We start from the raw sequence: 60,138 nt of genomic DNA, 5'->3' as shown, positions 1-60,138 counted from the left end.
TTTTTTTTTTTTTTTTTTTAAGACAGTGTCTCTGTTGCCCAGGCCGGAGTGCAGTGGGACGATCTCAGCTCACTGCAACCTCTGCCTCCCGGTTCAAATGACTTTCTTGCCTCAGCCTCTCAAGTAGCTGGGTTTACAGGCTCACACCATGGTGTCCTGCTAAGTTTTGTATTTTTAGTAGAGACGGGGTTTCACCATGTTGGCCAGGCTGGTCTCGAACTCCTGACCTCAGGTGATCCACCTGCTTTGGCCTCCCAAATTGCTGGGATTAAGGGTGTGAGCCACCACAGCCGGTGAGTTTTCGAGTCTTTATCCATCATTGGACACAATAAACATCCAGACACACAGATGTTCCGCAACATGTCTATGAGTTTAGAGACTGGATGTTTCTTTTTCCAGTGATCCTGGTTCTTGACCTTCTCATTTAAGGTTTTGTCATCTCCTGGAAGCAGACACAAGGTCTCCTTAAGCCCTGTCAGTGTAGAGGGAGGGTCTTTAAAAAGCACCAAGTTTACATTGTGAGTATTTCAAGATGCATCCACATTTCTCTGTCTCTTCCAGGCCAGTTCTTGGAGATACTAGGAAGCCAAGAGTTTCCTCCAAGAATGGAGATTCCTTGGAAGTGAGGTTCACCTTGAGTCAAGAAAGACGAATCACACGTGGTCAAAGGCCATTGCCCAGGGTCTCAAGAGTAGCCAGAAAGAAGAGCTGGGGCCGACGGGTTTGTGGGGGTCCTCTCTCCCACCTGAAAAGCTACCGCTGCCTGCTGACCCTCTCAAGAGGAGACCTCTCTGGGCTCCAGCACCTAAAACAGATAAACCTGGGAGGATGCTTCTCTCCTCTGTGTCACACGTGTACTGGAGAAAACCTGTGTATCTAAATGACCAAAGAAAACTGTGAGAAAAAGTGCAAAATCTGTGCCAGGCCATTCAGTGTCTGGCTGGGGCTCTGTGTGCACATGCATTCCAAGAAGACTGGAGAGTGCCAAGCCTGTGGGAAATGTCCCTCAGACCTGCCTCTGCCTGGAGTATGACTGCCCATCCAGGTTCATGATGCAGAACTGTCTTTAAAAGGTGACTGCGGATATAGAGAGAGGGATTTCTAACCCTGATAGAACACGACCAGCTGTTGCACTGAGGAAAGCTGCATCCACCCATGACATGCTGCTCAAACTGGCCCGGAACACACTCTACTACCTAAGGAATAAGCCCCACATTTTCTCTTTGTGGGTGAAAGGAGAGGGTGAGAGAGGAGAGGAGTGTCCACACAGACATGAGAAGCCTGCAGATCCAGATGACCCCTTGCTGATCAGAATATGAAAGATTGATTTGTGAAAACAATGACCCTGTAGCAGATAAGCTTCGAGAGCAGGCTTCAACCACACGTCATATGGACCCACTGGCGGGGAAGTCTGCCCCCACTCTATGTTGATGGTCTGGGGGTTACCATTACTGAGACAGATTTAAGAAATAATCTACCTGTTGGTGAGATCCGGATGGTCACTGTTGTGCAGAGACAACAGTGTGCTCTCATCAGCTTTCCACAGGGCAGGCTGTGGAAATGGCCACTGAGAAGTCCTTTTGTAAATTCATTGTCCATGACTGCAAACTTACTATCAAATGTAAGAAGATTCCAAGCTCTCAAAGAAAAGGAAAAAGAGAAGGATGGAACCGCAGACTCTGGGATCCTGCCAGAGCCTATTTCAGTGCTGCCAGGAGCTCCTCCTCCCCCTGCAGCTCTGGTCCCCACCTTGGAGCCTCCTTCCAAGGAGTGAGATTACCTTTCTGACTTTTTCTGGCCACAGACAACTTTTCTGACTTTTTCTATCCTTGGCACCTGCTGAGGAGAGGAGACCCACGGACCTGGGCTCCTGGACCCATTCTTGCCCTGCTTCTTGATCGTGCGACTTGAAGGCATTATTGTGTGGTGGAAGCGGGGCCCCAGGACCATCTGATCGATGGTCTCTGGCCTCTGCCCCACTGATGGTCAGATGGTGGCCACTCAGAGTGTGAGAGCCCAGCCATCACTGCTTCCTTGAGTTGAAGAGGTTGGAGGCTGGTCCACCTGCTCCTATCCCACCCTCGGCGATGTGGATGGTTGCTTTTTGAGCCTGGTAACGTCACTGCCTTGGCCCTCCCAGGCATTCCCTGCCTTGGCTGGGGGGGCTGCGTACCCACACACTACTTTAAGGGGCTTGCCCTTCCTTGGGCCAAATTCTAATTTTGGCCAGTGCCCCAGGAAGCTCAGTCCCCTGTTTTGTTATCTTGGCTATTTCTGGGGGACCTATGGTTCTCCTGGGTCCCTTTTCTCCCAGGGCTTGGGCTGGGCTGGGCACCTGTAGGTCTGGGATATTTGCCCTGTGAGGGAGGCTCTGTCACACAAGTGGGCAGGCATGGGGACATGCGATAGGCGCTGGCTGGCTAGGGCTCTGCAGATGCCACAATCCTTCTGCCCTCCAGCAGCCTCTGAGTCCAGCTTCCCCATTGACACTGATTTCACCCAGCTGAGGAGCTGTCTGGGGTTGTCTGGGTGCTGTCTTGGCTCCTTTAAGGCTGTGCTGCTCAGTGGCCCCTGAGAAAGGTCAGGTCCAGGTGCCACAATGCAAGGGGAGTGTCTGTGGCCCTACCACTGGGGTTTTGGTGGGCTGGGCAAGGCCTGGTTGTGGGGGCCCTGATGGGGTTCAGGGCCAGGGCCTGTCCTATGGTCCTGGGGGTGTCCAGGGAAGATGAAAGAACAAGGGTTTGACATGCCTGCTCAAAGCTGCACTGTGGACACCATGAGCCCTGGATGTCCAGGTCCATGGGGAGTTTGGGAGAGAATTTCAACACAGAACTCACCAAAAATCCCATGGTCTATCCTGAGATAGGAACAGACTTGCCACATCTTGAGCCGCTACGCCACCAGAGAGTGACCTGCTGTCCTGGGCTCTATGGAATTCTCATGCTGCTGGGTCTTGGCCTCGGTCAGCTTCTGGGCTTCTGGAGCTGGGCTGGCAGACCAGGGAGGGCAAACCCCTCCCCCTTGGGAAGGGTCTCCATGCTGAGGGACGCCCGCAGAGGTCAGGGTGTCAGAGACACTCGCTTCAGGACCAGGGCCTTCCTAGGGATCTTTATATGTTTATCTGAATGGAAAGCAAACTTGGTCCACTTCTCCCCCAAGCCCATCTGACCCTTGTACAGTTTGGGTTTTTGGAGTCTTGGGGTCTCTGGTAACCCACCTGGTCTGACACTGAGGAAACACCTGCAGAATGCTGATCCCACAGTGAGGGGTGTGTGCTGCCTGGGGTATGGGTGCTTGTGAGTGAGGGTACAAGGGTGTGTTCCAGCTGGGGTATGGGCACTCGTTGAGTGAGGGTCCCTGCTGATTTCACAGTGAGCGGGTGTATGCTGCCTGGGGTATGGGAACTCGTGAGTGGGGACCCCTGTTGCTCTCTGGCCCTGTTGGTGCTCGCAGCTATGGGTGTGGGCTGGCACAGATGGGACCGAACCCTCCAGGGCCCTCCAGGGTTCTTCTACAGCAGAAGGGGAAGGGTGTGGTGGGGGCTTGGAGGGGTCTTGCCCTCATCCCCTGCCCTGTTACTGAGGTGAGTCCAATGCCTGCCCTGGGGCCCAGCTGGCCTGTTTTTAGAAAACTCTTAGAGAAGGAAGAGGAGGAGGAGAAGGAAGGCCTGGGGAGCAGGGATGGAGCACTCCCCACTATTTATTGTCTTAGATGGTGACTCAGGAGGGGACCTGGTGCTGGAGACCACCTGCAGGGCAGGTCACAGTGCATCCTTCTGAGCTCAGCCATGGAGGCCCTCAAGTGCCTGAGAACCACATCATCATCCAGAGCCCAGGTCTGGGACAGTGTGTCTTGGGAGAGCTCCCACAGAACAAACAGGGAGAGCTTCAGGAGAGGGTCTAGGTTTGGGACTGGGCGTCAGGCCAGGAGGGATCTCCTGGGAGGGGTCTGTGCCTTCACCCTGTTTCTGCCCTGGGCACCTCGCACTGGGCAGTGCTGGGTCATTTCTGGACATCCCTGGGGTCCAGTTCTGCACAGGAGGCAATGGATACAGGAAGGTCCAGGCAGGGAAGTGTCTGACACACTCCTGCCTTTTATCTGAGTTGTGTCAGGGGTGGGTTCAGTTTCCAGGAGGATTCATGGTTTCCTCTCCAACCCACCAGAGTTGAATTGGTTTGGCCCTCCCTCAGGGCTAAAGCAGAGGGTCCTGTGGGCAGTGTGGGCACTGCCCTTGGGCCAGGTTTGATGTGCTTGTGTGCTCCCCCAGGACCCTAGGGCACATGGGGACAGGGTTCTGTGCACTTTCAATGCCACATATGCCCTGGCTGTGAGCATGTGCTTGCCCTGCAGAAGGCAGATATACTAGAGCCTCAGGATGAGCTTCTGATGAGCTTGAAGTAGGAATTTATGAGGACAGCAGGCATGGGAGGACCTGGTCCTTCAAGGTGGAAGGCTGGTGGCCTGAGCAGGGCCTACTAAGTCCTCAGTCTGTGGTGCTGGGGGCCCCCTATGCATGGGATGAGACCTCCCACAGGAGGCTGGATCAGATAAGGTCTTGCAGCTTCTTATAGGGGTGGCCTCATCTCCATCAAATGTGGTCCCTGAAAGTGGGGGCTCCCCAAGTACTCTCCCAAGATGAGTCTTGGCCCAGTCTGCCCAGGATGCTGGCCCTGAGTCCCAGCCCCAGTCATGTGATGCCCCCTCTCAGGCAGGACATGGACACTGTGTACCCTGCAGGGACCTGCCTCTGCCTCCTGCACAGAGGAAGGGAGCTGGGTCCTTCTGGAGGAGCCAGACCCCTCAACTGGGGAAGCCAGGCCCTGTAGGGCAGCAGGGTCCCTGGCCTGGGGTCTCCTGTGCACACTGATCCCATCAATCAAGCACTGTAGGAACCATTTTAAGGTGGCAATCTGGGTACACAACATTTGCTTGTCTGCACAGAAGGAGCAGAGGTGTTCAGAGCCCCCTGGACTGCCCCGAAAACCTCACTATTCCAGGCCCCTCTGCAGATCCTTCCCAAGGCCAGAACTCCAGGCAGTAGGCTGGGCTGTCACCCTCTTCTCTGATGCCCTACCCCTGTCCTGAGACCTCCCCTTGCCCCTCAGATGCCCCATCCCTCTGGATTACCCACCTGCCCTGGGACCCTCCATGCCCCACACGCCTTACTTGATGCTGCAGCACTCTATGAATGTGATGTGGCTTGTGAAGGTGTGGCTTACATCTAGGTCATTCTGGTGCACATTCACTGAGGACATCTTGGCCTGCTTCATTTTCTATAGAGCAGGGCCAGGCCTCAGAACAGACACAAGACTCACTGTCAAAACTGCTGTCATGAAGTAGTGGTTCTGGAAGGAAAGGAGGCTTTTTCTGCAGAAACTTCTCATTTCCAAAGTCAGGCAAAGTCAGCAGCGCGCAGCTCACCTGTGTTGCCCACACCACTGTCTGCCCAGGATATGTGACTGACCCCTTCCGCCCCCTTGGGGTTGACTTTCCCTCCATCTGGGTAACTGGGCTTCTGACATGGTCTGGCATATGCATCCTGCTCTGGCTGGGACTGGAAGGACCAGAGCTGGTGTTTCCCTGGGTTCTTGGCCTTCGCCTTCTTGACATTCAGTAGGGGTGACCATCCTGGGCCCCAGACCTCTGTGAGGATTCCTTTGTAGACCCAATGAGACATCTGTGGACAGAAGAATGCTCTGGTGAGACAGTCCTCAGGGTGACCCCAAGGGGGATCTGAACCTAAGGATTCTGGAAGTTTCCAGCCTTTGTCTCCATGGTTCCTTAGGAGAGGTTCAGTCTGCCTAGGACTGGGCCTCCCTTCCCATGAATAAAGAGTGAGCAAGAGCTCAGGTTGTGAACTCTGATCTGGATTTATTCCTTCCTTTGGGGTGACCAGAAGGTGTTCCTGTTTCTGGCTTAGAAGTGACCCAGGCCCTGGCATCAGATTCCTCCCAGCAAGGTGATCCTTGCAGGGATGGGCAGGTGGGCTGGGACCAGGCCTGTTGTCCTTTTGGTGAGGAAAGTGTACCCTTCTCTGAGAGGCAGGCAGCACCAGGCAGCAACAATGGGCACTTGTCCTAAACCCTGAAGAGCAGTCATGGGGGACATTCACCGCTGTGCCTTCTTACTGTTCCTAGATTTATTCCAGTTAAGCATTCATAGCCATTTATCTGTGTGTCTGATGCCCTGATGTTTTTGCTGTAGATAAGAAGTGATGGAGTGAGCTGAGCTGCCAGGCTTCCTGGAGTGATTCTTGGATGCTGGGTCTTGTGCTTAGGGGCCCCAATGTGACTTAACTGGAAGAAGCTAGAATAGGACAGAACCCAGCCCCTGATGAGTGGGCACTGGTGGCCCGGCCTCATGACCACAGGACACACTCTTCCCAGGGCACAGACACCCTGAGCTTTGGTTAGGTCTTGGCCTCCAGGTAGGGCCTGGTGGTCAGCAGGCAGTAACTCCTGAGACACTACTGTGATTCTCGGTGGTGGCTGTGGTAAAACACCTGCAGGGCTGGAGTTTAGTGTGAGATTCATCAGGAACTGTGGCCTCTCCCAGTGACAGTGTGTCACTCCCACTCACCAGCACCCATGCCCACAGGCCACGGCCTCTGCCTCACCAAACCCCCACCAAGTCGCCCATCTGTGGAACAGCTTCCATGCAGCAGGGTCAGGCTCTTACCTCCACCTCCAGGGCACAGACAGGGGCAACTCTGTCTCACTGTAAGGCCATGAGGAGAGCTGAGGACCTCGACAAGGCTGTGGGCCATCCCCTTTCCTGAGCAGGCCTCAGGGAAAGACCAGCCCCATCCTCATCTGACCCAGGTCTCAGCACAGGAGCCTGCATAGGGAAGAAAGGACAGACAGGGCCTCCGTGCTGGCTGACAGGAGGGGTCGGGACAATGGAGCAGAGGGAGCACAGGGCCAGGCAGGGGCTGCTGAGGATCCATGGAGGCTCAGGCTGCACCATGGGGCTGCCCCTCCTGGGCTGCAGGCAGCATCCCCTGTGGTAGCTGAGAAAGTCCAGTCCTGAGATGGGACAGTGCTGCCCAGGGGTGTGTGGCTGGGCCCTGACAGCAGTCTCCCAAAAAGTGACCACATCACCAGGCTCAGTTCCAGGAATGCTGAGAAGTGCCCAGTACAGCGAGGATGCACCTGGAGCCCATCCTGTCTAATGGACTCTGACCATCCCACGTCCATCTGCCTCTCCTGCATATCGGCCACCAACCCTTCCGTTTTCCTCATTTCTCCATGATGTCTGACCCAGAGGCTGTGACCCTCTCTCCAGCCACAGTGGCCCTTCTTTTACCCTTGTCCTGTCAGAGCCCCTGAACAAGACTCCCCAGACCCATCCACATGCCTGGCTTGTCCACTTACTAATTGTGTTGCTGTGCACTGCCGGAGTGGCACCAGAGGCAATGAGGGTGACTGAGGGCCCCACAGGTGGCCAGCTTGGCCCTTTACCCCATCCCTGACCTCAGGGGATTCTCAGTGCTGTCAGCCAGCAGCCCTGGCTTGGTTGGGGCACCTGACCTCCTCCTACTGTTCTTTCCTGACTCAGCCTCTCCCACCTGTCCTCTGTCTGTGGTGCTGACCAAGCCAGCAGGGAGCAGGTCCCCAGAGGGTGCTGCTGCGCTTTGGGGACTGATTGAGGCTCCTCTGCTGAGGGGGTCCCAGGTGAGTCGCTGCCCCTGGTTCTACATCATCTGCTGTCCTCTTTAGCACGATCCACCCCACCCCAGGCCGGCTCCATGCAGATGCATCCCTGAGTCACCAGTCTCAGGGTCCTCTGTTGTAGGATGGAGATTACTGTACCTGCTGTACACATTCATATTTATTGTATGAAATAAAGTATAGAATCTAAAGTAAATGAGGATTTTTATTTGCATTTTCCTGATGATTACTGATGTTGAGCAATTGTTACCCATTTTATATCTTTTAAAAGATAAATGTCTATTCAGGTTCTTTGCTTGTTTTTATATCAGGTTATTCGATTTTGGTGAGTTTTCTCTCTTTTTTGCTATTCAGTTGTGTGGGCTTCTTATGTATTTTTATATTAATCCCTTATGAGATATATTGTTAGCGAATATTTTCTCTGAGTTCATAAGCTGCTTTTTAATTTCATTGATTGATTTCTCCTGTGCAGAAGCTTTAGGGTTAGATGTACTCCTACTTGAATTTTTGTTTTTTGTTGCTTGTGCTTTTAATGTTTTATTTAATAAATTATTATCTGAAGCAATGTCAAGGAGCTTTTGCCCTATGTTTTCTTCTAGGAGTTTTACAGTTGCTGGTTAAATAGCAATGGGATATCACCTCCCATCTGTTAGGATGGCTGTTATAAAAAGGACAAGAGATAACAAGTGTTGGTGATGGTGTGAAGAGAAGGGAACCCTTGTACAATGCTGGTTGGAATGTAAGTTAGTACAGCCATTTTGGAAAACAGAATGAAGGTTCCTGAGAATCTAAAAATAGAACTACCATATAGCTCAGCAATCCCTCTTATAAATTATATATCAACAAGAAATGAAATCAGCATCTTGTAGAGATATCTGCACTCCCCTCTTCCCCATGCCCCACCGCAGCATCGTTCCCAACAGCTAAGCCATGGGATGAAGTTACTGTGCATTGATAGACGAGTGGAGAAAAAACTGTGGGGGCAGGGTGTGTGTGTGTGTGTATAATAGATAATATACTATTTTTCAGCTTTAAAAGGAGAAGAAACTGCCATTTGTGATAATGAACCTGGAGGACATTAAGCTAAATGAAATAGGGAGAGAAAAAAATACTGCATAATTTCGTTATATATGAAATGTTTAAAAAGGTTAAATACATAGAGACATGATAGAATGATGACTTGCAGGAGAACAAACACAAGTCAACATTTCAGTTTATAAAATAAATGAATCTGGAGGGCTAAAGTACAGTTTAAAAGTAATAGTTACTATTTTATATTATACACTAGTAATTTTTGAACAAGGTAAACTTTAGGTGCTTTGACACCAAAAGGAAACTACATGAGTTCATGCATATGCTAAATTGTTTGACTGTAGTCATCATTGATATGGATACAAATATATATAATTATGGGCTTATTAAATTTAAATCTTATAAATAGGTAACAAAGAATAAAGTTAATTGGAAAACTGTGTCATTAGACTTGATTTTGCCTAAATGACGAACTGAAACTACCTCCTAAATATTAATATTTGTACATCATATACACTTCATATATTGGAAATATGTTTAAAGAAAAGGAATTATAAATTTTAATAAATACAAAATGACACAGTAAATGCAAAATGGTAGAAAGAGATGAAAATTTGATTAATCAGAGTGGTTAACGCTTAGATATAATTAATGATGTGTTAGGAGCAATTTCAGACCATTTACAAGTAGATTTAATACCAAAGAGTTTATGTGTACATGGAGATTAAATGAAAGAAATATACATTTACAATGATATTAATTGATATTAAAATGATTATGGAAAGAAACTGTCTGGTATAGAAAAAATAAAGAGTATTAAGTAACTATTAGAAAGTTTGAAACTTTATTAGAAAGTTAATCAAGTGGAAAACTGATCAGCATTTTTGAGCACTGATCAAAGGATGGACATAATTTTCTAATACCAAGAAAATCATTTGATATTGCAAGGTTTTAAACCTAAATTAGTGTCTTTAACTTCACAAAGTCAGAAATCCTATAAGCAATGTTTCTTGAACACTGTAAAATGACAATAAAAATTAAAGTGTAACCCACAAGTAACATGTAGCCACATGCAAATTTCCTTTCAGATTGCTTTGTTATTTTTTGGTTTCAAGTGAATTTTTATTTTAATAGGTTTTTGGGGAACAGGTGGTGTTTGATTACAGGGATAAGTTTTTTGTGGTTATTTCTGAGATGTTGGTGCACCCATCACCTGAGCAGTGTACACTGCACCCAATGGGTAGTCTTTTATTCCTAAGGTTGTTTTAAATGATATCTAGATTAAATAGAACATTAAAACTGAGATTACTTTTACAGCACCAGAGAAATGCTAAGTAGGAAGCTTTGTGACTGAAACCAAAAGACTGAATTTATATATTTATTTCTACTAATTAACATTCTTAATTTTATAGAAAAACAGCAATTCTGCCCACGTGCAGGAGTTATGCATTACAGTGGAGCATGATCACTTCAGATATTTGTCCAAAACATAAAAATTCTTCCAAGTATTAAGAAAATATTTATACTTCACAGATAATGTTAGTGTATAATACACGGGCATTCCGATGTTTTAAATAAGAAAATATGAAATTTCTTCAGCGGGCATACTGTTCTACATAAAAATATTTATGTAAAGATTTTTATTCCATATATGCATGTGGACATTGATATTTTAGCACAGAATAACATATTCTCAAGAGGTCATTTAATGTAGTAAATTAAAACCTTTGAAATTTACAGGAATTCTAGAACTGCCCAGCAGAGCTGATAGAAAAATATGGGAACTTCCCAAGAGCAGAAGTGAATCAAGAGGCAATTTCACAGGAGTCATGAAAGCGAGAAGTTAGAGCTGCCTGCAGGTACAGCTCTGATTGCAGGACTGATTACACAGACCTCAAGCCTGTGAGGATTGTCCATTCTGTCCCTCGGAATAAACAGAGAAAATTACTAACTGGGGCCATCCCAAATGTGAGATCTCAATAACGTAAGAACAAAGTTGTAAATTATGAAGCACACAAAATAAGCCTCCCAAAAAAGGGAAAGAAGAAATTATATATCACATAAACTTCACAGATTGGAAACATATTTAAAATAATTAAGTAACACAAACAGGGAAAGAGAATATCAAAATAATTTTGAAAGCACATGAAGTTTTAAAGCGGGCACTGGGGGCAGTGGCTCATGCCTGTACTCCCAGCACGTTGCGGGGGCCAAGGAAAGAGTATCACTTGAGGCCATGAGTTTGAGACCAGAGTAGGCAACAAAGCAAAAGCTGTCTCTGCAACAAATAGATATAAAAAGATAAGCCAGGCACGGTGGTGTGTGCCTGTAGTGTCAGCTACTGGGCAGGTGGAGGTGAGAGGGTCTCTTGAGACCAGGAAGTTGAGGTTGCAGTGAGCTATGACCACCACGGAACTCAAGCCTGGGTGACAGATTCTTTCTCAAACACACACACACACTAAACACGCATGTTTCGCAAAGACTCAGATAGAAGTTGAACAACTGAAACTTAAATAAATTTAATATACAGTGTATGGTTTGATTATTAAATTAGACCAAGTTAATAACAACACGATTAGTGAACTAGAACACTGAAATGAAGAAATAAAACTACTACAGAGAAACAAAATGAGCACAATACAAATATGATGATACATATGCAAAGAATAAAATGAGATGAAATCAAACACATTTCACTAGCTTACAAATAACAAAGCATACTAATAACAAATATTTATAAATTTCTGAAACTGAGTATCAGATGGAAACCCTTGAATGCAGAAGTGTATTGTGATTAAAAGTGACCACCACCAACAAAAAAACACTCAACAGAAATAAAAGTTAAACTGCATAACATCACAAAAAAGAAAAAAATCTTTAAAGCCATGACAGAGAAAAGAAGAGAGAACCAATGAAGGTGAGAGCAAACTCTCCACAGCCTGTGTTCAGCCAAAAAACAGAGAAATAGGTAAGAGTGCTGAGAGAAGTCACTGTTCAACCAATAGATACTTCACTAACATATTTTGAATAAGTAAGGATACAGTAAACGATTTCCGAAAGTAAAAAAATGAGAAATCTTATTACCAATATGAGCTCATTAAGAATACACTTCAAAAAGAAAAAAAATTAAAATGAAGTTCAAGGAATCAAAATGAAATGCAAGAAACTGCAAACATATTGGGCTATGAAATCATGGTGGACAACGAACTAAGAGATCCATCAACTCTTTGGCAGCATCAGTTTCCAAATGATTTACATAAAATAATAGTGTTACAGAAACTCTCTACAATGTAGTGAAATAAATTATCAAATCCTCTGATACTTGAATAATTTAACTGATTTTAGAATCTCCTTTTCAGATAATTATTTTCATAAAAAATACACTACTTGTGTCTCATCATTTGCAGAATATCCATTATTCTTTTTTCAAACCTTATTAGCAACAAAGGGCTTACAGTGGCATAGGCACTGGTCACAAGCCTCTGGACACCCAGGACGACTGTATCGTATGTTGATATCAGGATTGAGTAGGATGAGAGACTCAAATCCATCCGGTACATGACCACAAAGAAACTCACCAACAGCAAGATGGTCTTGGCGGCCCTTTTTTCTGGAGAGACTCTTGGGGAGAGTCTGGTGCTGTTAAGGTGTGGGGATCACCTCTGATCCCTGCACAAGAGAGTCACCATGTACGCAGTTGAGAGAAGAATAATTCCCACAAAGGAGACATCTCTGGATAATGACAGGGTAAGAAAAACAAGGTTGCTGATGATGGACTTCCTTGGGGAAATGAGGCAGTATTTATTGAGCATCAGAAAACTGGTGTGAGTCGTTTTGGAAGAAACCACAGTGTAGAAGATCATGTAATTACTGCAGGACAAACTGAAGGACCACAAGAAGACAAGAACGTGTGAAATGGGATTTGTGAGTTTATGTTTAAACCTCACCAACCAGGAGGTGCTGGGGCTGGTGGTGATGGCCTGGAGCATGCTCAGGAGGCAGATGATGCAGACGGAGAGGCCCCGCATCACCCTGCTCAGGTAGGAAAGCATCTTACACTTTAAGTCATTTTGAAAATGAAGGGACTCAAAAAGATCTAGAGACACCAAGAACACAATGGTGAGCAGCATCATGACGTGGACAATGGCCAAGTGACTGGTGGTCAGGTCAGGGGGCTTAGGATCCAGAAGGAGCTTCATGGTACCCAGAGAAAAGGAGGAGAATGTTGGCTGAGACTCCAGTAACAACTTGGGCAAAGAAGGCACTTTTGAATGATAACAAAAGTGGAAACTGTTCATTTTAATGACAAAGAGGAAATATTTTATGTACCTGAAAAAAATCAACCAATAAAACTTCCATCATCAATGTTACTTACTTCAGATTCAAAATTATCACCATCATTTTAAATCCATCCATTTATTTTGATTAATGTTGATTATCACATATAAATTCTTAAACCTACAGCCTGATCATTATATGATAAACCAAATTATTAATATAGTTGATCGAACACCCACACCTGCACAGTCACACCTGTAGAGGGCGCACGTTATCTGTGCACCTATAGTACCAAGGACACACCTTTTTAGTAAGCTTTTAGTTTTCACTTTTTGCATTCCTTCATTTAGTTTTCACCACCCAGAACTGTGACATGTATATAAAATGAATCATGGGGGTTTGTAGAACTGAACTGAAGTAGATTTTGTGCTAATGGAAAAAGCAATAACCTGACGTATTTTGGGAAAAAATAATAATGCATTGAGTGGCTGTCATACCACATCAGTCTGACACCATGCTGAACATCACATTCATGCATGATGTTTCATGTATACTATAAAAATTATATAGCACATACAAAGCAGAAGGTGTTATTTTCAGATAGTTTGTGGTAGTAAAAAAAAAACTTTCCCTATTAACAATTACTATAACAGGATTAAACAATTTTATTATGGTCATCTACTAAAATCTTCTTAATGTGAAGTATATTAAAAAACCTTGGGAGTGCGCCTGGTCTGCCCCGCCGTGGGGCCGCGCGGGTACGCTCGCAGGTGGACGCGTGGACCGAGCCCGGGTGCCCATGGCCGGGGCCGCGATGGCCCGCGGAGCCGCATGCCTCCCGCTGCAGCCCGCGCGCAGCTCAGAGGGGCTGCTGCGCGCCTTCCTGCAGAGCCTGCGCACGCTGTTCGACATCCTGGACTACCCGCGGCGCGGCTGCGGGCACCTGGGCGATATCCAGTCCCGCTGGCAGGGCGCCGCCGGGCGGGAGCTGCCCCGCGGGGTACTGGAGGGCCTGCGAGAGGTGGCCCCGACCAGCGGCTACCTGACCTTACAGCGCTTCTTGGCCGGCCTGCGTACCGCGCTGCTGAGCGCCGACGGCGATCCCGGGGACCCCAGGCACGCCCCGGCCCGGCCCGGCCAGGCCCGGGGACCAGCCGCCGCAGCCGGCGCAGCGCCTGATGTTCAAGCCGGCCGACGAGCCGCGGACGGTCCTGGAGAGGAAGCGCCTGCCCCTGGGCGTGCGCGCTTCTCTGGCCGGTCCCAGTGGCGCGGCCCGCAGCCTGGAGCAGTTGTGTGCCCCCGCCGAGGCGGCGCCCTGCCGGGCGGAACCAGAGCGGTCCCAGAGCTCGGCGCTGGAACCGAGCCCGAGCGCTGACGCAGGTGCAGAGGCCTGCAGGACCCTGGAGGCAGACTCAGGGGATGCCCCGAGGATCCCCAGTGCCCGAGGGGAACGTCGGAGGCACCATCACCAGCGGCATGCTCTGCGGCCTGCTGAAGTAGATGAAGGAGCTGGAGCAGGAGAAGGAGGTGCTGCAGGGTTTGGAGATGATGGCGCGGGGCCGCGATTGGTACCAGCAGCAGCTCCAACGAGTGCAGGAGCGCCGGTGCCGCCTGGGCCAGAGCAGAGCCAGCGCCAACTTTGGGGCCATGGGGAGCCCCCGCTCACTGAGGCGGCTACTGTCCAAGGTACAGGAGGTGGCCGGGTGCCTGGGAGAGCTGCTGGCTGCAGCCTGTGCCAGCCAGGCCGTACCCAAGTCCTCCTCCGGGCCGCCTGCTCTACCCTGACGTACACCTCGTCCCCGGGCTGTGAGCAGCAGACCGTTCTCATGCTGAAGTAGAAGAACCGACTCCTCACCCAGGAGGTGACCGAGAAGAGTGGGTACATCACGCAGCTGGAGCAGAAGTCGGCATTCATTAAGCAGCTGTTTGAGGCCAGCACCCTGAACCGGCAAGGCGGGGGGCCTCTGGACCCCACCTTCATCTTGCCAGTGTGGGCTGAGCAGGCCGACAGGGCCAGCCTGGCACTCTGCCCTTTGGGGCAGGCGCTCTGTCGCACCCAACCTCTCTGGCTGGAGACCCTCGGCAGGCCCAGGCAGGCCCGGAATGGGCGTCTTCCTGCACCCCTTGCCATCCATGCTCCCCAGGCCTGTCCCCGGCTGGCCCCTACACCGAGTCCTTGACTCGGTTTTGGCTTCCGGTGCTAACATGGACTGAGGCTTTCTTGAGTCCGCATAGTCCGCAGCTACTACTGACGGTGTCAATGGACAGTGGAGGACGCCTCCACCAGTTACCAGATCTCTGGTCGCCCCAGTTTCCAGGGGTGCTGCCCTGGGTCCCATCTCCAGTGAAAGGCTCTGCTCACGCCACGCTGCACTTCTGGCAATGGCCAGCAGAGGGCGCTAGGGTCACTGTTGCAGCGCTGAGACCGCGCCCCAGACCTGGGGGTTCCAAGGGCAACTTACCCCCACCTCAACCAGGGCACCAGGAGAAGGTGCCTGTCGCTCGGATGGGAGCAAATGGAGGGGATGGGGAAGGCCTGTAAGCGGGGGTTGCCTGCCTGGCAGCGGAGCCCCAGGGATGGCGGTCGGACTTCAGGTCCCGACCAAGCCTGAGAGACTCTGGCTGCAGCGGATCGGAGAGCCAGGTGGACTAGAGCTTGGCCAGCGTGTGCCTCCCGCAGACCCCGCGGTGATGGTCTTCCTCATCCTGGCCAGGACGCTGCCCCACATTGAGTCCCACAGAACAACCTGTGAGCCTGGCTCCCCAGAGGCCCTTGTCCCCAGGAGGGAGATCAGCCTGGGCCCCCAGACAGTTTCCAGACACGTCGTAGGGAGAGTCTGTCACCCCCCACTCAGGATTCCCAAGGTCTGGGGTCCTGCTCATCCCCCTTTCCTCCCACGCCCAGCCTGAACCCAGGTTTCATCCAGGGGAGGCCACTTCCCTCAGCCAAGGAAAAGGAGAACCCCCAGGTTACAGGAGGAGGCTGGGGCAGGTCACCTTGGGTGTCACTCCCTATCCCCGTGCCCAGGCCCACTCCCGCTGGTGTTGGGGTACACACTGGTGGGGGCCCCATGCTCAGCCCAGCCTGGAGGGTCCCAGTGCCACCAGAGCCAGGGGCACGGCAACATCACGGACGGTTTCTGCAGCCCAGGGCCCCCGATGCAGGGTCAGTGTGTGTGTAGGGGGGGGTACAGGGTCCCCGATGCGTGGTCAGTGTGTGTGGGACGCAGGGCCCCCGATGCAGGGTCAGTGTGTGTGAGGCGCAGGATCCCCTCTGCCCAGGGGCACTTTGGTGCACTGTCCCCACAAGGCACCCCCTGTCTCAGAGGGGGGTCCTGGCAGGCAGCGCAGCAACTACCTTCCAGAACCCAGCTCCACGCTAACCTGCCACAGGAACCCCACAGAGCCACATTCCCTGTGCACCCGGGCTGCAGGGGTGTTCTAGACAGGCCCAAGACAGCCCAAGCGTGCAGCTGTCCTCTACCCTGAGGATGGGAGTGGGCTTTCCAGAGACATAAGGATGCAGGCCTGGACCTCCTGGGCGGAAAGGCAGCAGTCTGAAGGACCTTGTGGCCCCAACAGCCCCAGCACCGGGTGACTGGCAGTGCAGTGGTGGGCCCACGGCAGCCGGGGAGAAGGCCCCCCATCCAGCAGGCTGGGGTCTGCCCCCACCAGGGCCTCCCCACGTCTGCCTTTGAGGGTGCCTGCCATGCCCTGGGGGATCCTGGCCTCTTTACAGGAACTGGAAGCAGAGACAGAATAGTGTCTTCCTGGGTAACTTCAATCAAGAGACCAGCCCATGTGAGCTGGACCCGCAGCTAAAGAGGAATGTGAGACAGGCTGGCACCTCTGGAAAAACTGCCTCTCAGCTTTGGTGTTCCATGCAAGGTGAAAAAAATATAGGTCCTCCAAGTTTACAGCTTACAGTCAGGCTACTGTGTGGCCCTGGAGACCAGGAGGGGAGAATTTAAAGTGGCCCCAACTGGCATGGTCTAGGTGGCTGGCAGAGATAAATGTGGACCCTGCCTGGAGCCCGCCCTAGTGACGCTGGGTGGGTCAGTCTCCTTGCAGACTGTGAGCAGCATCCCTGGCCTCTATCCACGAGGTGCCAGTAGCATGTGCAGGTACATACATGTGCGTGCACACACAGTTGTGACACCTAGAACTGTCTCAGGATGTCAAAATGTGTCCCTGGAGGCAGAAGTGTCCCTGGTTGAGAATGTGCCTCAGAGGAAACAACCACACCAGGCCTCAGAATTTTGTGTTGATCAAGTTCCAAGGAAAATGAATATCTCAGCCGGCCGCGGTGGCTGGTGCCTGGAATCCCAGCATTTGAGGCCAGGAGTTCGAGACCAGCCTGGGCAACGTAGTGAGCGACTCCATCTCTACAAAAAAAGAAAAAAGAAAGAAAAGAAAGAAAGAAGGAAGGAAGGAAGGAAGGAAGGAAGGAAGGAAGGAAAGAAAGAGAAAGAAGAAAAAGAAAAAAAGAAAGAAAATGTGATCTCCAGTTTTAAAATTCATAAACACCACAAGAAAACAATACACTATGAGACCCAGCAGAAACAACAAATCAGCTCTGTAGAGACAGATACTGGAATTATCTGAGAGAACATAAAGTAACAGTGTTTTATATATCTAAAGAAATAAAAAAGATTTCTGGAAATATGAAAAAAAAATCTTATTTCATCACATGATAATTCAAACCGTCCTTAAGTATTAGAAATGTGCTACAGCATCTCCAAACTTAAATAAATCCAAAGTAGTATAATTACATCACTCTGAATCAGTGCAGATTTGTGGTGTCTTAAAATGTAAAGATTTGCATAAATGCATAAAATAATTTGTACTACTTTATTAAAATGGAAAATAGTCTAAATTCAAATTCAAATATAATTACATAATGTCAAATTTTCTTCCACAAATCTATATATTTATATATTCATAATATTAATATTTCATCTAGAAACACCTACTGACTAGTTATAATTCCGTGAGATGTAAGAACAAACCATGACAGAGTTACAGACATTGTCCCACCTGAGTCTTGATCACTCACTGTTAATGAAGCTGAGAAACAGACACTCACCTGGCTGAGTCTTAGAGTGAGTCTCTGTGTGAATTGTGGTCCCTGAGCCATGGTTATAAGGAAGGGATGCTGTCAGTTTATCTCCCTCACGCCCATAATTGTCATGTCACCTGTTGAAGCAGGATGGCCCTGGTCCTGCGATTGTTAGAAAGGAGAACCACTGGGAGAAAAATAAATGTACTTAATTACTGAAAACAGCAGAGTAGCCACAGCTGGGTTCTGAAGTTTAGAATGAGTGTGCTGATTTTCTTAGGCAACTCTTGCACAAGTGGATTGCTTTCTCTCAGTCCTTGTCAACGAAACAGATGTTAAAGAATAACTCTAACTTCAAACCATCTTTACTGTTTCATATCAGATTAGCAAACGTTTCCCTGCTGAAGAAAAATCTACACGTACATACGATGGGATGAATGAATATCACAATGTTGCATAAAAGAAACCAAACTAAAGAGCATGCATAGTATCTAATTCCATACATTAAAAAATCAAAAAGCAAACAAAATTGAATTTCTGGTTTCAGGTAAGAGTGAAGTAGCTTGTTTAACAAGACTCTCACTGGAAAAATAATATATTTTGATAAAATATGATGTGTAATTATGTAGAAATATATTTATGTGTAATACATATGGTATAATACATGTATGGGTAAGAAGTGAATGAAAATTTCAGCTTTGTCCACTGTAGGGGAGTTAGGGATTGGAGATGAGTTCAGTCAAATTAAGTTTCTTCTAGAAAAACAACAATACTCCTCAAAAAACAGAATCTAGAGTGTCTATCTGTCATTTATAGTTTCTAGCTTATAATTTTATAATTCATGATATGTGTGAAAAAAGCAGGATAATGTAATTCATATACAAGATTAAAACTAAAACAGACATTAGAAGCTAGTTCCAAGACATCCAAGGTGTTGTAATAAGATGACAAGAATTGGAAAGCAACTATTATAAATACGGTACTGGAGGTAAGGAAAAATATTTTCATAATGATGGGCAAATGTGGGATCTCAGCAGAGAAATGGAAATTATTAAAGAACCAAATAGAAAGATGATAATGAAAAAAAGTACTGTTGAGAGGATCAGCTGATTAGAAACAGAAGAAATAAACTTGAAGACAGAGCCCTAGAAATTAACCAATCTGAAGACAATGTTTCAGATGAATGATTGAAGAAAAATAAACAGAGCCTTAGAGATCTGTGAGATGACTGGGTCCTGCTAGACAAGGCCTGCCTTCCCTAGTGTCGAGTTCACAGTGCAGCTGACCTGCCCCTACCTGAGCATTTCGGCTATGGTCCAGCATTCTTCTGAGAGCCTGGCCCCAAAGGCCAATGGTCCACCCTGGGGCTCCTGCCATAGTCACTACTGCCACTGCTATTGCTGCCATGAGGCCAAGGAGGAAGTGTGGAGACCAGACACTTTCATGTACCTCAATAGTGGATTCCACCCTGTTTTTGAGGAAGGGAGGTGGCAAGTCACAATGCTTCACAGCTGCCAGCCTCCACTGCACCCACTGAGTGGGGGCCTATGCTCCCCAGTAACAGGCCCATGGCATAGCCACACTGTCCTTGCCTGGGCATTTTGGTTCCAGCTGCGCACTCTTCTGAGGCATTGCAATCCCCAGGTGCTGGCAGAGCAGTTGACTCTGATGGAAGGGGTGAGCAGCTCTGCTCTTCAGGGCAGGGCGGGGTCAGGCCATGCCTCTGGCACAAGCTGTCTCACTGCAGCCATTCCCTGACTAAAGTCCAGTGATGTAGGTCTTATCCCAGCTCCATGTTTCACCAACTGTGTGACCTGGATGAGTTTCTTCACCCACCAGCCTTCCCTGTCCACATGGATATGGGACAGAGGATATGGGACATGAATAGCGCCAACTGCACAGTGACTGGGCACATCAAATGAGATGGGACTGATAGAAAGAAAAGTGGAGGCCTGTCCCATTTGTTGTTGGACGTGCTCACTGAAGTGCAAGCAGGTCTATAGGTCACCCACCCATCTGCCCAGGAGCCTCACCTGCCTCAGCTCTTATTAGGCACCTGATATACAGGGATTCTATGGCAGACACCCAACACGGCCCTTAGTTGTGGCTCCCACATGATTCTCCCACCTTGGCCTCCCAAAGTGCTGGGATTATAGGCATGAACCACCACCCAAGCTTAAATTTGTTTCATTTTTGTTGTTTTTATATGCTTTAATTACTTTCTCTTTTCTTCTATGTATCTACTACAGTTTTTTTTTTTCCCCTGGTGGTTATCATGAGACTTATATAAAACATCTTGTATCTTAACAACCTAGTTTAAGATGATGACAATTTAACTTCTATGCATAGAGAAACTTTACAAATTTTCTCCCTTTCACACATTTTATACTATATATATATCACACTTTACAACTTTTTATTTTGTGTGTCCATTAACAAATTATTGGAGCTATTTTATTTTTAATATTTTTTATAGATCTTACACTAAAGTTCAAAGTGACTTATGCAAAACCTCTGGGAAGGAACCCTGGAGCTGAAGGATGGAGCCCGATGGGACCCTCATAAACCCCCTCTCATCATTGCGTCCTTTGGGCTTTGGTCCCTGAAGGGACCACTGACCATGTCCTCTGCAAATCGCTGCTCACCTGTGCTGTCTCTTCCTCCAGGACCCAGAATCAGACCTGTAGCGCGATAAAGGAGTTCTCTTGAGCTTTCCTGGGGTGGCCCAGGGGAGACCTATGGAGGGCCACAGCCCTGACCCTGGGCCCCACGGGAGGAAGATGAGGTCTCAGGGTGGAGACAACAAGGGTACCTGTCTCAGTGATGCTTCTTCACACTCTTCTTGCAGAGGGGAGAGGAGCTCCCACAGCTGTGGACACAGGGAGGTGGACTCTAGTGAGATGGGGTTGGGGGTGGCTGGCTGGAAATGGCTGGAGAGGCCTGGGTGCTTGGGACATTGAAGCTGGAAAGGGAATTCCAGGCCATGAAGCCTAAGGTCCCTTGTACAGAGTGTCCTGAGGCCCCAAGGGTCGCCAAGGTCCCTCAGAGTAGTTGATGGCACTGCCTATGTTGTCCCCAAATCACCCTTCCAGCCCCCCTGGCATTGTAGGCAAAGATAGTTTCAAACCCAGAGGTCAGAGGCTCCAGTGGTGGGATTCATGTCTTCTATAGGGGCAAAGCTTGCCCCTTGGCAGTGTCCAGGTGCAGCCCCTGAGGGTCCAGGCCTGTGGCCTCTGGCGGATCTCTCCCACCCACAGACATCCCCCACACTGGGCCCAGCCAGCTGTGTCCCCACTGACCTGCCCTCAGACTCCAGTCTCCTCTTTTTCCTGAGGGCAGATGCCAGGAAGAAAGGACAGATGGATGGATGGGGTTAGCTGGGGCCCCAGACACTTGCTAGGGTCTCATGCAAGACAGAGGAGGGTGGACAGAGAGATTCAGAGATGGCAGATGAGGCCCCTCCTCCCCAGGGCCACTCCCACTGCTGTTGGTGGGCACAGGACCCCTGGGGGAGGGCAGAGGGGGACTGGGAGTGTAGCAGGACGAGCCGCAGACAAAACTTCTCAGACACCGGATTAAAGAAGGAAGAGGTTTTTTATTTGGCCGGGAGTGTCCGCAGACTCGCGTCTTAAGAGCCCAGCTTCCCGAGAAAGAAATACTAGGCCTTTTTAAATACTAGGCCTTTTAAGGGGTCCATGTGAAAGGGTCGTGATAAATCGAGCAAGCGTGGGAAATGTGACTGGGGGCTACATGCATCAGCTAACAAAGTTTTACAATGCTTTTTTCATACAGTGTCTGGAATTTACAGATAACACAAGTAGTTTAGGCCAGGGGTTGATGTTATTATTATTACTTTGTTTAACTCCTAGGGCGGGGTGGTGGTGCCAAGGTTGTCTGGCTATTTATCTTTTGTTTCTTTCTCTTTACTCCTGTCTTGTGAACTAGGCAAGGTAGGGGGAGGAGGGCAGCAGCAGTAGTAGTGGTCTCCTTCCTTGGGAGCTGGTAACACATGGGCCGGGTCAGTGAGTCTGGCTCTGGGGGATTCAGTGAGAGGCAGGTGTTAGAGAAGGGGAGGGGCTCAGCGAGGAGCAGATCCCAGAGAAAGGAATGGACTCAATGAGGGGTGGGGCCTAGTGAAGGGAGGAGCTTGAAGCCTGGGATGGGTTCAGTTACCTGGAGGGCACTTACCTGAACAGCACGGTGAGGGCGAGGGAGGGGCTCAGAGAGGGGCGGGGCTCACAAATGCGGCACGGTTGCTGGTCTCTTGTGGGCCTGGGATGGGCACCCGGGGAGAGACCCCACCTACTCCTCCCTTCCTGCTCCGGCCAGGTGCGGCTCTCACCTGCTTCTCCCGTGGCCGCCTTTCTTTTTCTTCTTTTTCTTGGGAGGGAGCGATGCCGAACTGCTAGACCAGTGCTTGGTCCTTGGGGAGAAGGGGCGGGAGTGGGGGCAGGTGAGGGGGTGCAGCCTCGCACGCCACCCCATCCCCGCCGCAGCAGCCACTGACCTGTACCTGCAGTGGCCATGGTAGCAGGCGGCCGGGAGTCACAGTCCACCAGGCCGTCGTCATCATCAAAGGGCGCGTACTCCAGGCCCACATCAGCATCCTCGGTCAGCAGCGGGGTCTCCACCTCTCCACCACACTGCCGGCGACAGGGACGCTCACCACCCGTCTCAGGACGGCTTTTCTCCACCCCTTTTCCCGGCGTGGGTGGTGTGACCTAGCCTCCCAAGTCTTCGGGCTGCTACCCGGCTGGAGGAGCGGGGCGGGGTGGGGGAGTTGAGGGGGGGACCTGCGGTCCCTGCCCTTACAGGGCCAGGCAGAGATTTGGGGAACCCAACAGGGCACATCCCCTACAGGTCCCCAACCTCACGGTACAATCTTTTGCAAAAGAGAAAAAGGATAACCCAGCCCCTTATTTAGCCTGCACCGCTTCTAAGTTCTCACCATCTCAGTAAGCCCCCTCCTCTTTTTTTAAATTTTGGAGATAGGGTCTTGCTGTGTTGCTCAGGCTGGATTGCAGTGGTGGGATCATAGCTCACTGCAGCCTTGAACTCCTGGGCCCAAGCGATCCTCCCTCCTCAGCCTCTTGAGTAGCTGGGACTACAGGCGTGGACTGCCACCCTGGCTAATTTGAAAAATTTTGCAGAGACGGGGTATCACTATGTTGCCCAGGCTGGTTTCGAACTCCTGGGCTCAAGTGATCCTCCCCTTTGCTCTACTCAAAGTTCTGGGATTCCAGGCATGAGCCACCCTCCAGTCGTGGGTGGGGGGTGAGTGTGTGCCTACCCCTTATATGAGGCTCCTCTTCCTCACTGAATCCCCTCCATATCCCAGCCCCATTCACTGAAGCCCTCCCCCTCAGTGAACTCCCCATTTGATCCCTGTGCCCCTAACCCTACTGACCTATTCTGGGAACCCCATCGCCACCCCTCCTTTATCTCACTGAACCCTGATTTCTCTTTTCTTTTCTTTTCTTTCTTTTTTTTTTTTTTTTTCCAGAGTCTCACTCTGTTGTCCTGGCTGGAGTGCAGGGGCCCGATCTCGCCTCACTGCAACCTCTGCCTCCTGCAACCTCCTGCAATCTCACCTCACTGTAACGTCCGCCTCCTAGGTTCAAGTGATTCTCCTGCCTCAGCCTCCCAAGTAGCTGGGATTACAGGCACCCACTAATTTTTGTATTTTTAGTAAAGATGGGGTTTCTCCATGTTGGTCAGGCTGGTATGGAACTCCCAACCTCAGGTGATCTGCCAGCCTCCGCCTCCCAAAGTGCTGGGATTACAGGCATGAGCCACCGCCTGCGGCGAACTCTAATTTCTCAAAGAGTCTCCTCCTGGCCTAGCTACCCCCTCCCCAAGCCCTGGCTCAATGATGTGAGTCTTTCCTCACCTGGGTGTCCTCGTCCCTGAGCCCCCTCCCGCTGGCTGAGTACCTCCCTGCCCCCCTTCTCCTCCTTTCCTCCAGCCCGGCCTCTGTCGCTGAAATACTCATAGTCTCTCCTCGCCTCCGCTCTGCAGCCTCCAGGGGGCCCCGCTGCTCATCTCTGGAGCAGGACTGTGCTCATCAATCAAGCCTGGTGGCAGAGGGTGGGGACTTCCGATACTCCCTATCCATCTTACAGAACTCTCCTTTTCGCTCAGCAGGGACCAGACGTTGGCTCCCTACAGGCTTTACTCAGAGCACTTCTTTTTTTCTAGAGGTAACTGGGCTCGAGGCAAGAGCATGAATTTTCAAGCTCCAGACAAGGGCTCATTCTGCACTGTCCTGAGCCGCTTTGTGACCTGGGGCCTGCCGTATCCCTCTGTGAGCCTATTCTTGAAGCTGAGAGTCATAACATTCCAGGGCTGCTGGGAGAATTTGCTGAGGTCATAGGTGCTGTGCAGTTTATTTTTTTATTTTTTATTTTATTTATTTATTTTTTTGAGACAGAGTCTCGTCCTGTCGCCCAGGCTGGAGTGCAGTGGTACGATCGCAGCTCACTGCAGCCTTGAACTCCTGGCCTCAAGCGATCCTCCCACTCCAGCCTCCAGAGTAGCTGGGACTACAGGAGCACACCACCACTCCCGACTAATTAAAACAATGTTTTTTTGTAGAGATGGGGTCTCACTATGTTGCCCAGGCTGGTCTTGACCTCCTGGTCTCAAGCCAGGAGGATTGCTCAAGAAATTGTCTTGCCTTGGCCTCCCAAAGTGCTAGGATTACAGGTGTGAGCCACCGTGCCTGGCCTTTTTTTTTTTTTTAACAAGCCTGGAAGTGACCCTCCAGAGGCCTGTCCCCAGGGGATGGCCCCACCTTCCATTTTTCATTCAAGCTGGCTCAGACAGTGCCCTCCCCCACCAAGATGGAGGCTTAGCCCTGGTTTCAGCAGAGCTCCTCTTACTCCTGGGTGCTGTTCACCTGGCTTACCCCTTCCCTGCCCACAGCAATAGAGGCGAGGGCTTGGATCAGCAGAACATGAAGGACATGAGATTCGGATTTGTCAGAGGCATGTGAACCACAGCAACTCCATCTTGAATAGGGGCTACATAAAATGAAGCTGAGACTGGCTGGGCCTGGTGGCTCACACCTGTAATCCCAGCAATTTGGGAGGCTGAGGTGGGTGGATCACGAGGTCAGGAGATCGAGACCATCCTGGCCAACACAGTGAAACCCCATCTCTACTAAAAAAAAAATACAAAAAATTAGCCGGGCATGGTGGCCGGGCACCTGTAGTCCCAGCTACTCGGAAGGCTGAGGCAGGAGAATGGCGTGAACCTGGGAAGCGGAGCTTGCAGTTAGCCAAGATCGCACCACTGCACTCCAGCCTGGGTGATAGAGCAAGACTGTCACACACACACACACACACAAAAAAAAAAAAAAAAAAAAGAAAAGAAAAAAGAAAAAAAATAAGGCTGAGACCTAGTGGGCTGCATTCCCAGGAGGTTAGGCATTCTAAGTCACAGGATAAGATAGGAGGTAAGGACAAGATACGGGTCATAAAGACCTCGCTGATAAAATAGGTTGCAGTAAAGAAGCCGGCCAATGGCCTGGTGTGTGGCTCATGCCTGTAATCCCAGCACTTTGGGAGGCTGAGGCAGGCATATCACCAGAGGTCAGGAGTTCAAGACCAGCCTGACCAACATGGAGAAACCCCATCTCTACTAAAAACACAAAATTAGCCAGGCATGGTGGCGCACACATGTAATCCCAGCTCTTGGGAGGCTGAGGCAGGAGAATTGCTTGAACCCAGGAGGCGGAGGTTACAGTGAGCTGAGATCGCACCATTGCATTCCAACCTGGGCAAAAAGAATGAAACTCAAAAGCCCACCTAAACCAAGATGGTGATGAGAGTGACATGGCAATGTCAGGAAGAAATAACCATATAAATGGGCAACCAGCAGCCCTTGCGCTGTCTATGGAGTAGCCATTCTTTTCTTTTCTTTTCTTTTCTTTTTTTTTTTTTTGGAAACAGAGTTTTGCTCTGTTGCCCAGGTTGGAGTGCAGTGGCATGATCTCAGCTCATGGCAACCTCCACCTCTAGAGTTATACACACACACACATATATATATACACACACATACATATATATATACACACACACATGTATGTATACACACACACACACAGGCTTGTGTTGACAGGTACTAAGTAATTGATTATTATTCCATTTTTAGATGAGGAAATGGGTTGTTGAGTGACCGGATCAGGCCAGGACTCAGCTCTGCCCTCTCTCTGCCCTATGAAATGCCCTCCAGCCTCTGCTTCCTGCCCTACTAATCAGCAGCAGTCACCTCTCTGCAGAGGAGGAGAGGTGAGAGTGGACGAGGTAGAGCCCTGGATCCAGGATGAACTGCCAGGTGCAGCCCAGGGATGGAAGTCATGTCTGCTTCATTAACTTCACATGCTGGAATCCAACATTGGACCGCTATGTCCATGCACAGAATACAGGAGTGGGCAGATGAGCACCTAACCCACGTGATTCCTGCCCCACCCAATGAGCAGAACATATCAGTGAGGGGGAGGACAGGTGAGCCAAATACAGGGAGGACAGCATGTTTTCTGGCACTGAAACCAGTGCTGGGGGTAAAGGCTAGGCAGGGAATTTTTCTGCCAGGTGAGAGAAGGGGTGGTTTTAGAGAAAGGTGACAAGTGGCACCAGAGGTGGCATTGGCAGGGGGAACCAAGAGACACCAAAAACAGACAAGCACAAACTATATCTACACCTTGAAAGTCAATCCCTTGGGTCAAACCAGAAAGCTGAGATTGGGTGGGTGTGGTGGTTCACGCCAGGAATCCCAGCACTTTGGGAGGCCGAGGCAGGAGGATCACTTGAGGTCGGGAGTTTGAGTCCAGCCTAGGCAATATGGCTAGACTCTGTCTCTACAAAAAATACAAAAATTGGACTGGTGCAGTGACGCATACCTTCAGTCCCAGCTACTCAGGAGGCTGAGGTCGGGGAAGATGGCTTGAGCCCAGGAGTTTAAGCTGCAGTGAGCTATGATCACCACCACTGCACTCTAGCCTGTGTGTAAGAGCAAGACCCTGTCTCAAAAAAAGAAAGAAAAGAGAAATCTGAGGTTGATGAAATATGGTATGATGGCTATTGCTCAGTATGAATGGAAGGAGTCGAGAATTCTAAAGGCATGGGAGAAAAATCACTTCGCCCAGGAAAGAGTCCTCAGCTCACTTCTCTCATCCTCTCAGACATGACAGGGGCACATGTATCAGCATTTATATCTGCCTACAAACCAGAACCCATGGCAGACACGTGAAAGACAGAAGACAAATAATAGTTCGTTATCTCCAGCCTCTATAAACCGCTAAAAACCTTCACTAAATAGAAACGTTAGATTTATACACAACAGGTTTAGTTGAAATCAAAATCAAATTTTCATTACCCAAAAACTTAAATGGAAGATCCCAAAAGGGTAGAACAACTTAAGAGTCCACGTAGGGACAACTTGGTTTCATTCACACCGTGTCTGTGCAGTTAGCTCTGTGATTCCATGGCCAGAGAGAAAAGGGTAAATAAGGCAAGATGAATTACGGGGAAATATTAAAAAGATGAAATTGATATATTTGTCTTTTCATTTATTCAGACATCTAGTTCCCACTTGTATCTGGCGGGAAGGGGTGTTCTGCTTTTACCATTAGTTTATATTTTTCTGATCACAGAAGGAATATGTCATGGCAGAGTATGTTTAAAGCACAGAAGACTATAAAGAAAAATCATTCCAAGTCCTATTCCCTAAAGGGGACTTAATATTTTGGCATGGTTCCTTGCAGGGTTTTTTCTGCCTGTTTCGTTTGTAGTTATAATAATACTTCATATATACTTCCTAAGTTGATTTTTCTTCTTGCTTAAACCTGACCCATGCACTACAAACTCTCTGCAAATACAATTTCTTTTTGAGACAGAGTCTCACTCTGTTGCCCAGACTGGAGTGCAGTGGCGTGATCTCGGCTCACTGCAACCTCCACCTCCCAGGTTCAAGCCATCCTCCTGTCTCAGCCTCTGGAATAGCTGGAACTACAGGCACCTGCCACCACACCTGACTAATTTTTGTATTTTTAGTAAAGACAAGGCTTTACTATGTTGGCCAGGCTGGTCTTGAACTCCTGACCTCAGGTGATCTGTCTACCTTGGCCTCCCAAAGTGCTGGGATTACAGGCTTGAGCCACCATGACTGGCCAAACATAATTTTTAATGGTTATGTAACACTTCAAAGAACAGCTGCTCCTGATTAATTTTTAAAATATACTGCTTTAGTTGTTCTATACTGATCAATATTGTGACTAAATGAACAAACAGATAATCACATGCCCTGCAAATCTCCATGTGGGACTGAAGTATGCAATGCTTCCCAAATGATTTTGGCAAATTATATTTGAATGTCAGCATCCTAACAATAATAACCAATATTTATAGCTGATTTCTAGTGTACAGGGCATTTTCATGTGCACTGAGCTCATTCAATCCTCACAGCAAACCCTGTGAAGATCTTACTACATTTACTTTATAGAGAAAGCCAAAGATTTCAGGTTGAGCAGTATTCCCATGATCACACTGCCAACGGACACAAAGATGGAATCTGTGTCCCAGTGAGTGGCTCCTGAGTCTACATCCAGGTCAACGCCACTCTCTTCATGGCCAGCCTGTCTCCTGGGCAGCTCTGCTTGGAGGCCCCACTAGTATCTCACACTCTCCAGATGCCAATTTCTTTCCTCCCCAAACTAGCTCTTTTTGGAATCTCGTGGAGGGCACCACTCACCAAAGCCCAAGCCAGAAGTCTGACTGATCCCTTTCCTGCCTCTCAACCTTGACCCTCCGCATCCAGCCATTCCCGGGACTCACTCTCCATGACTTCAGGCCTCAGTGAAGCTCACCTTCTAATCACAGGGCACTGCCACTGGCAAAGTAGAAGCATCTAATAGACATTTGCTGAGAGGGAGGAAGGTCTTAAGACTCCACACACTCAGCTCTGTTAGGACAGCACACTGCCTTTTTGTGGAATCAAAGTTGTGACCAATGCACAGAAGGAAATAAACAATCTTCCATCTCACTGAATTCTCTTTGCATGACCAGGCTCTTAAAGCTTACGATTAAAAAGATGTATATTAAGGCCTCATTGAGAGTTTTTTTTTTGAGATGGGGTCTTGCTCTGTTGCCCAGGCTGGAGTGCAGTGGTGCCATCTCAGCTCACAGGAGCCTCAACCTCCCAGGCTCAATAGATTCTCCCACCTCAGCCTCCCAAGTAGCTGGGATCACCACAAACAGCTATTTTTTTTTTTTTTTTTTTCTTTTGTAGATATGCAGTCTTGTTATGTTGCCCAGGCTGGTCTCAGATTCCTGAGCTCAAGTGACCCTCCCACCTCAGCCTCCCAAAGTGCTGGGCTTACAGGCATTTGCCCCTGCACCTGGCCCTCATTGAGAATTTTATCTGAAGCCAAGACTTCTACAGCATCCCTTGGTAAGAATAAGAATCACACAATTAATCAGTCATCTGATTACTTGCCAATTCTCCTTTACATGTGAATCTCATTAGTGAAACCTGAAGTGGGCAAGACAAACACAATGAACCTTGCTGCAAAAGCTAAAACGATAGATTCCAGAGACATTTTGGAATGATGGAATTGAAAGAAACACAGCTGGTCACTGGGTCGAGGATAAAAAAAGCACCGAATAGAGGCCATCCCGAAGAACCAGGCACCGGAAAATGCTCTCTCAATTTTATTTCATGGGACTATGTGATTCTTATGCAACTGTGCCAATGTGAGGCATCTCAATGGCATTAAAGTCTTGTTAAAACAGTAAACCTGTTTCTTTTCAAGAGAACAATGGTATTCTAAAAAGCCTTGCAAAATTAATCAAGTTATTACCCTATAAAGAGTCAAGCACGTAACTATGTTTAAAAGGGTCCACAGGTAGTACTATTTACAAAGAGAGAACACGTATGCAGCGAAATCCTCCACAGAACACCTTCCATTAATTAGGCAGTGGAAACAGCAGCCTCCCCAAATCGAGTAGGAACAAACAGGAAAGAAAAGCATATACTTCTTGTGTGAGAGAGAGAGGAAAAAGATACACACAAACACACAAACAAAGAAATTAAAGACAATGCACTCCACTCTCGATAGAATCAGTTTCGACAGAAATAATGAGAGATATTACGTGGGCTGCCATGATTTCTTCACGTTGCTCTAAAAGTGGAAGGCGGCTTTCCTGGTTGGCACCAAAGAAACAGAACACTGAGGACTTGGAGCCCAAAGCGAACCACCGTGACCTGCCTTAGGAGGGGAGTGCAGCCTGGTTTGCCATATAATGATGAGAAAAGCAAATCAGCTGGGAGGAAAGAAAATTATTCTTATCTGGGAAAGAAGGAAGAGAAACAGGAAAACCCACCTCCTGGGTTCAAATGATTCTCCTGCCTCAACCTCCCAAGTAGCTAGGACTACAGGTGCCCCCCACCACACCAGGCTATAATTTTGTTATATTTTAGTAGAGATGGGGGTTTCACCAAGTTGGCCAGGCTGGTCTCGAACTCCTGACCTCAGGTGATCTCAGCCTCCCAAAGGGCTGGGATTACAGGCATGAGCCACCGTGCCCTAAGAAAAAGTAACATTCTCTATAGAGAAAATCTGCAAAACACAGAAAAGCATAACAAAGAAAAAAGCCAATCTCATACCAACCAAAAATAATCCCTGCTAAGACTTAGAAAAAGGCCTGGAAGAATCCAACGTCCTCATGTTCACCAGCCCTTGTGTGATGTGCAGGTATTTGCATCTATTATGCTATACGTCCATATATTCATCTTGTCTTTGTATTTTTGAATATTATTTTTAAGAGGTCGAGTCTCGCTCTGTCACCCAGGCTGGAGTGCAGTGGTGCAATCTCTACTCACTGCAAGCTCCACCACCTCCTGGGTTCGTGCCATTCTCCTGCCTCAGCCTCCTGAGTAGCTGGGACTACAGGTGCCTGCCACCACATCTGGCTAATTTTCTTTGTATTTTTAGTAGAGACAGGGTTTCACCGTGTTAGCTAGGGATGGTCTTGATCTCCTGACCTCGTGATCTGTCCGCCTCAGCCTCCCAAAATGCTGAGATTACAGGCGTGAGCCACCACGCCCGGCTGAACATTTTTCTTTCATAAAACTAGGATGATGTGATACAGCATCTGTAATTCTTACTTTAGGTGATATCATGATCTTTGCCATGTTAGTAAATATTCTTGGGAAGCAATATCAGTTACATAATAATTTGAATAAATGATTTTTAATATCATTTAACCACTCCTCTATATTGGACACTAGCCTTGTCCCCTCCCACCTGTTTTTAGTATATCAGTAACACTATAATAAACATTCTTGTTCATAAAGCTTTGGCCATATCTTTCTTTTTTTCTTTTTGTTTGAGACAGGGTCTCACTCTGTCACCCAGGTTGGAAGGCAGTGATGCAATCATAGCTCACCACAACCTTGACTTCCCTGGCTCAAGTGATCCTCCTGCCTTGGCCTCCCAGGTAGCTGGGACTACTGGTGCGCACCACCACGCCCAGCAAACAATTCGTATTTTGTGTAGAGATGGGGTCTCGCTATGTTGCTCTGGCTGGTCTCAAACTCCTGCACTCAAGCAATCTGCCCACCTCGGTCTTCCAAAGTGCTGGGATTATAGGCATGAGCCACTGTGCCCAGGCAGCTTTAACCATATTTCTAATTTTTTTCCTTGGGATAGAGTCTCAAAAGTGGGATTGCCAGGTCAAGGGAATATAAAATTCTTTTTTTTTTTCTTTTTTTTTTTTTTGAGACGGAGTCTCGCTCTGCCACCCAGGCTGGAGTGCAGTGGCCGGTTCTCAGCTCACTGCAAGCTCCGCCTCCCGGGTTTACGCCATTCTCCTGCCTCAGCCTCCCGAGTAGCTGGGACTACAGGCGCCCGCCATCTCGCCCGGCTGGTTTTTTTTGTATTTTTTTAGTAGAGATGGGGTTTCACCATGTTAGCCAGGATAGTCTCGAACTCCTGACCTCGTGATCCGCCCGTCTCGGCCTCCCAAAGTGCTGGGATTACAGGCTTGAGCCACCGCGCCCGGCCGGGAATATAAAATTCTTAAGGTAACTCAGAAGTCTGAACTGACATTCCTATTACATCAGTTTACCCCTGAGAGTTTTCTGAGGAAACGTGATTTCCATAATCTTCTGATTTTCTTCTTTCTTCCTTTCCGTTCTTTTTTTTTTTTTTCCTTCCTTCTTCCTTCCTTCTTCCTTCCTTCTTCCTTCTTCCTTCCCTTCCTTCTTCCTCCCTCCCTCCTCCTCCCTCCTCCCTCCCCTTCCTTCCTTCCTTTCTGAAACTGACCTGCTTCACCATCAAGTCATGAACTATGTATCCTTGTATGAGTCAGATTACAATTTGGTGTAACTGGTGGCACATACTAATAAGTTAGCTGGTGATAAATACAACCCATCTATCTCTACAAAAGACCAATTCCGGCACAGAAATGGAAATGATCTCAGCTTGGCATCCGGAGAGGCCGCCGTTTGACAGAGGCACTGCGATTCTCATTTCAAATGAGGGTGCGTGCATTTCATCCCTACTGCTGTAAGATGCGGAGAGCTGGCCACGCTAAATTGTTTGTCCCCAAAAGCCATCTTCTTTTCTTTAACCTTAGAAACAGGGCTTTCCAAGTACTCAATTGCTTGAGGGTAGAGGACAAAGTCATGACTCTTATCCCTGGCCTCCATCTCCCTTAGAGAGGTGGCTACAAATCCCTAGGTCCGACCCTTGGCACCAATGTTCTCTGCAAGTTCCCTTTTCTGATTTCCCATTACTAGAGAGGGTCGATGTGGAAGATTTTTAACCCCATAGTGCCATCCTTGGGCCCAGTGACACAGCCAGCCAGAAAGACACAGTCTGGGACTTCTGAGCTGGCTCAGGAAGGATGCAAATTAAGAGAGGGGCCCCAGCTGTGTGTTCCCTGGGATGCACGAGGCTGCAAAAGTGGGGAAGTGGGTAGGTGCAGAGGTCAGACATGCGTGCTATCAGAGCAGACAGACCTGGTGGAACCCCAGCTCAGTCACTCTCTGGCTGAGTGGTTGGGCTCAGTTCTCTCAAGTCTATAAAATGGGCATGATATTATTACACCTCCTCGTCAGGGAGATGTAAAGACTGAATGAGAGAATAAATGGGTAGAAATCAGCACAGTGAATATAAGCAGCCGGCGTTTGCTAGTTTCATCACTGAGAAGCAAGAAGTGCCTTTTCCCTGACGCTCAGATCACTTGCGTCATGGCAATGGTCCAAATGGGAGAAGGAAATGGACCAGGGAGGAGGCACAGAGTGGACCACAATCATCCTCCCCCTTCCTTGAACCTGCATTTCTTTTCTTTTTAATTTTGAGACTGAGTCTTGCTCTGTCACCCACACTGGAATGCAGTGGCATGATCTCAGCTCACTGCAACTTATGCCACCCAGGTTCAAGCAATTCTCCTGCCTCAGCCTCTTGAGTAGTTGAGATTACAGGTGTGCACCACCATGCCTAATCGATTTTTGTATTTTTAGTAGAGACAGGGTCTCACCATGTTGGCCAGGCTGGTCTCAAACTCCTGGGCTCAGGTGATCCGCCCACGTTGGCTTCCCAAAGTGCTGGGATTACAGGCGTGAGCCACTGCGCCTGGCCTGAGCCTGCATTTTAACAGCTTCTAAGTTCAAATATTTCTATGTAATGCATCCAATCCTCAGCCAGGCAAAGTGGAAGGGGATGGAGTTTGTCACGGTTAAGCAGCAGGCAGACTAGGTATGTTCATCATGCCACCTGTGAGTAGCTGTGTGACCAGAGCAGTGATTCTGCAAGTTGGTCTAAGCCACAGCTTCCTCATCACTACCATGGGTGATGGTGCCTGCGATGGAAATGCCAGCACATTGTAGAGACAGGGTATTACTATGTTGTTCGAACTGGTCTCAAACTCCTGCACTCAAGTGATCTGTCTGCCTCAGTCTCCAGAAGTGCTGGGATTACAGGCGTGAGCCACTGTGCCCAGCCAGCTTTAACCATATTTCTACTTTTTTTTAGGGCAGGGGATTTTCCTTGACAATACATACAGGTACAAAGACACTAGGCACCACACCCCAAAAATATTACCAATGAGGATGGGGATAACAGAATAATCACAGTGGCTAATATTTATTGAGCCCTTACTTTGGGTTACAATTTTATTTTGTTGAAATAGGGTCTCACTCTGTCACCCAGGCGGGAGTGCAGTGGCACCATCATAGGTCAGTGCAGCCTTGAACTCCTGGGCTCAAGTGATCCCCCAACCTCAGCCTCCCAAGTAGCTGAGACTACAGGCGTGTACCACTGTACCTGGTGAATTTTTAAATTTTGTCATAGCGATGGGTCTTGTTATGTTGCTCAGGCTGGTAATGAACTCCTGCCTCAGGTGATCCTCCTGCCTCAGTCTCCTGAGTAGCTGGGACTATAGGTGTGCACCACCATGCCTGGCCAATTAAAAATAATTTTTTTGTGTGTGGAGATGGGGGTCTCACTATGTTGCCCAGACCAGAGGGTTGCAATTTGAAAAGATACTGAAGTTACTTGGTCTTCCAGAACCAAGAGCCTATTCCTCTGCCTTTAATAAGCCAGCTTAAGACATCATTACTCACCACCCGCGTGAACTTATTTTGGAACTCTGAAGGTGGGGAGGCCACTCTTCGCATTTCTTACTGAAAGAGAAGTGTCTCCTCTCCCCCAATTCCTACAACAGGAGCTGCCACAAATACCTTTAACAAGGGGGAAGGCAAATTCACTCACCAACTTACCGTATAATTTCACCAATGAGAAGGCTGAACACCAACACATAGGGAAGTGTTTTTCTTCTAATAAGTACCTTTCTGTGAGAAGCCACCAATTATGAGGGCCCGGAATGTATTTAAATGCTTCTTACCGCACCAAGTGGAACATCAGCCACTTTTTATTTATTACTTATTTGAAAGGGAGGGAGAATGAAGAGAATAAAATTTCCTTTTCCTTCTCTAACAAGATGAGCCACAATTTCCAAACATTAATCAATCAGTGAGTCATAGTTAGGGGAGAAGAGGAAACAGCTGGGAGGCCTTCCACCGTGAGCTCTTCCCAGAACTACAGAAAATCAGGAGGGTTGACTCCTAAGGGCTGACCCCCCCCCATCCTCCTCGCATGTGAGGAGTGGGCAGGATGGCCAGAAACCAGGCTTCATGGCCTCTAAGATGCTCCAAGGGAGTCCTTCTGCTCCTTCATTTATGGAACACAAAGACATTTTGGAGGTGTCTACTTCATGCTGCAAATAGATGGATAAAATGCCCGACGGAGCCCGCATCCTCCTGGGAAAGGCAGACAATCAAGTCAGTGACTGCAGAAGGACACACAGATATGCCATGCTCACGTATGCAAACCCAGCACAGGGGTGGAAAATGCAATGGGGAGGGGAAAGGGATGGGGAGCTCCCAACACACCTCTGGGACCAGGTAAGCCCCAACCTGAGACCAGCACTGCGCAGCGGGGGAGAAGGTGGTGGCAGAAAAGGGAGTGATCCCATACAGGACCACACTTGTGCAAACATGTGGGTGGAAGAAACGATGGCACATTCAGAACCAGCAGGTGGCTCAGCATCGGCACTGACTCCACCAGATGAGGGAGGGATACTGGCCAGAGACCAGATGACAAAAGGCCACTGATCCCTGTGAATGCTCGTGCTCATTCTTGAGGTCAACATGTTCTGAAAGGTACTTGGGGTTCCATAGCAGGGTTCTCATGCCTTAACCGGGAGGGCTGGTTAAGGCACAGGCGGCTGGGCCTGCCCTCAGATTTTCTGATTCAGCAGGTCTGGAGTAGACCTGAGAATCTGTACTCTTAATTTATTTATTACTGAAACAGGGTCTCACTCTGTTGCCCAGGCTGGAGTGCAGTGGTGTGATCCAGGTGCCGCCCTCCTGACCACAGACCCACCCATTGGAAGTGCATAGAACTCATTCTTTAAATAAGCAAACACCTTGTCTTGACTCCTAAACCAAGCCCTGTGCCTCTGGTGTCCCCAGCCTTGGCTGACAGAGCCAGAAGTCTTCCTGCCACTCAGACTTACAGATTGTTTGACACGCATTGGTCATTAGTTAATCTCCTCATCTCTGATTGGATTTCATTGTGATCATTCACTGTGGCTAAGGCAGAGTGCTTGCTTTTTTTCTTCTTTCTTTCTTTCTTTCTTTCTCTTTTCTTTCTTTCCTTCCTTCCTTCCTTCCTTCCTTCCTTCCTTCCTTCCTTCCTTTCCTCTCTTTCTTTCTTTTTTTCGTTTTGAGACAGAATCTTGCTCTGTCACACAGGCTGGAATGCAGTGGCACAATCTTGGCTCACTGCAACCTGTGCCTCCAAGGTTCAAGTGATTCTCCTGCCTTAGCCTCCCAAGTACCTGGGATTACAGGTGCATATCACCATACCCGGCTAATTAGGGTGGGGTGGCACCCTAGGGTGACACTTTCTGAGAAAGTGCAATGCTGTCTTATTTCCTGACTCTTGTGACATTTGTCCTTAACTCTGGGTATTGGAAGAAGCAGCTTCATCCCCAGGCTAAACCGACACTTTGCTTCAGAAAAGAGGCACTCTCACTTCATACTATTTGGGGTCAACCAGGTAGCGGTGATGTGCGTGCGACACAGGCTGTACGAGTGTGGTGACAGATGCAATCTGGGCATGCCCACCTGCTCCCAGGGTGGTCTGAAGTGACTGCTGCAGGTCCACAGGACCCTCCAGGAGGAAAAGCACCAACCAAGAGGCACAGGGTGTAAAAACAGAAACAGAATCATCCATGAACAGACATGCCACAGTAGATGAAACGGACCGCCCAGAGCAAACGACCCAGGGTCTCTTAGAAGGAACTCAGTAGAAAGATTCCGGCTCTTGGGTTTGATTTGAGAAACTCACCAAAGCATGACCTTAGGCAGGTCCCCACTTCCCTCCTCTGTGAAGTGAGAGGGGCAGGAGGCTGGATCGCTGGCGTCAACTGGTGGCTCACTGGCCACAAACAATCACAGAGGAGCATGGGTCTCCGTCTCCTGCGTGAGCCAGGACAATGACACCCAGTGCTTTCCTCAGACCTTGGTAGGTTTATGTCTTACTGCTGAGAATGCCAGAGCACATCACTGATACTGAATACTAATCTATAAATGTATCAACACCTTCCTGGGGAAAAGCAGGAGTTCTGTTTCCACGGCACTGGGGCAGATGAAAAACTGTGATGCAAGACAGTAGCCCTCCTGCCCCATTCCCACTCCATACTGCAGGACTCTTGGACACGACTACCCCCCTGCAACCCAGCCTACTGCACCTCTTTCTGGAATGAGCCATCAGGAGGGGCTTGGACAGTCTCCCTAGGTGGGGACAGGGCTCCCTAGGGATATCAATTACCTGCTCTCAAGACTTGGGTCACTCACACCTGGGATGGTGGAGCCCAGTCAACTGAAGGAAAAAACAAGTTTTCTTTCCTGAGTCACAGCACTAATGGAGGCTTTGGAAAGAACCTATGTGAGGCTCAAGTTGTAATTTTTTTTAATAGAGACATGGTCTAGCTATGTTGCCCAGGCTGGTCTCAAACTGCTGGGCTCAAGGTGATCCTCCCACCTTGGTCTCAGTAAGTGCTAGGATTATAAGTGTGATCCACGGCACCTGGCCTAAGTCACTTATTTAATGATATTTATGGAATGACTAAATGGCAGGTATCGTGCTGGGTATACAGCAGAGACCAATATTAGATCACGAGCCTTCAAAAGCCAAAAGGTGCCAACGAAACTCAGCAATGTCCCACTTTTTTTTTTTTAAGCCCAAAACGCATCCTATTAGGGGACACTGTTCCCAACCTACTTGCAGCTGCCACCGAGTCCTCTGACTCTCAGTATCTAAACCGGGCCCTTCATCCTGCATCCTGCATACAATAGGTGATACTGAAAACAGCCTATCTGAGATCAAACACTAAGACTGCACCAAAGATACCGAAAGCAGGACTGGTGTCAGCTGCCACAGCACGGGAGAGAATCTACCTGCCAGCTCAGATTTTTAGATGAATTGGTCATTTTTCGTGAACTCAACAGAAGCATTGACCAGGGGCCAGGTGCGGTGGCTCATGCCTATAAAAAAAAAAATCCCAGCATTTTGAGAGGCCAAGGCAGGTGGATCACTTAGGCTCGGGAGTTTGAGACCAGCCTGGCCAACATGGTGAAACCCTGTCTCTACTAAAAATACAAAAATTAGCTAGGCATGGTGGAGGGCACCTGTAATCCCAGCTACTCAGGAGGCTGAGGCAAGGGAATCACTTGCGCCCAGGAGGTGGAGGTTGCAGTAAGCCGAGATCACACCACAGTACTCCAGTCTGGGCAACACAACGAGACTCCATCTCAAGAAAAAAAAAAAAAGCACTGACCAGGATGGAGATGAAAGTTAACATCCACTAGGTACCTGTGTGCATGGTTCTAAGCCACAGTGAACATGGGTGTGGTCTCGGTTACTAACCACAGCTGTTCTAGGAAGGACAGACTCCTGTCCAAGCTGAATGGAGGTGCAGAGAAGGGAACTGATCTCCCAGCTGCTGATGGAACCAAGATCTGGGCCCAGGTCTGTATGCAGTGAAGCTCATGCTGCTCCCACCACCTGAGGCACCAAGAGCTGGAGCACAGGCTTGGAGCAATCGGTGGAGGAGCTTGAGTTGCCCTCGCAACATGAAAAGCAACCCAGAGTCTGGGAGGCTTGTGGTGGCTCATGCCTGTAATCCCAATACTTTGGGAGGTCGAGGCAAGGGGATCACTTGAGCCCAGGAGTGGTTCGAGACCAACACTCGAGTGTTCGAGTGTTTGAGGGCAACAACACTTTGGGAGGCTGAGGTGGGGGGATCATGAGGTCAGGAGTTCAAGACCAGCCTGAACAACATGGTGAAACCCCATTTCTACTAAAAAATACAAAAACTAGCCAGGTGTGGTGGCAAGCATCTGTAATCTCAGCTACTCGGGAGGCTGAGGCAGAGAATTGCTTGAATCCAGGAGGTGGAGGTTTCAGTGAGCTAAGATTGTGTCATGCACTCCAGTCTGGGAGACAGAGCGAGACTTCATCTCAAAAAAAAAAAAAAAAAAAAAATTAGCCAGGTGTGGTGGTGTATGCCTGTGGTCCCAGCAACTTAGGAGGCTGAGGCAGGAGGCTCACTTGAGCCGAGAGGTTGAGGATGCAGTGAGCGCCCAAAGTGCTCCCAAAGTTTGAACACTTGAGTGTTTGTGTGGTTCGAGGGCAACACAGGGAAACCCTATCTCAACAAATAATTTAAAGATTCACCGGTATGGTGGCGGGCATCTGTGGTCTCAGCTGATAGAGAGGTTGAGATGGGAGGATCACTGAAGCCCAGGAGGTAGAGGCTGCAATAAGCTGAGACTGCACCACTGCATTCCAGCCTGGGTGACAGAGAAAGACCCTGCCCCAAAAACAACAACATTTCTTTCTTAGCTAGGTTTTCTGATCTGGAGTAGACACTGCCCAAAATGGAGATTGCTTGAAATAATACTGAATACAAGGAGAGATTGAAAAGACACACCTGCAGAAACTGGGCCTCTTGGAATGAGAATTCGAAAAAGAGTTTTGTTCCATTTCACTTATTCTGTGAAAGCAAACCTATGACCCAATGTGTCTGCATTACAGACAGGCTGTTTCCCTGCTGGGAATTTTCCTGACCTGGCTATGATATTCCACCCTGTTAGCTTTGGGAGTAGTCTTTTTCTCTCTTAGTCATGCTTTTCTGGACACCCTCCAACCCTCAAGCTAAACCTACAGTACCCTAAAAAGGTAGGCGAACAGTGTTTCTAGGATTTAAGCATCTTTCTCCACTTACTGGAACAGAAGCTGGGTTCATTTCTAACTGAACTCATGCAAAAACAGGCCTGGGAAACAGTGTGGTACTGGCACGTTTGATAATGTTGCAGTTTCACCTCCAACTGAAAGGACTTAAAAACGGGGTGGGGCGGGGTGGGTGGGGAGGAAGGGAGAGAGAGAGAAACCTTTCCCTGCTGTCTGTGGTTTTAACAACTTGTTCTGAGCAGTTTTTGCTCTTTTAAGGTTTGCAATCAAGATGGAATTTAGCAATGCAAAATGCCCCTTGCATCCAAAGGCTTAGGTGGGATAATTAAAAATACAGAAATTCTTCAAAGAATATATCTTTATGATATTCAAAGAATATCATAAAGCCTTCGCTACCGAGCTATGATCCCAGCCTGAAATGAGGCAGACAAGTTCAGGAAGGCCCGGACATGAAAACTACCAGACAAGGGAAGAGAGAGATCTACTCTCAGAATTGGGCTATCAAACGACAAGTGCCAAACTGCATTCTCAGCAAGAAAAGGAGATCCAGTAGCTTGAAGAAATTAATTACAAGAAACAGATTCCATTGGCATCATTCATTTTTCCAAGGCTTTGCTTGCAGCACAAAACAAAGATGTGCGCCCTTTCTTCTATTTTCATCTTTAAGATTCTCCAGGAACAGCGAGGAAAGCCAGGTACTCCTCAGGGACACCCCAGCTAACACTAAGCAGACCCCCAAAGGAGGTCTCTCATGCAACAGTGAAGGCCACTCCTGTGCAAGTTTTGGAGAAACTGCAGGTTGAACCTGTCAATTCACTAACTTTCCCTTCAAACTATGGCAAAAAGTAGGCCAGAGAGAGACTCTAGCATGGCTCCTGGGTCTCCCCCAAACCTCCCTCCTCCCAGTGAGTTCCACAAGCAGCCTGTCAGGGCTCGAGGCTCCATCAGGGCTCAGGTTGATGGAAACGGGCTGCCCAGCTGGCTTCATCTGTGGAAACAAGCTCAGATTGGTGACAACATGCCCCAGCTTTAAAAGAGCCACCTGCCTCAAGGAAGCCCAGCTCCCTGCCCTTTACCTTCTGACTTTGCAAATTTACACTATGCAAATAAACTGTGAGGAGCTCTTCATTCCAAGAGAAATGCAGAGCCCAGGGAAAGGGCCCAGCCTCTCTAATGGATTGCTGGGCAAGTAACTGACCCTCTCTGGGCTTGAAGACTGACAGGATGGGCTATTGATTGCCAAGACAGCTGTGCCAGCGTTCCCACTGTGAGACATCCTTGGGCTAGACAGGGGTCTGGAATCCCTCAGTGAACACGGGTACCACAACATTTAATCAATCAGCCAAGCAACAGGTGTGGACTGATCAATAACGTGCCCAACCAAGGATTTGGGAGGATTGAGGTATTCATTTTACCTTCCCAGAGCTTATAATCTAATAAGAAAGCATATTCACTTGCAAGCTAAAGGACAAAGGAATTAAATAACAATATAAGAAATAAGGCGGGCGCAGGTGGCTCAAGCCCTGTAATCCCAGCACTTTGGGAGGCCGAGGCAGGCGGATCACAAGGTCAGGAGAATCCGAACCATCCTGGCTAACCGGTGAAATCGCCCCAATCTCTACTAAAAAATACAAAAAAACATAGCCGGGCATGGTTGCGGGCGCCTGTAGTCCCAGCTACTCGGGAGGGCTGAGCAAGGAGAATGGCGTGAACCCGGGAGGCGGAGCCCTTGCAGTGAGCTGAGATCCGGCCAATGCACTCCAGCTTGGGCGACAGAGCGAGACTCCGTCTTCAAAAAAAAAAAAAAAAAAAAAAAAAAAAAAATAGAAAACAATATATATCTATAACAATATAAGAAAATACTAGAAGAGCATCTGTAATTCTTCTAAGGGAGAAGAAGGGAGCAGGACATCTGGCCTCCAGGTACAGCTATGCCTGGGAGTAATAACCCCTTACTCCTTCCATCTCACATGTGCGCTCCTGCAGGCACTACAGCCTGCCCTCCATCATGGGCACCCCTGGTGGGAGCCAGGAACTTCATGAAGCATGTCTCTGGGTGAGCTTCTCTTGCCAACAACCCTCAAATCTTTTTTCCACTGGGTGACACCAGACTGGAAACTGGCCAGCTCTGCGAACACTAAAACCTCTTTTTTTTTTTTTTTTCTTTTTTTATCTCGAGTCACCCAGGCTGGAGTGCAGTGGTAAGATCAGAGCTCACTGCCTCCTCAATCTTCCAGGCTCAAGTGATCCTCCTGCCTCAGCCTCCTAAGTAGCTGGGACCACAGGCATACACCACCACACCTGGCTAATTTTTTTTGAGATGAAGTCTCGCTCTGTCTCCCAGGCTGGAGTGCATGATGCAATCTTAGTTCACTGAAACCTCCATCTCCTGGATTCAAGCAATTCTCTGCCTCAGCCTCCCGAGTAGCTGAGATTACAGATGCTTGCCACCACACCTGGCTAGTTTTTGTGTTTTTTAGTAGAAATGGGGTTTCACCATGTTGTTCAGGCTGGCCTTGAACTCCTGACCTCATGATCCACCCACCTCAGCCTCCCAAAGTGCTGGGATTACAGGCATGAGCCACCACACCTGGCCCCAATTTTTCTATTTTGTATAGAGAGGTGTCTCACTATGTTGTCCCAGCTGGTCTCAAACTTCCAGGCTCAAGTGATCCTCCTGCCTCAGCCTCCCAAGTAACTGGGACCATAGTCACCCACCACCAATAATTTTTGTAGTTTTTATAGAGATGGGGTTTCACTATGTTGCCCAGGCCAGTCTCAAACTCCTGAGCTCAAGCAATCCACCCTCCTCAGCCTCCCAAAGTACTGGGATTACAGGCATGAACCACAGCACCTGGTCCAAAACCTCCTTCTTTAAAAAAAACTGCTCACATTCAGGATGTGAAACTGTACAGTGACTGTACAAGATCGTTCAGATGAGGGTTAGGTGTGGGGCTGTGCTCAGCTTTAAATGGCCCAGGGGACTGGATGTTGGAGCCATGACGTAAGCACTGCCTGACCAGCCTTAAAAATCCCTCCACGAGGCTGGGCACGGTAGCTCATGCCTGTAATCTCAGCACTTTAGGAGGCCGAAGTGGGCAGATCATGTGGTCAGGAGTTTGAGACCAGCCTGGCCAATATGGTGAAACTCCGTCTCTCCTGAAAATACAAAATTAGCCAGGAGTTGTGGCACGTGGCCTGTAGTCCCAGCTACTCAGGAGGCTGAGGCAGGACAATTGCTTGAACCTGGGAGGCAGAGTTTGCAGTGAGCCGAGATCACACCACTGCACTCCAGCCTGGGCAACACAATGAGACTCCATTTAAAAAAAAAAAAATTTCCTCCACACCATGGTACATCCACACAGTGGAATACTACTTGGCACTGACAGTGGCCAGACTATTGAATTGCAAATGCACCATGCTAAGTGAAAGAAGCCAGACTCAAAAACTGCATACAGTATCATCCCTTCATATAACACTCCAGAAAACACAAAATGATGAGAACAAAAACAGATTAATGGTTTTTTGTGGGCTGAGGGTGGGGGAAGGGGCTGACTACACAGGGGTCTGGGAGAATGGGGGGGCAGTGGAACCATTCTACTTATTTATTTTGAGACAGAGTTTTGGTCTTGTTGCTCAAGCTAGAGTACAGTGGCATGATCTCGGCTCACTGCAACCTCCATCTCCCCGGTTCAAGGGATTCTCCTGCCTCAGCCTCCCAAGTAGCTGGGATTACAGACATGCACCACCATACCCGGCTAATTTTTGTGTTTTTAGTAGAGATGGAGTTTCACAACAATGGCCAAGCTGGTCTCAAACTCCTGACCTCAAGTGATCTGCCCGCTTCGGCCTCCGAAAGTGCTGAGATTACAGGTGTGAGCCATCATGCTTGGCTACTTTTTGTGTTCTTAGTAAAGACAGGGTTTTGCCATGTTGGCCAGGCTGGTCTTGAATTCCTGACCTCAGGTGATCTGCCCACATTGGCCTCCCAAAGTGCTGGGATTACAGGCATTAGCCACTACACCCAGCCTGTCCTCTATCTTAATAGTGGTGGTGGCACATGACTGTATGTGGTTGTCAAAATTCATCAAAGTGGACACCTGAAAAGGGTGAATCTTACTGAGTATAAATCTGACTTTTTAAAAAAAATCTCTTTCCCCAATAAATAACTGATTTACACCAACATCTCCATGCTGGTAGATGAGGATGAAGTGTAACCAAAAAAAGCTGCAAACATGGTGGATATCGGCCAGGCACAGTGGCTCATGCCTGTAATTGCAGCACTTTGGGGACTGACACAGAAAGATCATTTGAGTCCCGAAGTTTGAGACCAGCCTGGGCAACACAGTGAGACCCTATCTCTGCAAACAATTAGCTGGGTGTGGTGGCACATGTCTGTGGTCCCAGCTACCCAGTAGGCTGAGGTGGGAGGATGGCTTGAGCCTGCAAGGTTGAGGCTGCAGTGAATTATAATCATATCACTGCATTCCAACCTGAGCAACAAAGCGAGACTGAGACAGAGCGGGGACGGGCAAGAGTGTGGTAGAACAGATGAGTTAACAGAATCTTCTCGATGTTAAAGACTGTCTCCTATGATTTACAAAAATCTGGTGTCTGCTGAACTCACATTTGCTAGAAAGTGCTGGTGTTGATGAAGTGAGTAAGCAGAAATCTACTAATATTAACATCATTCGGCCTGGGTACAGTGACTCTTGCCTGTAATCCTAGCACTTTGGGAGGCCAAGGCAGGTAGATCACTTGAGGTCAGGAATTTGAGACCACTCTGGCCAACATGGTGAAATGCCATCTCTATTAAAATAAAAAAAAAAAAAAAAAATTAGCCAGGTGTGGTGTTGAGCACCTGTAGTCCCAGTTACTTGGGAGGCTGAGGCAGGAGAATCCCTTCAACCTGGGAGGCAGAGGTTGCAGTGAGCCAAGATTGTGCTACTGTACTTAGCCTGGGAGACAGTGCAAGACTCCAGCTCAATTAAAAAAAAAAAAGACTTGATTTCTACCTTTTCCCTCATTCTGAAAGCCCCCCATGACTTCCTCACACCCCACTTCCAGGGGCTCAGACATGTGAATAACACTGGCCTATGCCAAAGCATGGGCAATCTTTGCTCAAAAATAATCCTTTAGCCACCAGGTTCTGCCTCTATCTCTGTCTCGTGCTGTGATAACCTGGAGATGGCTTTTAGGTCTAAACATTCATGGTAAGATTCATTTCCACCACCTAAGCCCCTCCAGGAACTAACATCTTTCACAGGAGGAGGAGCTGGGGGCTGGGGCACTGACACCCCAGTGCAGGGTGTTCAGGGGACCACGCAGCACACACTCCCCAGGTATCTACTTTGTGTCAGAGACAGAGACATGCAAACCAAAGCCCTGGCGGCGGACACATCTTTAATCAGCATCTGGAGGAAGGGACACAGAGGGACACAGAGGGAGGCCATGGGAGGGGGCTCAAACCAGCCTCAGAGTAAGCATTCCAGGCGCTGGTTCTAAATGCAACTCCCCGGGCCCTGCCTGGGTGACTGTGTTTCGCTAAGTCTAGGGTGGGGCCCAGGGACAGTATTTTTAACAAGCACACACCACCCAAGAAGATTTTATGATTAGCCATGTTAGGAAAATGCTGACACAGGGGAACTCCAGCGTGCCGGGAAACGAAGCTGCTTGCTTAACCATTACGGTTCTGAGAGCCCGGATCCCTGATTGCCTGATCTCTACTTAGCCAGTCCCACGTGGCCAGGGCAGAAAGCTAAACCCCAAAGCGAGGAGGCCAGTGAGAACAGCAGGGCTGGTGCCCGGGCAGCTTCCTCCACTGGCCCCCTGCTACCCTCCACACAAACACAGCCCGGCTGCAGGCTCCAATCCAGACCACCCACGGCAGCCGAGCATAATGGTCACAGGGCTTTCGTCTCTTCTGTCCCCTGCACTTAGCCCCCGCTCACCCTTGAAGGACAACCCTTTCTCCTACTTATCCAGGAAAACTCCCAGGGGATCCTGCCTTAACACCCTCCTCGGGCTTCCCATCTCCCTGAGTTTCCTCCTCTCCGACTGCCAGCCTGGATGCCTGACTCTATCTCCTTCCAAACTCTGTGACCTTCATCTTGCTCTGGAATGACGTTTGTGCCTCTCTTGGAATGCTCACTTTCTCCCCACCCTTGTCCTACCTGGAAACAAGATTGGGGATCCCCCTTGTCAGGATGGGGAAGTCCACCCTTTTAATCTGGTCCGTCTACAGATGCACCCTGCCTCCCCGCTCCTCCCCACTCAGCCAAGTGCTTTCAAAACTCACTGTCTCTATGCCTCTATGCCCCCCAGTTCCACAGTCAGAACCCCCACCTGCATCTCCTGGAACAGTGTTTTCCTGCCCTGTGGTTTAATGTCTGTCTCCACTAGAATGTAAGCACCATGGGGGCAGGGACGTTGGCCTTCTGCTCACTGCTGCAGCCTCAGGACCTGCAGCTGTCAGGCACATAGCTGGTCCACAACAGATCATTGTCGAATGTGTAAGACATAGCCACTGCTTCCTTGTTTTAAGAGCTTGTTTCTTGCTGAGTCCTCTAAAACAGCGTCCCAGCTGTTCTGGCTCCACTTCTGTCTCCAAACATCCATCTGCTGCCACACTATAGAGTGTAATGTCAGCTGGAAATGTGAGCCTGGACATGTGACTCCCAAGTGTGTACCCTCTGACACTTGGAAAAGCCTTAGACAGAGTGAAGTCCAAGCTTCACTTGGCCTGAGCCCCACCATTGTGTGCCATCCCTAACACCACCCCAGACTCTTCATGCCTTGTGACAGCCCCACACTGTTGCCACACCAGGTAGGTCCATGTTCCTACACATCGCCAGAGCCCTGTCTCTTGCTCCAAACATCTGCTAGGTGCTGTCCTCTCAAGAGTTTCATTTATTACTTTAGATCAAAATGGCGGATACCATGCCAACCTCCCCAGCTGCGCCAGGAGTGCCTGGAGAAGTGCAGGGCACCCACAGCAGATGTGTCAGCATGTCCGACAGCAGGACACAGAGCTGTGAAAGCGTGGACAGAGCTTGGCCTTGTCCGTTCATGCATAGCAGTCTCCAAGTCAGATCTGTCCTGGCAGCCATCTCACAGATCCCCTCCACTGACTCCTATACGTGGACCCTTCCTCCTCTTCCTCCTCCAGCTCCCCCTGCTCCTTACCCAGGGCAATGTTGTTTTCACCTCTACTCCTAGAGAACATGGCAAATCCAACGGCACTTTGGCCAGAACTGACGTGAAACAAACACGAAAGTTTACTTTGGAAGGGAGTTAACAATAAAGGCTGGAAGGCACCTTTGGGGGGATAAACAGCTCCTTTCTCCTTTCTCCTAGCCTTAGCACGGCACCATCCCCAGGGGGAGTGCTTTCTGGGACACAAAACTACAAGCCTCATGGCAAGAGCCAGGGAACCCAGAAACCAGGAAGGAGGAAGAAGACAAGGACATAGACGGAGTGGGCGACTTCACAAAGAGCCAGAAATGTTTCTCATCTACCGAAAGCTGCAGAACTCTTTCTTTAACTCATGAGAGGCTCGGGGCTGAGAGCTGAGCTTTTAAAAGTCAGATAGATTTGTGAAATCCTGCACATTGCCAGGAAGAAGGAACAATAATCCCCCTACCCCAACATTTCTAGAAACAAGTACAGAAATAGAAGGGGCACCTCTTTGAATCCAAACTAAATTATTCTGCTAAGTATTGAAGGTTGTCAGAGAGCTACAACCAGAATAAACATCTCCAATAATGAAAGTGCATTATAGTGAAAGGAAGGCAACTTTTTAAAACATCAAGTACGCTAACTCTAAAATAAACAAAAATAAGACAAAATTCTCATGACTTTTAGCCTCTAACTCAGGTAGAAAGGAAGTCAGAGAGAGATTTTCAAACTTACACTGTACAACTTGACCTTTAGATCATCGTTACAGCATGGTGACTTCTGAATTTCTATTTAACATACTATTATCCTTTGAACAGTAATAGGCATTCTATTTCACACAGAGACTAGAGATGCCACAAACCTCCTGACAACTGTATTAAGGTTCCATAAGATAGAAACAACTTCTCTTCTGATTAACCACAGGGAATTCAACAGGCTATGATACACATTTTACAAGGAAAACATTATTAGCCAGCTGATGGGGGTGAGGGGAAGAGAAAATGATCAAACAAAGCAAACTTCCTCAGCACGCCATGTATGGTCTTTCCGGCTTTTAAAATACCCTAACACCACTTTTTAAACTTTGATGATAGAAAACAGAACTTTTTTTATCATTTCAAAAGAAAGTGCCAAAAGTTTTTCTAAATTAGGGCTAGAAGACAGAATGGCTAATTTTATATGTCTGGTTAAAAATTAGAAAGTCTCAAAGGTAAAGCCACAAGTATGTGAAAAATCCCAGAACGTTTCTATTTCTGTTCAAGTACCAAAGAGGGCAGTAAATGAACGAATGTGTTCATCTTCACTTTATGATCAAAATGGTCAATGGGAGGTAAGAAACCTAAAAATTACTAAAACAGAAATGTTTATTTCCTGTACAACCTGACACCTACTGAAAATTCTATAGAAATTCATCCAATCTTAATATCAGAAGAATTTTCTTCAGCCAGTTCTAATTTTGAAAAAAGGAAAGAAAAGCTACAGAGTCCATTAAGAAATCTTAATTTCCATTGAGACAATGAATAATGTGAGAATATGGACTTAATAGTGTTTACCTAGGAAAAAGGTAAATAGTTAGCTCCAAATTCTTTTTTAAAAATTTAACTCTTTTTTTTTTGTTGTTGTTAAAAAAGGAAAATGTCCACTTAGTATAAATACTAACAAAGGCTCTGTATTTTTTTAACTCCTCCAAATCCCTGGAATAATGTCTGCCAACTAAAACACCTACTATGAATTTAGTAATGGGTTATGCAAACATAAATTATAAGGCCAGACATTTTAAAAGGAAAAAAAATGGTGATTTATCGAGGCACTGGAGACACGGTAGGAGTGAAGCAGTATTTCAATTCTCCATGTATTCCTCAGCACTACAGATGTGTTCATGCAAAAATCATTTTAAAATGAAAATGACCCTCGGCTCTTCTGGTTCTAATCTATCAGTTCATTTACTTGAAAAGGGTTATCAATGAATTCATTTCCCACACTTACAATTGAGAAAATTAATATAAAGTCAAATATCTTATCAAGTTTTAAATATGAATGGAAAGCGTGTCTCAAGATCTGGTGTCAGTAAAAGAAAATACGAACCTCACATCCCCTTAGAGCAGCAAAAAGGGTTAAACCACATTTTCTATTATGAAGTTATTAACCCTAAACCTACTCTGATCCTATTTTTTATTTTACTTTATTTCTATTCACAAATCACTTTTCCTTGTCTCAATTCACTGTTAAGTGAACCAGTATTTTTTCTTGATTGTGGCAAAGCAATCATTTAAATACGTATAAAAGACACTTCATGGGTTGTTTATATATAAACAAAATAAATTAAAATATACTTGTCTACAGCTTTTAATTCAAGGAAACAGAAGCTATCACCCTTCTCTGAATAGATCATAGGAACTGTACTGGCCTGATGAAATTCCCGGAGCACACATCAACCAGGTGGAAATCTTCATTTTTCTTCACTTTGCCAGTGGCTGACAGCTTCACAAATTGTCATCTTCAAAAGCACATGTAACTGAACGAGCCGATCTCAAGAAAAGGTTTGAAAATGCTGTGCTTGTAAGCGATGCACGTTTTGAAATGCAAAAGTGCAAAAGAACATCTCTGCGCGTATTTCTGGTGCTGTGAATTCCTCCCTGGAGAAGGCTAATTTCAACACACACGCTTGCATGTGATATGGGTTCCTGGCACTTTGATTATGTGAACACACCTGACCCCAGGGAGATAGGCTGAGGCCGGCCCCATATTTCACACAAACCAAACAGCCAATAGATAGTAATGGCTTTAAGCTACTGATGGCCCAGGCCAAAAATGAAGCCACACTTAATCTTCTGAAGGAAACTGTCAATGTTAGGAGGTCCAGAGCCAACCTTTCCCTCTATCTTAATCACAGCCCTATGATAACAGAGTGAGGTTTGTTTTTATGCCTGGCTCCAGAAACAATGATTAATCTTTCAATTTTGATGATTTTGTATCCCACACAATGAACCAGAGTAAGTGAAGTCCATGTAGGTAGTTTCCATGGATTCCTCGAGTCAAATATATAGAACAAAATTCACCTACGAATGAAATCTAAAACAATCAATCAAAACTCAAAAATGCCTTCTAAGGCCTCTCCAAATCTACAAATTCAATGAGATTCCAATAAAAGCCAATTTAAAATTTCCATCTAAAAAACAAGAATTCCTGGGGGTCATAGTGGCTCACACCTATAGTCCCAGCACTCTGGGTGGGACTGAACCCAGCAGTTTGAGACCAACATGGGTAACATAGTGGAGACCCCTCTCTAATACAAATACAAAAATCAGCCAAACACAGTGGCCCGTGCCTGTAGCCCCAGCTACTCGGGAGGCTGAAGTGGGAGGATCACTTGAGCCCTTAAGGTAGAGGTTGCAGTCACCCGAGATCATGCCATTGCACTCCAGCCTGGGCGACAGGGTGAGACTCTGTCTCAAACAAACAAACAAACACCTTCAGGCAGCTTTGCCACTTGTGGGCAGTGAAGCCCTGGGCAAGTTACTCCTCCTCTCTGGGCCTCAGTTTCCCTCTCTTTGAAACAGAAATAAACACTGTACCTGTTTCGTAGGGATCCTGTGAGTGTTAAGTCAGTTAAATGCCTTTTCAGTGTTCAGAATAGTACTGGATATGCAGTAAGTGCTCACTAAATGTCAGCTGCCATTATAAGCTACGATGGCTGTGGGGCTGAAGTTACCGAGCCCTTACAACAGTCTTCCTGGTTCACTCCATTCCACACACAATGGGACTGCCAGGAATATTTGCTGCACACATGAATGAATTCTTGGAAGGAAAGCCCCAAGAGGCAGAGGAAGTGATGCCTTTTAAGAAGAAAGGGATGTGCCTACGTCTTGGGCCCACAGGCAAGACCAACAGAAATAAGGACACCTTTGGAAAAGGGAGGAGCCTCTTGTTGCAAAAACTGTGGCTCTCAGCCACACAGAACTTCACAGTCTTGCTCTGTCATCCAGGCTGGAGTGCGGTGGTATGATCTCGGCTCACTGCAATCTCTGCCTCCCAGATTCAAGTGATTCTCCACCTCAGCCACCTGAGTAGTTGAGATTACAGGTGCGCACCACCACACCCAGCTAATTTTTGTATTTTTAGTAGAGACAGGGTTTCATCATGTTGACCAGGCTGGTCTCGAACTCCCGGCCTCAAGTGATCTACCCGCCTCAGCCTCCCAGAGTGCTGGGATTACAGGCATGAGCCACCGTGCTCAGCACCAACACCTCCTTTCTTAGACTGAACAACAGAGAGGACATGGCTTGCTCAGATCTTGCATTCATTAAGTAGCCAAGTTAGAATCAGAATCTACACTTCCTGATCCAATTATATATTCCTTCAAGGACACTAACTATATAACACAATATTTTCTTATTAAAATAGTGGGCCACAAACAGAATTATGAGACTCTGCATAACAGGCCAGTCATGCTCCTCATAAACTCACTTTTTATGCTGTTCACATTTGCGAGTTAAAATGAAAAGCCGATGTTAGTCAATAACATGCTCAGTGACTAGTCCCACCCACCCCACACTCACTCCTGCCCCCTAGCCAAAGAAAGAAAAAACCAAAGACAGCAAGTATCAGAGTTAGCATGGCTTGGCATCCAGTTGTATTTTCTTGACTGACATAATCTCGAAGCAGAAGGGGAGATTTTCCTACACTTTGGCTTATAATCAATTCCATAAGTTAACAAGCCTTTCTTAGGTCAATGGCAAATTTTAGGCTATAACAATATGTTCCTTCCTAAGTACACTCCTACAAAACATTCCCCCTGACATATAGAATCCTTTAAATGAGTATGCCACTTCAAAGAAATACTCAAAAGCAATTAAAAAAAAAATCTAATAGAAGAGGAATTGCTAATGGTTCAGTGACTAAAATCTTGGCTTCTGGGCCAGGCGTGGCAGCGCATGCCTGTAATCCCACCACTTTGGGAGGCCAAGGCAGGCAAGTCACCTGAGCTCAAGAGTTCAAGACCAGCCTGGCAACATGGTGAAACCCCATCTCTACCAAAAATACAAAAATTAGCCAGGCGTGGTGGTGGGTGGTGCCTGCAATCCCAGCTACTTGGGAGGCTGAGGCAGGAGAATCGCTTGAACCTGGGAGGCAGAGGTTGCAGTGAGCCAAGATCAGGCCACTGCATTCCAGCCTGGGTGACAAGAGCGAGACTCTGTCTCAAAAAAAGAAAAAAAATGGCTTCTGGAACCTGAAGGAGGCAGGGTGTTCGGGGGTTATATGGCTTCATTCCCAACAGTCTGTCTGCCCAGGAAAATCCCAGTAGATGGGTGGGTGGCTTATACTCCATCAAGTGGCACTGATGATACTTAGCTCTCAGGGTGACTTCCAGTGGGGCAGAGAAATGATTGTCATGCACTGCCTGGCTCCTAGCAAGTACTCAATAACTAGCACTAATAACAGCTCACCATGATTTCAACCATTTAGCCATTACATCTTAAAAATCATGCTCAACAAAGTTGTTCACTGAGAAGAGGAAGAGAGTGCTTTTCTGTGCTGAAGTTATTATTAAATCCTACACAGAATGATGTTCTCCATTCAGAATGCATTTCAGTTGAGGTTATTGACCAGAAAGGCAAGTTATGGGCTACTCTCAAAGAACAGCTTCCAAAAAGAAAGTCTAGCAGCAAACATTTCCACTCTATGAACAGTGAAACTAAATAATAATGTCTAGACACTTATGGAAGAAGGCTAGTTTTTATTTTACTATATCTATTCAGGTCCAGAATAGAAACTAGGGCATACCCTAGGCTTTAATAATTTTTTTAAGTGTTCATTTATAGCTTTATTTTATTTTTATTTTTATTTATTTTGAGATGGAGTCTCACTCTGTAGCCTAGTCTGGAGTGCAGTGTGCAATCTCGGCTCACTGCAACCCCCATCTCCCAGATTCAAGCGATTCTCCTGCCTCAAACTCCTGAGCTCAAGTTATCTGCCAACCTCAGCCTTCCAAAGTGCTGGGATTCTAGGCATGAGCCACCAGCACCCCGCCACATTTATAGTTTTAAAATCCATTTGTGAAAACAATCTCTCAAAACAGTAGATTTTGGTGACATGAACACAATATGCCATTTGTTGACCTTCTACTTGGTGCCCGTGTTGTTTTGAATTCCTATAAGAGTTCCTATAAGCCCATAATGACTTCAAGGTCATTGTCATCAGTCCTATTTTTTGGGATAAGAAAACAGAGGCTCAGATGTGATAGAACTCAGCACATTTTCAACTAAAATTCCAGGGCACATGAATCTAATGATGGTGCTTCCCTTTCGACAGTTATTCAACTCTTAGATAATGTATCTGTTATACTTAAAATAGCCCTGTAAAAATGGCTGGACACACGAAGGAAGCGACACATGGCTCTCAGGAGGGAAAGGGGATGCTGGCCTTGTTGATGTTTTTCAGCACGTGGCGGGCAGACACAGTGGCCATCCTAAGATGCTCCTGGAAGGAAAGTGGGTCTTGCGGGGACTTTAGATGCCACCCGCCACCCCTGGGCCAAGCCTCGCCATGGCTCTGACCACTTCCAGTGACAAGGAACAGAGCAACTGGGAGATTAGCTCCTCATTAATTACTTAAGAATTGCCTAAGAATTAACTACCTAAGAATTACCTAAGAATTTCTGGCCTTTGGCTCAGAAAACAAACAAGCAAAATAAAGTCTCTTTGAAACTCCAGAATTCATTGACTAATTTTTATTTCTTTGGTTGTTTTGAAGATAGGGTCTTGCTTTGACACCCAGGCTGGTGTGCAGTGGTGCAAGCATAGCTCACTTCAGCCTCAACCTCCCAGGCTCAAGGGATCCTCCTACCTCAGCCTCCTGGGTAGCTGGGATTACAGGTGTGTACCACCATGCCCAGCTAATTTCTTCATTTTTTGTAGAGTTGGGGGTCTTGCTATGTTGCCCAGGCTAGTCTCAAACTCCTGGTCTCAAGCAATCATCCCGCCTCAGCCTCCAAAGTGCTGGGATTACAGAAATGAGCAATCATGCCTGGTCAACTGAATTTTCTAATGCCCAAATTAAATAGCATTCCTGGTCTCAGAAAGCAGAGAGAATGGGCCAGGGGCAGTGGGCTTCATGCTGTAATCCCAAGCAACTAATTGAGAGGCTCGAGGCGGGTGGATCACGAGGTCAGGCGTTGAAGACCAGCCTGCCCAAGATGGTGAAACCTCGTCTCTACTAAAAATACAAAAAATTAGCCAGGCATGGTGGCACGTGCCTGTAATCCCAGCTACTCCGGAGGCTGAGGCAGAGAATTGCTTAAACCTGGAGGGGTGGAGGTTGCAGTGAGCTGAGATCACGCCACTGCACTCCAGCCTGGGCGACAGAGCGAGACTCCATCTCAAAACAAAAAAAAAAAAAAAAAAAAAAAAGAAAAGAAAGAAGAAGAAGAAAGCAGAGAGACTGAATCTGATGTTTCAAAGTAACTGAGTGGTTAGAGCGCAGGTGATCAGGGCTTTACGTGGAAGAAATGTGGGAGACTTCACTGTAAACAACTTGCCAAAGTTCACCGATCGTTATTTCAAAATTTGCACTAAAGACTCCGTGTGTGTGTGTGTGTGTGTGTGTGCATGCTGTGTTGACAGGGGATACAAAAAGTCATTTTGCATTCTTAAGATCAAAAAAACATTCTCTGATTCCCCGAAGCACCTTCGCCCGTCCCTTGGAGAAAAATTTTAAAACAACAACACACACACACATAAAAAACAGCACCACCAAATCCTTTTTGAGGGACATTAAGGTGTTCTTGGGCTGTGGGAGGAGATGGTGATTAAACATAAGCCAAATACTGTTTTATTACCTACCATGCCTGCCTATCCTCAAAGTGTCAACTACAATGACGCATTAACAAGGGAATGAAATGCATCTTGAGGAGGTGGAGGTGGGGGTCCCAAATGCAGAGCCCTCGGCCCATGAGTTATGGGCCACGTGTGAGAAGGCGTATGGAGCGTCGTCACATCTGAAAGGCACTAAAAACTCACGAAGAGCAAAAAACCTGGACCCAACCTCCTCCATGCCCCGCAATACCCTGTCGGTCCAGCCCCTCACAGATTTTCCTGCAGTGTAAAAAAACACGGTGTATTGTATAGGACACGATGATCATCAGATACATCCAAGCCAAAAAGCAAACTGCAACACAATGTTTAAAAGAATATCAATCCATATGCTCACATAGGCTGTGATTATCTCCAGAGAGATACAGAAGAATCTTTTGACCGTGCTTGGCTGTCTCCAGAGGGGCCGGTGGGGAGAGGGACTTACTCCACAGTGTGTATCTTTGGACTATCTTGCCATTTGCATGCATTGTCTAGCTGAAAAAACTGCACTACCTATTAATTTTTACAATCCTGCTAAATGTGAACGAGTACATACACAAATGGTGATGGGAATAATACTTTATGTAATGCATAGTGTGGGACACGTGAGCCTCTGCGTTACGGTCTGCATGTCCACCTGCAAGGGCAGAGGCCTGGAATCCACGGCCTCGTGGGTCTGGTGATGCAAGAAGTGAGGCTAGTAATTGCTTTGTCAAAACAACAGCTGTTTCTTGTACAATATGCTGCCCACTGGCCGGTCTCAAGGTGTATGGAGATGGGGGGGCGGAGAAAGAGGAGGAGAGCAGAAGTTGGAGGAGGAGGGGGTGGTGACGGTGGCCACTGCTCATCACAGAAAACACCACCCAGCCAAGCCAGAACTCTCCTGAGGAGGACAGAGGAGAGCATCCACTCAGAACTATCTAGAACTCCTTTCCAGCTAGAAATACCTGCGGGCCCCTGGTCCCAGGTCCCAGGTCATGGGAAGCCGGCAGGCTAGCAGCAAACCGACAGGCTCAGAACCCGGCACTTGCAACAAGGGTGAAAGAGACAGAAACTTTACTGAGCAAATGTCTGGCAAGGTGGGGCACCTGGAAGCAGAAAATGTGTTTTTATCTTTCCAAGAGATCACGGGGTCACTGACGTCAGGAGGCAATGAGGACCCACATGGGTCAGGTTTCAGTTCCACCCAGCCAGGCCCTTGGCAGCTGTGTGGCCCGGTCCACCTCACACCCCTAGCACTCACTGGACGGCAACTATCCCTCACCCAAGTCAATGGGACAAGCTAACCAAGAGCTTCCCAGGCGTAAACTCAGCAAGTGGGTAAGAAGAGCTTCAGAGGTCAAGGCCTTGCACAGAAGAGCTTCAGAGGTCAAGGCCAAGACTCAGGTCATCCATTGGAGGGCCAAGGCTCAGGTCATCCACTGGAGAGCCAAAGCAAAGGCCAAGGCTCAGATCATCCACCACAGGACCAAGGCCAAGGCCCAGGCCCAGGTAGTTCACCACAGGGGCAGGCTGGGCCTATCACCAAGTCAGCCTGGCTGCTACTGTTTCAGGTCAGAAACCAAGGGCTACGTGCACATAGGCATCCCTCATCCAGTGATGCTGGTGTACAGCTAGGGCGCTGTGGATAGCTGGAATCCTGTTTTCCTCACTGATTACAATTTCTGGGATGCTTTTTCTCCAATTCTGACAGCTCCTCAAAGGGCAAAGCTCCTAACATTTTAAATTTCTCTCTGCCCCGAACTCCAGCCTTTCTGCCAGGCATTTCAGATGTTATCAAAAAGAAAATTTAAAAAACTACCATGTAACCGGCTGTCTGCTTAATATAAATTGTGGGAAAATTTTTTTCCCAAATAAGTATTCTAATATCACCAGAGACTCATTTGGATTTGCTCACCGTTTTTTTTTTTTTTTTTTTTTTTTTCTGAGCTGGTGTCTCACTCCATCGCCCAGGCTGGAGTGCAGTGGCACGATCTTGGCTCACTGCAAGCTCTGCCTCTTGGGTTCATGCCATTTTCCTGCCTCAGCCTCATGAGTAGCTGGGACTACAGGTGCCTGCCACCACGCCCGGCTAATTTTTTGTATTTTTAGTAGTGACAGGGTTTCACCATGTTAGTCAGGATGGTCTCAATCTCCTGACCTCATGATCCGCCCACCTTGGCCTCCCAAAGTGCTGGGATTACAGGTGTTAGCCACCGCACCCGGGCTTTTATTTATTTATTTATTTATTTATTTATTTATTTAGAGACAGTCTGGCTCTGTCGCCCAGGCTGGAGTGCAGTGGCACAATCTCGGCTCACTGGTTAACCTTCACCTCCAGGGTTCAAGCGATTCTCGTGCCTCAGCTTCCTGAGAAGCTGGAATTACAGGTGTGAGCCACTATGCCCAGTTAATTTTTATATTTTTAGTAGAGATGGGGTTTCGCCATGTTGGCCAGGCTGGTCTCAAAATCCTGGCCTCAAGTGATCTGTCCACCTTAGCCTCCCACAGTGCTGGGATTATAGGTGTGAGCTACCACGCCCGGCCTTAATTCACAACATTTATTTGGAACATTCACTATAGACCAGTGTGGTGCCAGGTGTGAGGATGACTGAGACACAGTTCCAGGCCCCCAGGAGAACACCCCCTGGGTCAGGAGGGCTGACAGCTTCTTTGAGTTCCCTCTCAGCGCCACCCAGAGTTCCCCTGCTGAGGATCTGAGCATGACCTGGATGAGGCACTGCCGGACTCTCATTCCACACAGGACTTCTATGAGAATTATGAGCCCAACGAGATCCTGGGCAGGTAAGGCCCAAGCTTTCCCCATGAAGTGCTGTCCTAGGCTCCAGCAGGCCCTGTAGGCTACAGCCAGCTCCGCTCCACCCTGAGTGCTGACCCCACTTTCATTCCCAAAATGCTGTCCACTTGAACAAACCCTTGGTTTGGGGTCCTGCCCTCCTGAAGCCAGGACAGATAAGAGAAACCTCTCCCAGCAAAAAGTTCCCAGGGCAGGTACAATGGCTTATGCCTGTACTCCCAGCACTTTGGGAGGCTGAGGCGGGAGGATTGCTTGAGGCCGAGTTCAAGATCAGCCTGGGCAACAGAGCAAGACCCTATATCATTTTTTATTTTTTAGACAGAGTTTCACCCTGTCATCGAGGTTGGCGTGCAGTGGTATGATCTTGACTCACTACAGTCTCTGCCTCCTGGGCTCAAGTGATCCTCCCACCTCAGCCTCCCTAGAAGGAGGGACAGCAGGTGTGTGCCACCACATGTGGCTAACCATCTCTATTTAAAAAAAACAAAAACAAAATAAAAAACAAAAAAACAGCCAAGCACTGTGGCTCACACCTGCAATCCTAGCACTTTGGGAGGTCGAGGCGGGAGGATCACCTGAGGTCACGAGTTTGAGATCAGCCTGGCCAACATGGTGAAACCCCATCTCCAATAAAAATACAAAAATTAGATGTGTGTAATAGCAGGCACCTGTAGTCCCAGCTACTCGGGAGGCTGAGGCAGCAGAATCGCTTGAACCCGGGAGGTGGAGGTTGCTGTGAGCCAAGATCGTGCCACTGCACTCCAGCCTGGGCGACAGAGTGAGACTTTCTCTCCAAAAAAAAAAAAACGCGCTAAACTAGGAGTCACACGGCCTGAGAGCAGGCTTGTCACTCATCAGCTCTGGGCAAATCACCTGTCTGTGCGTGTATTTCTTCATCCACCATCCTCAACAGCTCAGAGGAAGACGGGTGAAACTGTAAATGTTGCGGCTGCTCGCCTGCGCATGCGCACTCCAGGAAGCCCAGCAGCCCGGCCTGGAGTTCCGATTGGCTGCACGTGAGGGTCAGTCCTCTGTGACGCCATAGGGGTGCGCCCTCAGTGACATCTTAGGGCGCGCCTTCAGTGACGTCAGAGGCGCGCATTTTCGGCGAAGTCACAGGCGCGGGCCTTCCGCAACGTCACAGACGGTATAGTGTCTGAAGTTGGTCAGTCTTCTCGCAGTGGAGCCTGGTAACCCGGACCTCCTCTTCGGGTCCTGTGTGTTGCTGGCTGGAGAAGGGTAGTAAACTCCCACCCAGCACAGTGTTTATGTGAGTCAAAAATAGAAAACTGTGTCCGGTCTCTTCCCAGGTGGGAGGATCCTTTCAGGCCAAGAGCAGCCTGTTAACATGGCGCGACCCCATCTCTTTGGTCCCACCTCAGCTTCCCAGCTACTTGAACTCCAAGGTTCAAGGCTCCAATGAGCTGTGACCCCACCACAGCACTGTAGCCTGCAAGACTGAGGTAACCCCTGTCTAAAAAAACAAAAAAGAAAACCATCCAGGTGTGCAACAGGGAGAGACTGCTTAAAGAAAACAGGAGGCTATTTGGGCCCTGTTATCCCAGCACTTTGAGAGGCCGAGGCGGGAGGATGGCTTGGGCTCGGGAGTTCCAGAACGGTCTGGGAACATGATGAAACCCCAACTCTACAAAAGGTATAAAAATTATCTGGGCGCGGTGCATGTGTGGCCTAAGTTTTATATTTTTTGTAGAGATGGGGATCTCCCTATGTTGCCCAGGCCGGTCTCAAACTCCTGGGTTCACTGATACTCTTACCTTGGCCCTTCAGACTTGTCAGGATTACAGGCATGAGCCACTGTGCCCCGCCTGGGTTAGGCTATTTAATAACATGAGAAAGTGTTCGGCCTGGCCTGGTGGCTCAGGCCTGTAATCCCAGTACTTTGGGAGGCCGAGGCGTGTGGATCACCTGAGGTCAGGAGTTCGAGACCAGCCTGGCCAATGTGGAGAATCTCGGTCTCTACAAAAAAAATGTAAAAATTAGCGGGGTGTGGTGACACATGCCTTTAGTCCCAGCTGCTCGGGAAGCTGATACTGGAGAATCGCTTGAACCAGTAAGTGGAGGTTGCAGTGAGCTGAGATCACACCACTGCACCCCAGCCTGGGCGACACATCAAGACGCTGAAAGTTTGAGACCAGCCCAGGCAATGTAGTGAACCCTTTCTTTACAAAACAAAAAAAAGCAAAAAAGCCAGGTGTAACTGTGTCTACCTGTGGTCGCAGCTACTTAGGGGTCTGAGGCAGGAGGATCACTTGAAACCAGGAGCTCAAGGCTGCAGTGAGCGATGATCATCCTGCTGCTCTCCATCCGAAGCAATAGAATGAAACCGTTTCTCTAGATAGCTGGGTAGATAGATAATTGATACGTAGTTTTCTTTCTTTCTTTCTTTCTTTCTTTCTTTCTTTCTTTCTTTTTTTTTTTTTTTTTTG

General features: G+C 48.0%; 2 protein-coding genes and 1 pseudogene across 2 annotated transcripts in view; 2 read left to right on the top strand and 1 right to left on the bottom strand.

Annotated features, from left to right (window-relative positions):
• LOC108513096 (uncharacterized) overlaps positions 1 to 686 on the top strand; it is a 7,967-nt gene extending 7,281 nt beyond the window's left edge. The window contains exon 3 of the mRNA XM_017848737.1: positions 562 to 686. Within this exon, the coding sequence (XP_017704226.1) occupies positions 562 to 582 (21 nt within the window). The 3' untranslated portion in view covers positions 583 to 686. The remainder of the gene's footprint in view (positions 1 to 561) is intronic.
• Positions 687 to 13,779: 13,093 nt separating this feature from the next.
• Positions 13,780 to 15,160, top strand: LOC108513092 (suppressor APC domain-containing protein 2 pseudogene; annotated as a pseudogene).
• Positions 15,161 to 17,336: 2,176 nt separating this feature from the next.
• LOC108513095 (serine/arginine repetitive matrix protein 3-like) lies at positions 17,337 to 58,672 on the bottom strand. The gene is made up of 5 exons (XM_017848734.1): positions 58,565 to 58,672; positions 22,547 to 22,682; positions 22,382 to 22,462; positions 18,067 to 18,226; positions 17,337 to 17,365 (listed from the first exon to the last, which is right to left on the bottom strand). Exons 1-4 carry the CDS (start codon positions 58,586 to 58,588, stop codon positions 18,168 to 18,170), a joined length of 300 nt encoding a protein of 99 aa, XP_017704223.1. The 5' UTR covers positions 58,589 to 58,672; the 3' UTR covers positions 17,337 to 17,365; positions 18,067 to 18,167.
• Positions 58,673 to 60,138: the final 1,466 nt, after the last annotated feature.

This window comes from Rhinopithecus bieti, unplaced genomic scaffold (assembly GCF_001698545.2).
Source record: "Rhinopithecus bieti isolate Rb0 unplaced genomic scaffold, ASM169854v2 scaffold_32090, whole genome shotgun sequence".
Classification (NCBI taxonomy): Eukaryota; Metazoa; Chordata; class Mammalia; order Primates; family Cercopithecidae; genus Rhinopithecus; species Rhinopithecus bieti.
Note: the sequence above shows the minus strand (reverse complement) of the source record. Positions and strands in the feature narration are given on the sequence as shown.

Bases quoted from the DNA above. Each gene is read 5' to 3' on its own strand.
- LOC108513095 (XM_017848734.1), bottom strand. From the start codon at position 58,588: ATGAAGAAATACACGCACAGACAG. The intron at 22,683-58,564 runs GTGATTTGCCCA...TGTCGCCGGCAG, and splicing joins AGAAATACACGCACAGACAG to TGTGGTGGAGAGGTGGAGAC. The intron at 22,463-22,546 runs GTCAGTGGCTGC...CTTCTCCCCAAG, and splicing joins CATGGCCACTGCAGGTACAG to GACCAAGCACTGGTCTAGCA.